The sequence below is a fragment of the Populus nigra genome, chromosome 19, assembly GCF_951802175.1.
Source record: "Populus nigra chromosome 19, ddPopNigr1.1, whole genome shotgun sequence".
In the NCBI taxonomy this organism is placed as follows: Eukaryota; Viridiplantae; Streptophyta; class Magnoliopsida; order Malpighiales; family Salicaceae; genus Populus; species Populus nigra.
Genome location: NC_084870.1, coordinates 4,040,585 through 4,112,673, shown reverse-complemented (window position 1 = coordinate 4,112,673; position 72,089 = coordinate 4,040,585). Strand labels below are relative to the sequence as shown.

General features: G+C 34.4%; 5 protein-coding genes across 8 annotated transcripts; 2 read left to right on the top strand and 3 right to left on the bottom strand.

Moving 5' to 3' along the window:
• Positions 1–16,141: 16,141 nt before the first annotated feature.
• Positions 16,142–18,605, bottom strand: LOC133679513 (cysteine proteinase inhibitor-like). The gene is made up of 3 exons (XM_062102124.1): positions 18,422–18,605; positions 18,132–18,339; positions 16,142–16,338 (listed from the first exon to the last, which is right to left on the bottom strand). The coding sequence occupies exons 1-2, from the start codon at positions 18,521–18,523 to the stop codon at positions 18,136–18,138; spliced, it is 306 nt and encodes a 101-aa protein (XP_061958108.1). The 5' UTR covers positions 18,524–18,605; the 3' UTR covers positions 16,142–16,338; positions 18,132–18,135.
• A 21,040-nt stretch (positions 18,606–39,645) lies between these two features.
• Positions 39,646–50,512, top strand: LOC133679109 (protein DGS1, mitochondrial). The gene is made up of 14 exons (XM_062101619.1): positions 39,646–40,048; positions 40,347–40,461; positions 40,559–40,762; positions 41,181–41,318; positions 41,447–41,608; positions 41,777–41,971; positions 46,634–46,734; positions 47,214–47,303; positions 48,297–48,369; positions 48,443–48,471; positions 48,575–48,698; positions 49,171–49,281; positions 49,988–50,088; positions 50,214–50,512. Exons 1-14 carry the CDS (start codon positions 39,780–39,782, stop codon positions 50,332–50,334), a joined length of 1,833 nt encoding a protein of 610 aa, XP_061957603.1. The 5' UTR covers positions 39,646–39,779; the 3' UTR covers positions 50,335–50,512.
• Positions 50,513–50,707: 195 nt separating this feature from the next.
• Positions 50,708–54,164, bottom strand: LOC133679110 (uncharacterized). 2 transcript variants are annotated; one of them, XM_062101621.1, is made up of 6 exons: positions 53,977–54,164; positions 52,614–52,686; positions 52,249–52,342; positions 51,947–52,063; positions 51,799–51,856; positions 50,708–51,570 (listed from the first exon to the last, which is right to left on the bottom strand). In XM_062101621.1, the coding sequence occupies exons 1-6, from the start codon at positions 54,007–54,009 to the stop codon at positions 51,064–51,066; spliced, it is 882 nt and encodes a 293-aa protein (XP_061957605.1). In that variant the 5' UTR covers positions 54,010–54,164; the 3' UTR covers positions 50,708–51,063. The 2 variants fall into 2 exon arrangements, with proteins under 2 accessions (XP_061957605.1, XP_061957606.1); XM_062101622.1 differs by lacking the exon at positions 53,977–54,164 and adding an exon at positions 52,896–53,969.
• Positions 54,165–58,585: 4,421 nt separating this feature from the next.
• Positions 58,586–63,346, top strand: LOC133679150 (uncharacterized). 3 transcript variants are annotated; one of them, XM_062101656.1, is made up of 2 exons: positions 58,586–58,777; positions 61,214–63,346. In XM_062101656.1, the coding sequence occupies exon 2, from the start codon at positions 61,243–61,245 to the stop codon at positions 63,211–63,213; it is 1,971 nt and encodes a 656-aa protein (XP_061957640.1). In that variant the 5' UTR covers positions 58,586–58,777; positions 61,214–61,242; the 3' UTR covers positions 63,214–63,346. The 3 variants fall into 3 exon arrangements, with proteins under 3 accessions (XP_061957640.1, XP_061957639.1, XP_061957638.1); XM_062101655.1 differs by having other exon boundaries at positions 59,564–63,346; XM_062101654.1 differs by having other exon boundaries at positions 59,272–63,346.
• LOC133679151 (4-diphosphocytidyl-2-C-methyl-D-erythritol kinase, chloroplastic/chromoplastic-like) lies at positions 63,259–69,713 on the bottom strand. Its single transcript, XM_062101658.1, has 11 exons — positions 69,282–69,713; positions 68,991–69,086; positions 68,809–68,877; positions 68,512–68,616; positions 68,369–68,425; positions 68,068–68,268; positions 67,195–67,287; positions 67,001–67,100; positions 65,587–65,686; positions 64,167–64,252; positions 63,259–63,684 (listed from the first exon to the last, which is right to left on the bottom strand). The coding sequence occupies exons 1-11, from the start codon at positions 69,447–69,449 to the stop codon at positions 63,581–63,583; spliced, it is 1,179 nt and encodes a 392-aa protein (XP_061957642.1). The 5' UTR covers positions 69,450–69,713; the 3' UTR covers positions 63,259–63,580.
• Between the last annotated feature and the right edge of the window lie 2,376 nt (positions 69,714–72,089).

The following is a 72,089-nucleotide window of genomic DNA, read 5'->3' as shown; positions in this document are numbered from 1 at the left end:
ACCACTGCAACTGCCACTACTAACGGGTGGATTCACACGTTGCCGCTACTGGACAAGCATGGTTGGTGGATCGGGTGCTCACCTACCTCCTCTTTTCTCCTACACCAGCAGTGCTCCTTCACGCTCTTTGAGGAAGGAGATCTAGCCTTCCAAAGCTTTGGTCATTTTATCATTTTTTCTCCCTATGGGACTGTTGTTATGGTTGAAAGGATGTCGATTGGTTCCAGTGGCGATAAAAGGGGCTTCTAATGGTGACAAACAATGCTACTAGTGGGTCGCCCAAGGGCTGAGTTGATTTCAGGCCTGATGCTAGGGTGTTTGATTGTGTGGGTTTGATTTTCAGGGTTGACAAACCATCGAGTCTCTTGAGGGGAGTTGGGGTTATGGGTTGAGATGTAGCTATCGTGTGTGAGGCTAGTACATAGATGGTTGTGATAAGAGGAGATTTGAGGTGTAGAAACAATGTTGAGGTGTTAGTTAGAAGGGATGATTTGTGGTTGATGGTGGTCAAATAATGAGTGATAATAGGGGTAAAAAAAGGCTGGTTTGGGTGTTTAGTTACTATTAATAGGTTGGTGGAGTTGTTGTCTTGGTTCAATAGTGTTGATGGCGAGTTGAAAAAATTGTTGCTACTATCTGTATGGTTGGAGGAGAAGAGACTGACCAAAGATGAGGCCTTTACTGGTGATAATGAGGTGTTGATTCTTTTATGTTATTGATGTTGCCGGCTAGAGAAAGAAATGAAGTGTCTAGATTAGAAAAATGTTAAGAAGTATTAGTAAATGTTAGTATATTATAGTTAAATAAGTCTGGTAAGTTTGTTACGTCAGTTGTTAGTTGGTTAGTACCTAGCTGGCAGTTAGTTGAGTGGTTCCTTGAATCACGCTGCATTAGTTGAAGATGCAGTTAATACTGTGATTCATGCAGTCATGTAAAAGCTATAAAAGCCAGACATTTGCTTTCAAATAAATGTGTATTCATTCATCATTCTTCTAGAGTTCTTGATCCTCTGTTTCTAACAAATTAGTATTAGAGCTCCCACGGAGCCTGAGAAGAAGAAAGCTGCAACTTTTGAGAAATTTGTAAAACAAAGGAGAGTAAGAGAGAGAGATGGCGAACGACAGCAATAACAATTTCATCCAACCATCCATACCATGTTTTGATGGTTATTTTGATCATTGGAGCATGCTGATGGAGAATTTCTTGAGATTCAAGGAATTTTGCAATTTGGTTGAAACAGGTTATGCAGAGCCAGAGGTAGGAATAGTTGTGACTAAAGCACAACGAAAAAAACTAGAGGAGCTAAAGCTTAAGGATCTGAAAGTGAAGAATTACCTATTTCAGGCCATTGATAGGACTATTCTAGAGACTATTCTGGAGAAGAACACCTTTAAACAAATATGGGATTCGATGAAGAGGAAATACGAAGAAAATGCAAGAATGAAGCGCTCAATCCTTCAAACACTAAAGAAGGAGTTTGAAACATTGGAGATGAAAACAGGTGAGACTATCACTGAATATTTTGCTAAATTTATAACTATAGCCAGCAAAATGAGAATCTATGAGGAGCAAATACGAGATGTAACAATTATGGAGAAGATTCTTCGATCTTTGACTGACAGATTCAATTACATGGCCTGTTCAATCGAAGAATCTAAGAAAATTAATGTGCTCTCCATCGATGAGTTGCAAAGCTCATTAATTGTACATGAACAAAAATTTCAGAAACATAGCGGGGAAGAACAAGCCTTAAAAATGACATCTGAAGATAGGTTTTATGGCAGAGGCCAAAGCAGACGAGCTCCTAAAGAAGGGGGAAAAGGTAGAGGACGTTATGCCTTTAACAAAACCAATGTGGAGTGTTATAAGTGTCATAAACTTGGCCACTTTCAGTATGAATGTCCCACTGTGAACGAGGAGGCAAATTATGCTGAACTGAATAATAAAGAAGAGATATTGTTGATGTCTCACATGGAATTATATGAAAATAATCATGAGGACGCATGGTTTTTGGACTCTAGGTGTTCAAATCATATGTGTGGAGATAAGGCTATGTTCTGTGAGTTAAATAAATAGTTTAGGTAGCTGGTGAAACTTGGAAATAATACACAAATGACAGTGCTTGGGAAAGGAAAAGTCAAGCTGTATTTGGATGAGGTACATCATATCATCAATGATGTGTTCTATGTACTTGAACTGAAGAATAATCTTCTAAGTGTATAGGGTAGTTACAAGAAAAGGGCTTGGCGATCCTTATTAAATTAAGGACGTGCAAAATCTATCATCCTGTGAGAGGTCTGATTATTCAAACCAGGATGGCAATTAACATAATGTTTGTGTTAATACCAAAGGCTCAAGTCAAAGACGCTTCTTGTTTCCATGCACCTGCACAAGATCTTTCACACCTATGGCATTGCAAATATGACCATCTTAGTCACAAAGGACTAAGAACCTTGAAATAGAAGAAAATGGTTTGAGGACTACCACAGCTTCCTGCATGAACTATAAAACGTACTACTTGTATTATTGGTAAGCAGCACAGAGAATCCATTCCAAAGAAAAGCCAGTGGCGTGCATTATAGAGGTTACAACTTATTCATGCTGACATATGCGGTCCAATCACTCCAATCTCAAATAGCAAGAAAAGGTATTTCTTATGCCTCATTTATGACTATAGCAGAAAGGCCTGGGTTTATTTTCTAGCAGAAAAATCAGAAGCTTTCCAGTATTTTCAATATTTTAAGAAGTTTGTGGAAAAAAACTGGACAGTTTATCAAGTGTATAAGAACAGATAGAGGTGTTGAATTCAACTCTCTAGAATGGAATCAAGAGGCAGCTAACCACAACCTACAGCCCTCGGCAAAATGGAGTGATTGAGAGGAAGAATACGACGATGATGAACTTGGTGTGATCCATGCTTTCAGAAAAGAAGATTTTGAAAACCTTCTGACTTGAGGCAGTAAACTGGACCATATGTGTTAAATAGATGTCCTACCTTTGCAGTGAAAGATATGACTCCAGAAGAGGTATGGAGTAGAGTGAAGCCATTAGTTGAACACTTTAGAATGTTTGGATGTGTAGCACATATTCATTTACCAGATGCAAGACGAACCAAATTGGAAAACAAAAGCTTCTATTGTGTGCTGCTAAGAGTGAGTGAATAATCAAAAGGCTACAGGTTATATAACCATGGTGCAAAGAAAATTGTAACTAGCAGGGACATAATTTTTTAAGAAGACAAGCACTGAGACTGGGATATGAGTTATACAGAGCAGTTACAAATCGACTTAGAATAGGGAGAAGAAGGTGAAACTGATAAAGATGAAGCAAATAGCTGTGAAGATGCAGAGATAAATGGGCATAATATTGGAGACTCAAGTGTAGAGTCAAATAGGGATGATATTGAAGGCTTTAGAGATATTTTTTTCAAACATAACACATGAAGAAGATGTCAACCTGCATACGAGAAAGGAAACAATTACTCCCTATTGGATGAGAGACTACGTCTCTAGAGAAGGATTATCAGAGGAAGAAATTGAACTGAATATGACAATTGTAACTTCTGCTAATCCTTTGAGCTATGAAAAGGTAGTGAAAAGTTACAATTGGAAGGAAGCTATGGATGCTAAAATACAGTCAATTCAGAGGAATGAAACATGGAGTTTAACTAAATTACCAGCTGGAGCTAAGAAGATTGGAGTGAAATGGATATACAAGACCAAGCTAAATGAGTTTGGTGAGGTGGATAAGTTCAAGGCCTGGTTGGTCGCAAAGGGTTATGCTCAACAACATGGTGTGGACTATACAGAGGTATTTGCTCATGTGGCAAGAATGGATACCATTTGAATGATCATTGCTCTAGCTGCTAAAAAAAGTTGGCTCATCTACCAACTCGATGTTAAATATGCTTTTCTTCATTAGGAATTAAGTGAGGATTTGTTTGTGGAACAACTAAAAAGCTATGAGTAGAAGGGAAATGAGCACAAAGTCTACAAACTGCATAAGGCTTTGTATAGACTAAAACAAGCCCCTCAAGCTTGGTTTAGTCGCATTGAAGCTTACTTTACTCATGAAGGATTTATGTGGATGACTTGATTTTTACTGGAGATGATGAGCAAATGATGTTAGAATTCAAGAAATCAATGATGAAGGTATTCGATATGACTGATCTAGGAAAGATAAGGTTTTTCTTATGCATAGAAGTGTTGCAGCAGGTTAATGGGATTTATATCTGTCAATGAAAATATGCACTGGAGGTTCTAAAACGGTTTAGCATGGAAGAAAGCAACACAGTGATGATGTAACACCCCACCTCACTAGCAAGATATTGTCCGCTTTGGGGTTCCCAGTCCACCCATATCCAGGGCTTCCACCCAGGTCCCCCTCACGGTTTTGTTCTTGGTAGCCACTCATGACCCCAAAACGCGTCTTACTAGTCAAGGTGAGGATGCACTTATAAGGCCCTGGCTTTGGACGCTCGCTTCCGATGTGGGATATCACAATCCCCCCACCTTAAGACGAGCCGTCCTCGGCTCTGATACCAAATGTAACACCCCACCTCACTAGCAAGATATTGTCCGCTTTGGGCCTCCCAGTCCACCCATATCCAGGGCTTCCACCCAGGTCCCCCTCACGGTTTTGTTCTTGGTAGTCACACATGGCCCCAAAACACGTCTTACTAGTTAAGATGAGCATGCACTTATAAAGCCCTGGCTCTGGACGCTCGCTTCTGATATGGGATATCACAGATGAATCCTATTGTTCCTGGTTTCAAGGCTGGAAAAATTAGAGAGGGTAACGAAATTGATGAGACTTACTATAAGAAATAGTATGTAGTCTTATGTATATCACTGCTATAAGGCCAAATATGATGTTTGTGGTGAGTTTCATTAGCAAGTTTATGGCCAGACCAACAGAATTGCACTTACAGGCTGCTAAGAGAGTATTAAGATACTTGAAGGGCACTGTTGATTATAGAATATTCTACAAGAAAAACGGGAACAAACAACTGGTTGCATTCACTGATAGTGATTATGCAAGAGACATAGAGGACAGAAAGAGCACACCTGACTATATTTTTTATGCTGGGTGGAGGAGCAGTTTCATGGTCATCGAAGAAACAACATATAGTCTCTCTGTCAACAACTGAAACTGAATTTGTGGTAGCAACAGCATGTGCTTGCCAAGCAGTATGGATGAGAAGGATTCTGGATAAATTAAATCATGCACAAGATGGTTGCATTACTTTGATGTGTGATAACAGTTCAACCATCAAGCTCTCAAAAAAATCCTATTATACATGGACGCAGCAAACACATTGATGTGAGGTTTCATTTTCTACGTGATTTAACTCGAGACAAGAGTGATTGAACTTGTGCACTGTGGTTCTCAAGATCAAGTGGCTGACTTGCTGACTAAACCAATTAAGCTGAAGTCATTTGTGAAACTTCGAGAACAACTGAGAGTTTGCATGATGTCTGGAGTAAACTAATTGTTACACATAAATTAGTTTAAAGGAGAGAATGTGGAGAAGTATTAGTAAATGTTAGTATATTACTATTAAATAAGTCTGGGAAGTTTGTTACGTCAGTTGTTAGTTGGTTAGTGCCTAACTGGCAGTTAGTTGAGTGGCTCTTTGAATCACGTTGTATCAGTTGAAGATGCAGTTAATACTGTTATTTATGCAGTCATGTAAAGGCTATAAAAGCCAGACATTTGCTTTCAAATAAATGTGTATTCATTCATCATTCTTCTGAAGTTCTTAGTCCTTTGTTTCTAACAAAAATGATGGTGGGGCATTTGGTATGGCTGTCTTGGGAAAGAAGATGCAGAGAGGATGTTTTGTCGGAGGAACTGTAACGGGTGGAAGATGAAGGTTAAAGTTGGGGGCTTCTTTTTCTTGTATGGTTGGCGGTTGTGTTTGTCAAGATAGGGCTAGGGTTTTTTTTTTTGTAAGGAGAGAATATGGGAACAACCTTTTATTTTTCTTTCTTTTCTTTTCTTTCTGGTCTCCTTCTTTTTTTGTGTGTGCTACAACCATCTATTTATATGTAAATTAATTTGTCATTTTTTTCCCAATTGCTTGGTCCCCAAGCAACTTAAAAAACTTTGGTTCTTTATTTTATTTTTTTTGCATTTTTGGTCTCCTTGTCCAAACATTTTTTGTTTTTTTATTTTTCTTAGAAATGTATAAAAATAATTTTTAAAATTTTTTTTTTACATCAGCACATCAAAATAATCTAAACACATAAAAAAACTTATTTTAAATAAAAAAAATTAAAATTTAAAACAATATAGTTTGCATTGCGTTTCCAAGCATAGCTTTTAAAAGCGATGATAGAGGCAAATCACGGTTTGAAATACGGTTCACTGTGGAGATAAACGAGCTTTTAATTAACAACTGGTAATGAATTTATCAATAATTTTAACAGTAGGAAATATGTCAACTTTAAATTTACGATCTCCTTTCTCCCTCCGAATTTAAAATCTCTAGTTCTAACCAGTATGGATGACTCAGTGTTAACTAGATCGATGAGATGAAATTACTTTTAAGAATTTTTTCACTTAAAAACCAGAAAAAAAAATCATAGATCTTATTATTTAGAAGCTCAAACCTTTACATGCATGTATTTTCTTGTCGCATTAAGAGAGGATGCTCCATTCCTGAACAATATCATGACCCAGTTTCAAATGAAATTCTAGTTATATCATGAAAGGAGCCACTCCAGATTCGTGTTATGTATAAATTCCAGTTAATTATATTATTGCTACTGTCCTAGCTAGGCGAGGTTTACCGAGGGCATGAGTTTTGAAATACTGAATGTTCGTCGTTCCTGAGAGGAACTAAAATAAGAAAAGGGAGAATTACCCCCACTATGACAATATTCCTAAGCTTTTCGTCTCCGAAAATCATCAAATTATACAGTTAAGTTTTCGAAGCAAGATGGCTAGAGACTACCTATCCCATATCATATTTATCTCAAAGGCGCGTCAAGAACCCTAGATGCAGGGGGGGTGCTAGAACACCACCGTAGAAGGCCACAAGTGCTTACGTTTTTCTTGATTCAGATCTACAATGGAGAGTCAACTTATTGAAATTGCAACATTAGTTTCTGTTCCAGTATCTCGCAGAGGCCATATCTTGATAGCCGGATATGCTTCAGAAATTATGACAGCTCATGTTCTTCCCTTCATTAATTTCCAGCCAGCTATCACACTGCACACATCACACCTGTTAAAGGGACAAATGTTCATTGGTAGTATACGAGAGATATAAATATTACTAATTTTGAAGATCTAAACAGACTGGAGATATTGTCATTGGAACTCTAAAAAACATTATCCTTATTATTATGTAAGATCAGAGCTCCCATGACCATCCTTGAGGCAAGAATTGTATATATCTACTTGTTGGTGGCAGGTAGCAGCATAATAAATATCAGGAAGAAGAAAGCATGAGGACGAACGTTTTTATAAACAAAATTCATCTGCATCCACCGTCGAGACCATATCAACTTCTCGTAAAAAGAAAAAGATTGTATATATTGCATGAGCGAGCGAACAGTGTTCATGTCATGAGTCTATAAATTTCTCCCACCATCGCATTGTGGTGGGTGGGTCGTATATGATTTATTTTAGTGAGCTCGTGACGACTCAGACTCATCTAATATTACCCCGTTTGTGATACCGTTTTGTGTTTTTTTAATACAAGTGCTTTGTACTGGTCTGGGAGAATGCAATCTATTGTATTTTTTAGAAGTGAGGTCGGATAATTTTAATTTTCATTAAAAAATATGCAGGCTTTTCTAATGTGATTTTTGCCATAATTAAAAAAATTCTCAATAAAAACAAAAAATTTACATATGCATCTACTTAAATAAATCAAGAATTATTCATGCCAATAAATATTATAAAAAATCATTAATAATAAGCAAATACTAACATGAAAAAATCAAGAAATAAATATAAATTAAGAAATTTAATCTTACAATACGAATCATGTACCTAGTTTTCAAAAACATATCCAAAAGTCATCTTTGGTAAGAGCAATTCAATTTACATCCAACCCCTTAGTTGTTGTCAATACAAACGACTACGTCATTTATTATTCATGACAATCATCATCTAAGTTACTCAACAAACCTTTACCTGTTTTCTTAGACACAATCAACATGATCATTAAATATCAGAACACATTCTTTTTATTTTCTTTGTAATATCCATTAATTTTTTTTTTATCAATCAATATCGATAACAGTCTTCTTAGCTACCGCTATTACGATATAGTAAGTATCAGATATCATTTGAGTTTGTCAATATTATTGATCAACATCATGAATCATTACCTTAGCTACTGTTATCATGCCATACTAAGTATCAAACATCCTTCGAGTCCTTCAACGTTATCGACCAACATCAATAATCATTTCCTTAGCTACCGTTATCACGAAACACTAAGTGTCGAACATCTTTTGAGTCTGTAAACATTATCAACCAACATCAATAATCATCTCCTTAGATACCATCATCACAACATACTAAGGATTAAATATCTTTTGAATTCGTTAACATTATCTATCAACATCAAATATCATTTCCTTAGCTACTATTGTCACGACAAACTAAGTATCGGACATTATTGGAGTCCGTCAACATTTTTAAAATTTAAAAAACTAGATAATTCTATTTGATTTGAATTGAACACCCCCCCATTTCCACTAGATCATCAACTTCTATTTAAATTGGATCATACATAATTCCTCTTTTTACAAGTTGATTCATGACATTTCTATTTCCAACACCATTTTCAATATTATCCATTAAAAAAAATAAGATAAAACTAAAGACAATACTGAAATTTTAAATGGAACGAGGTGACAGACCCCTACTTGTTCATCCAATAGTCCTTGCTCCCTCCATTGATTGACCCACTCCTGATGCAGCTCCTGATTTCAACAAGGAGATTCAACATTCATCAATGCATCTCCCATAATGAATTATCTATACTTAATCAATCCACTTTTCACTTAATACTAACACATATCATTTCATTTACATTTACAACCATGCATTTAACCCTTAATTTTCTCAAGGATATCTCAATTCCAACACATACTAAGATCTCAATTAAATTTATTAAAGCAATGTTTTCATCTCTAGACATGATCATAATAATTACGCATTTAAACTAAAAATTTAATTTCCTCTCTTTTTTTTTTCTTTATTGTTTGGCTATATAACCCTCCATTTTTCAAATTCACTCTTCAATTTCCCAAGGTTTCTATACTCTTTCTGTCCCATTCCATCCCAAATAGATCAATTTCCATCAATTTTACATTCCATCCCAAGGTTTCTATACTCTTTATTGTTTTCTATATCGAGAGAGAAAAAAAAGGAGTTAAACTATACGTTTGAATTGAAAAGAGACCCTTTTAATGGTTGCTTTAGCATTAAGAGGTCATTAAACCTTGTTTAACCCCGACATTATTTTTTGCACCTGCTGGATTTTAATTTTTTTTATCTGAAGAATGATTTAAATGGTGTGCATAGACACGATTGATATTAATTATGGTAACTTTTACAATTTAAAAAAAATCTTTTAAAAAAATTATAATCTATATTTTTCTTAACCCAAGTTTTTAACACAATTTAAAATGAAAAACAAGTTTAAATAATAAAAACCAAATAATTTTTAAGTTTATAATTGCAACGTGACACAATACGTACGTATAAAGGGCTATATCTTACATATATATAAATCATGTTGGGCACGATTTCTGACAAAAACACATTCAATAAACTGTGATATTGACGAAGCATGGTATATAAAAGGTCGAAAACTGTTTCAGAGGGGAAGCAGCACAGAAACTAATAAGAAAGACAAAACAGGAGTAAATCTACGCCCACAGTCGAAACCATATATATATATATATATATATATATATATATATATATATATATATATATATATATAGTCAAAAAGACGTTTTCAAATCTGTTTTCACGTTGATCAAGAATGGATCGACCAATTTATGGATTAAAATCTACACTGAATTATGTCTGTCTTTGGATTGATTTCAGAAACTTTATAATATTTATCTTTCAGTTGTAAAATATTTTATTGCATGAGTCTGGCTCGATGTTCATTATAAGTCCATACCTAAAAAACTTGTTCCACCATCACATTTTGGCAGGTTGTGCATAATTTACGTTGGAGAACTCATGATGAATCGTCTAGTATTTGTTGGTGATATCATTTTGTGTTTTTTTTTTTAGTACAAGTGCTTTATAATAGACTTGGAACATGTAATCTATTATTTGCTTGTTACTGTGTTAGCTTCTATGATTGTAATTTAAAAATAAATAAATTTTTTAAAAATTATTAATTTATATTTCTTTTAATTTATTACCATAATAAATTTCATAATCGAACAACTTTTGAAGTTATGGTTAGAGTAAAAACATTTTTTACCGTGACTAAACATAATAACCTTTAGAGGTGTAACTTAACTGATCAGACTCTGGGTTTGCTTTCTAGAAATCACCAGTTCGAGTTCAACAAATCTTAGGATCACTGAAGATTTATATGGTCGTTAACTTCAGAGCTCCTAAGATTAGTCGAGGTGCACACAAGCTGGCTCGGATACCCACGTTAATAAAAAAAAAATAACAAACAAACAAATACTCAAAAAAACAAAAGAAGAAGAAGTTAAACTGGGTTTGAACTAAGAAGATTCCCTTTGTAATGGTTGCTTTAGCACTCGAGAGAACATTTAATCCCAACATTATCTTTAACATCTACAAGGTTTTTATTTTTGTTTTTTTTCCTTTTTTGAAGAATGATTTAAAGGGTTTGTGGATGAGATGCGTGATTAATTTCATCAATTATTCAATCTGCAGCCAAATGAGCTGTTTTTCGATTGTCCATGCATTGCTTCGTTTATTTTCTCAAGACAAGTTAAAAAACATATTTTCGATAAGAATCGTTTGGACCACTTGTATACTAATAAATGCAAAAATATGGACTATAATATTAAATGCAAAATATAGGACTATGTTTTACATACATGAATCATGCTGGCCACGATTTCTGACAAAAGCACATTCAATATAAATAAATTGTAATATTGATGAGGCTGAGTTACAAGTTGTTTATTAAAATAGTTTTTTGTTTAAAAATATATTAAAGTCAATTTAATACTTTTTTTCAAATCAAAAACATTTTTAAAAAACTTTTTTTTGTACACCGCATTGAGAGAGTTGTAGCTAGGTTTTGTTAGGTTTTGGTATTTTTGTTGCTGGGATAGGTCTTGGATGGTGCTGGTTTCTCCTTCTAGGTCGGATTCTCCTCTGAAGCTGTCTGCATGCAACAATAAAGGAAATATAGATCTTAGGAACACACAGATACTATCTTTCATTAATTGTAGAGCAGAGGTCCCAGTAGATATGAAGATCTCTAGCAGTAAAAAAGGAACAGGATTTAATTTTTGTTATGCTATAAATTATAATTAGTTTATTATTTAACTCGTGTTTTGCTATAGTTTGTAAGTTTTTTTTTTCCAAAAACAATATGAGGTAAGTAGATTATTTTAATGTGTTATTTTATATTAAAAAAAAACTCAAAGTGTAAAGTGTCAAACATATATAAACATTTAATTAAATAAATCAATAATTATTTATGTAAATAAACAAAGAAAAATCATTAACAAAAACTAAAAGAAAAATTGGAAAAGTGAAGAGATGAATATATATTAAGATATTTAATCACATAAAATATGATATTTACCTAGTTGTGTTTACTAAACATGTTTATATATGTTTGAATGAAATAAGAACTTTGTAATCATTAACTTTTATTAAAAGGATAAGAATGAAATAAGAAATTAAAAGAATGAGGACTGAAATTGAAATATCAAAAACAAAGAAGATAACCATGTACTTTTCCTAGCAGGAGAGATAAAAAAAAAAAATAATAATAATCATCAACGACAAACCACTTATTATCCACCATCATGTGCCTCATCAGGAAGAAGAGGACATGATGTCACTTCCAACAACACGGTGCAAGTGTAGGTTTGACACCCAGGTGGCGTCTCACGCAGCGCTTATAGCGCGCAAACACCACTCACTCGTTGGCATATAATGAGCAAACGTCAACAACTTTTTTTAAAAAAATAATAATTAAGAACTCAACATAAAAATATCAAAAGACCCCTCATTCCCCTAAAAATCACAAATAAATTCAAGTGAAAGGACAAAAATACCCTTGAATACATAACTTAATTTTTATCTTTTATAAGGACAAATATGTATTTTAATTATAGTCTAAAAAGAAAAAAAACAAATAAATCCTTGGTAAACATCTCTACGGTTTTTTACTTTAGAGGTAAAAAAATATTATAACTATTTTAAAGTTTATAAAAAGATAAAAAAACCCTTAATCAAGAGTTCTAAATTATATTGACGGGCTATAAACATTTCTTTATTATACAAAATTTTTTTTAAAAAAATAACATATTCCCAAACAATATTTAATGATTAATGAACCTTTGAAAAATATCAAATTACCCTCAACACAAAGGCTTTTTTTTCCCACCCAAGAGTAAAATATTAATTTTACTATAGCACTCCACAGCACAGTAAATTGTTTGTATCTATTTATACAGTGAAAAACACACTCCCTATATTTCATGTTAATATGTGCCCGTGATTAATTTTGCTTCTCCTGCTCCGGGAATGGCTGCAAGCCTGCTATTGGTACTTTCAAAGTCCCTTGTATTCCACTCACCATTAAAAATGTTTTTATTCTTCTAACTTAAAAACATATACTACCGATGATGATCACAATTGCTGCTTTGTGTTTTATCCACGAGGCTTTTTAACAAAGAACTTGAAGACCAGACGAGTGATATTTAAAGGATTTGTTTATGCTAGTATGTACCTGTTATGTGCCATCCCAACATCTTCCACTTCAGTTGCATTCCAAGCTACAAAGGTTTCCAACACCATCTGGCATGCACGTTTAATTAGGCCTTCTCAATTCAATAATCATTAAGTTTTTACTTTCTTGCTTATCTAAGAACTCGGGATCTCACCAGTTAAAGAACATCTCTTGAAGTTATATTTTTTATAGGGATGTTTGGGGAACAACTTCTATAATTTCTTGTAATGGTTTTTGATTTTATTTGGTTGTGGTGGATGAATTTTCTCATTACATATGGTATTTTTCAATAGCTCGTAAATCAGATGTCATTCATATTCTTCTTGCATTTTTCAAAAAGCTAGAAACCCAATTTCGAACTCGAGTGGAAATTGTTCAAAGCAACAGGGAAGGAGAATTTGCAAATACTGCTTTAAGAGTTCAAAAGGGATCCTCCATCGATTATCTTATCCCCTGAAGAGCTAGAAAAAATAAGTTTAGCTGAATGCCATCATTGCCATATTATCAGGACTGGTCTCACTTTATAGGCCCATGCTTCTATTCCATCAAAATTTTGGACTGCGGCCTTTAGCAAATGACCTATATCCAGCAAATGAGTTTTCAACGATGTCCGTATGATAATTCACTATTTTTCTGTCGTCAAGCTAATTAGGATAATATTCTTCTCCTTATTTATTGATGATATTGTTATAAATGACTCTTCCATTTCTTCTGTCAATGCATTTTATCTCATGTCTAAAGTGTTTCACAAAGACACTTGGGGACTTGTAGTATTTTCTTAGACTTCAGGTCACACAGGATAGAACTAACATCACCATCAGTCAAACACAGTATCTACTCTCTTTGTTGCATAAATTCAGCTTTGATGGTGCTAAACCAGTTTCAACACCTTTTGCTTATGGCATGCAACCCTCTACAACTGAGCATTCCTCTTGCAGACCCTACTATTTATCGATAAATGGCTGGCTCTCTACAATATCTCACTCTCACACGGCCAGACATCGCCTTAATTTGTCGTCCATTGTGTATGCTAGTTTATGCAAGCTCCTTGTGAACCTCATCTTATCGCGGCCAAAAGACTTTTTTCGCTACTTAAAAGGAACTCTCAGTATTGGTCTGCACTACGTGCAAAGTCCACTTACAACTATCATAGGATATTGCGATGCAGATTGAGCAGGTTCAAGAGATGATCATCGATCCATTACTGGTTTTGGAATTTTTATAGGTCCTAATCTCATATCTTGAGGGGCAAAGAAACAAGCTACAATATCAAGACCAACTGTTGAAGCTGAATACAGATCCATTGCTTTCACCACGGCTGAGCTCATGTGGTATGTCGATTTGTTCCAGAGTCTTGGCCACTCAATTCCTATTCCTATACTGCATTGTGATAATAAGAGCGCTATTAACATTGCAAAGAATCTTGTTTTTCACCATCGGACCAAGCATATTGAAATTGATGTTTACTTTGTCCGTGAACAAGTAGCTCGTTGTGTGATCCTAATCTCATATCTTGAGGGGCAAAGAAACAAGCTACAATATCAAGACCAACTGTTGAAGCTGAATACAGATCCATTGCTTTCACCACGGCTGAGCTCATGTGGTATGTCGATTTGTTCCAGAGTCTTGGCCACTCAATTCCTATTCCTATACTGCATTGTGATAATAAGAACGCTATTAACATTGCAAAGAATCTTGTTTTTCACCATCGGACCAAGCATATTGAAATTAATGTTCACTTTGTCCGTGAACAAGTAGCTCGTTGTGTGATCCTAATCTCATATCTTGAGGGGCAAAGAAACAAGCTACAATATCAAGACCAACTATTGAAGCTGAATACAGATCCATTGCTTTCACCACGGCTGAGCTTATATGGTATGTTGATTTGTTCCAGAGTCTTGGCCACTCAATTTCTATTCCTATACTGCATTGTGATAATAAGAGCGCTATTAACATTGCAAAGAATCTTGTTTTTCACTATCGGATCAAGTATATTGAAATTGATGTTCATTTTATCCGTGAACAAGTAGCTCGTTGTGTGATCAAACTTGCGCGTCTCGGGTGACAACCAGATTGCTGAATTTTTACAAAGTCCTTAAGCAGCCCGAGTACCTACCAGACCGTGGCAAGCTCTGTATTGGGCCCATCCCTCATGAATAAATGATATAGTCGTAGCCCTTTCCACTTCTCATAATTCCCACGTAACTCTTAAGCCAGCAACGCCATATACTAGCAGTTGGTATTGTGGAGGCTTGGATAATATATATAGTACCCACGGTTGCATGGAAAGAACCAACATAGACTCTCTTCATGTATCTGGGCAGGAATTTTCTACAAAGGAGAGAGATATCAATTCCTGGGGAAGTAAGAAACTACAACTGGAGCACCTGATGATTTTGATGTGCTTGTGGGTTTCTCTGACTTGTTACTGACTTCCTTGCTGCAGGCTACAGCATCATCAGAAACCCTCGAAGAATCTGATGGAACAAAGCAACTAAAATTGGCTGAGAAATGAACCATTTTCTTGCTTTCTATCTTGTTATCTAAAACAACTGTTCTTGATTAATAATCGGAGGCACTGGAGGCTAACTAGTTGTCTTTCTTAAGCTGAAGAATTTGAAGTGTGAGTTTCTTGATGATATTCAACGGAAGCCTGTCTATTTATTGCTAGTGAGCATTTGGAAGTTTCTTTGATAATCTGCTTGCGCAAGGAAACTCAAGTTTCTTGGTGTGGTTGCTTTCACTACGAGCCAAAACCATAAACCCAATGCTAACAATACAATTTCTCTGCAATTCAAATACTTAACGTCAGCTCAAGCGAGTCATAAGAATATGTTCAACATCCTCTTGCTGGCAGAACAAACGATGCGGAGGAGGAACACGACGTGTTGGTCGTTTGGGCCAGGGCACAAACTACGTGGGTCTCTCTCTCTATATATATATATTTATTTGTGTAATCTGTTCCCCCCCTAACCAAACAAACAAAATTGTTTGACTTTCATTTCCTTTATTACTATAAATTCAAGATGGAAAGTTTTTACTTCTGGACCAAGTTCTTGAAACTAACGAAATCTAGACCTAGCATGTTAACATGCACTCAGCATAAAACTGGAAAAACAGATGATGTGCACTCGATAGCAGTGATGAAGTCCTGATCCATACAGAGGGATAGGGAAGATCAGCAGGAGTAATCAAGGGACATACAAGAACGTAGCCAGCATAGATACATAAATCCATTCACAAATCTGCAATATTCATACAAATACGAGAGCAGCGTGTCCAGATCAATATTCAGAAAGTAGTAATTCCCATTACATCAAAAGGAAATCCATTAGCATTAGTTTCTTTTATTTTGAACATCAACTCCAAGTATAGCAAGCTGGACAGTCTTCAGCCACCTGAATCAAAAAGGCTTCATCAGATTCATACTTGTATAAAAGCAGGCCATCAGCATCATCAATTAGCTGTACAATGCATCCATGTCAATGCCATTGAACCAGCAAAATCATTTTAGCTAATTTGTACTATCGATGGTTTTCAAAAACAATCACCTAACTCAAAAGGTAATCTGTAGGCCACAAGATGCCAGTATAAGAAAACTGATATAAACTAGAACAAGAAAGGATCAATAGGGTTACATATAATATATGTAAAACATGTTCAACTTAATGGTCTTGTACCTCTCCAGAGAAGGATTGGGTGAATGAAACACTTTGTTTTTTGGTATAGATCCCAATTACACAAGATGCACTTAAGCACTCCAAGAGTTGCACTTGAAAGGGAAGCAAGTAGTCTTACAGACTCAAAATCCACTCGAAAGCATGTTGCTCTGATACAAAACATCACCTTCGACTAGTTTGTTCATTTTATTATAATAGACAAAATGTTTCTATATTCTAACATCGAAGGCACTTTCCTCTAGAATTCCATACAGTATGATTTGTAAGGTGAAACTACAGAGAACCGCTATGGCCTTACCGTTGCTATTAATGAATCCAACAAACACATCCCAGATTGTTGGACTCATGTTTGCAGCTTAATTAATGCACAGCTAAGACAATTTGACAAATCAAATGCATAGGTCAGCTGCCAGTGCCACCCAGAACAAAGTTAAGGCGGCCAAATTTGGAATTTCTGAGAAGATGGGTAAACCATGCTAAACTCACGTTGTCTTTTTCACCTGAACCAAAGAGCTCTGTTTCCTTCTCCGTGTCCAACATAACAAGTATACTTTTCTGGTTTTAGATTATGCTGGAAATCGATTTCTTTTGCAGCATAATAGACTCGTGACACTACATAACCTAGTTTTTGCCTAATTCACAACCAATATAATTCAGGTCACCAGGTTGGAGACACGGGTATTGTGATTATGTTAAGGCTCAATGCGAACAACTCGAGGGAAGGCCTGCAAATGCCTTACAGCAGAACCTCAAGGCAAGTAACCTAATTCTTGGTCCGGCAAATTGCATATTCATATCAACTTGCAAACCTAGCTGTATATACACATGTTCCGAGCCTCATTCCTACAAAACATATCTGGTACAAGTTATGGTAGTGGTTTCTATCTGCCTCTATGATGTTCTAATTGATTTTTCAGGCATTGCTTCAAAATCTTACTTTCGAAAAATGGATCAGCACAAAAAGATTAGAAAAAAAAAATGCATCCATTATACAGAGAATCATCTATTGTACTAATTTGCAAACAAATGGGTGTTTAGCCTAGTGGTTCACTCCCAAAGGAAAGGGAGTGGGCATATTCGGTTCAAGCTCTACTCTTGTCACTCAAGGAAATGGGGAAAACACAAACAAAGTTTCTTCTTTGTAGGCTGTGGTTTTAATTAGAAGTTAAAGACCTCAAGAAAGCTAGATGAATAAAATGGAATCTGGGTGGATTTTGCAAAAACAATCCAACTAAAAATTCATCCCTAACATGCTCTAACTCCAAAAACAGGGTGCCCATCACTAGCTTGGTATACAGCTTTGAGGTCCACATAACCCCTCTCATTTCCTATCATCTAGATGCATTCTCCAGGTATCATAAGAGTATTAGGGCCATGTCAATGTTGCAAGAGTATGTGAATGAAGCCAAATGCGACTGCGAAACATTGTCTAGATTAGTTAAAATGTTCTTTTTTGACAGCATACCAATTCTGTTTCAAGAAATAAAAGATGGTTAATTATATATACGTACCTAGCTAAGCGCTAGAGTCAGAAGGAGCATCCCCAACAAGCTTGAATTCCTGAACCTCCTTAAAATTCATCCATGGCTTCTCCCACACCTTGGCTTCATACACTTTCCTGTGACCCCCGTCAGTTACCTCAAAGGTTATGTAGTACATCGTCCCAGATACCACCTGCTGCTTTGTTTTCACCACTCTCTTGAACTCGAGCAGCGAATTCTGCACAAAAAGCCGGGATCAAATTGAATTAAAACAATATTTTACAAAATTCTTCTGGCTTAAAGAAAACAAAAGAACGAACCTGTTTCTTATTGTAATCATCAACAGCAAAACGAGCAAGACTCTCGATTTCAAGACTGTTAGCTGATCCTCCCACCTCGTTGATACCACCTGTCGTTGCCATTTCTCTCTTTCTGCTTTCCTTTTTTTTTTTTTTTATCTCTCTTTCTGCCCTGCTTCGTTATCAAAGATAAAAGAAGAAATGGAAGGCTATAAATTAAATAGGAGAGAGTTTTTTATCATAAAGTAAAAAAGATCGTAATCTTGTTGGACTTTATTCGAGCTGGTCAAATTTGGCGCCGTATGCAGCGACGAATAGTTTGGCTTTTGAATGGGAACGTAGGCATCCGAAGGTGAAATCAGGACGTGGATTTCCATGCACGACTCAACTACCACTATTTTTTTAGTTTGCCAGACCCTCCATTAATTACTTGTTAATTAAGTATTAGGATACTTGTTAATTAAGTAAAATAGATATTAGGATGCGTAAGGGAAAACAAAAAAAAAACACGCTAGCGAACTTGCTTCCTGATAATAAGCACCACGTTCTATGCAAAGCAGGTGACTCTTTCTCGAGTGTTTCCTAGAAATATATTAGTATATTAATATAGATTTAGATCTTAATATAAGATATTATAATTAATGGAAGACAGTAACCTCTTCACCAATTAATTGTAGCTCCACGTATTATAAAATAAAGGTTTTTGTGTTTTTAAAATGTTTTTAAATTTTTTTTAAAGTTTTTTTATTTTTTTCTTTATTTCAAATTAAATTTTTTGTGTTTTTAATTATTTTAATGTGTTAATGTCAAAAATAATGTATTTTCAAAATGAAAAACACTTTAAAAAATCAAAAAAATTTACATTTCTAAATATTTTTTAAATTATATGATTAATATCTATAATACCTTGCATTATCGAATAAAAATACTCAAGACATGATAATTTATTATTGCATGCAATTTTTATTTTTAATTTTTCTTATATATTTAATAATTTAGACATGATAGAATTCAAAAAACATATGTTTTTTAAAAAAATAATCAAGTCAAAATACAAGGCTTATATCCAAGCACACACAAGATGGGCTTATGAAAAACTTAATTTTTGTTGAAGTTTTTTCATGAATTCATGATGTTGTATAATTTTATTTTTTTAAAAAAAAACAGCTTTTTAAAATTAAAAAACTCATTCAGTGCGTTCCATTATTTCACATCATTACTAATTTAATTATTCATTTCTCTCTCTCCTTATATATATATATACACACACACACACACACACACACACACACACACACACACACACACACACACACACACACACACACACACACACACACACACACCATCATCATAATTGCTTATTTCTTCCCTCCTATTCTCTTTAAATTCCGAGGCCTGATTTCATAACCTTAATTTGCTGCTTACCTTTTCATTGGTTGCCCTAAAGAAATTTAAATTCCACGATACAATAATTTTTGGTATTAGGATTTCAACCGAACTCTTTCTTAATTAAATTTCAATTTCTTTCTTCTAAATTAATTTTTAAGAACTCTGGACTAATTGTTTTTGTTATTTTTTGTGAAAGTTTTCTATGGCATCTAAGAGTTAAGTAATTGATAGATATGAGATCTAATTAAAAATAAATAAATAAACCAATTTTCTTAGATAAAATTGATGAGATTTGGCATGGTAAGTTAAATCAAGAAGGCTTCCTGTTAGCTGGTAAAAATCATATTCGGTAGTGAATTGTTTGCAACCGTAGGGGTTTTTTTAGGGGTGTTTGAAAGTATGATAGTGATTACGGTTCAAAGTACTTTTCGCTTAGAAAAATATCAAAATAATATTTTTTTAAAAAAAATTATTTTTGACATCAGTACATGAAAACGGTCTAAAAAAATAATTTTAAACAACAATAAATTTTAAATTTTTAAAAAATACAATTTTAATCACATTCCCAAACACTGCATTCAAATCAATGTAGGAAACATTGCTTCCAGTATCTTGAGGCATTGCTTTTGATTCCCTTTCTTATTTTTCTTTGTTTTTTGATATGCATGATTGTTAGGTTAATATCTATATCAATTTTTAGTGGCATCGTGGCTAAAAAGGCGGATCAATGGGTAGTATATCATATTGTCACTGTTGCTATTACCCTGAACGGGCACAACCAGGTTGCATGGTTACATCAACAATGGATTCATGAGGACAGGGGTTGTATCCCCAACACCAACATATACTAAAATAATGTTTTGGCGAAGAGATAACTTTTGGTGATGGATAATGAGAGATGTAAGCAACAACTACAACCAAGACTTTAATAAGGGATAATAAGTTAAGGGATAATAAGTGAATCAAGTGCATGAATAACCAAGACTTTAATAAGGGATAATAAGTGAATCAAGTGCATGAAATATTGAAGGTCAGACTTATCTCTAAATTTAGGTTAAGCCCATTCATAATTACTTCATATTTGATGGATCTATATGCTATATTGAGGATAGGATTTTATTCTTGAATTTGGTTATTGGTGTGTCCTGTCAGGTTACTGATTGTTGCGAAAGCAAATGTTAAATTTACAGCTCCATCATGTTAATTGATTAGTACTTAAAAGTGCATTTTTATCAAGGTTTTATATTATCATTTTGCACTTGAAGTATCAATAACTCCTTAACTAAAGCATGTTTTATAATAACATATCTAATTATTAAGATACCTTTAATTTATGGTAAATGTTCATCTTAAATGCAGGCCTATCACATAAATGAAAGAATTGATTGATGAGTTGAAGTACTGAAATTAAAAGGATAAAAAGATGGCCAAAGAGATGCTGGTGCAGTCCAAACTGGAACACAGTTCAGTAATTGGGTCATATCTGGAGCTGTAGATCTTGGATTTAGGTCCATTTTATATGGATGGAAAGATAAGACATAGGCCTACAACTTTCATGTGGAGCCCAAGATTTAACAAGGCCGTTTTCAAGTCCAAATTGTAGCAACAAAGAAGAAGTCCGAATCTGTCCTGCAGCCCAGACACTGTTCAGTGTTCAGCCCATATCTCGAGTTCTAGAAGTCCAAATGATCTCAAATGTTTACCCTGGAAAGATGAGACAATTTCCTAGAACTTTCATGATTGAAGTCTGTCCAAATTATGACGTTATCAATGATGTTTTTGGCAGACAAGAAGATAAGAATTGTCACCAAGTCAAGATGTGGCCACCCACTCATCAATTAGTCAACAAATCAATAGTTCCAAATTTTGGCCTATAAAAGGAGGCATTTGCCATGTATTTAGGCATCTTGGTGTTGAGATCAAGATCATGCTCTTGCTTTCTCTCTTTGTATTTGCTAATGCTTTGCTTTCATTAATATAAAGTTTATGCCTTTCATTTCCTTTCCTTTACTTAGTTAACTTTTATCTTACTTATGTTCTTATCTTGTTTATTTATGTTTCTTTCTTTCATTATGTCTAGCTAAGTTAATTATGTCAAGGTGAAAAGGTTACACTAATGGTGTAAGGATAAGTATAATATAAACTCAACATGGACTTTAATGTTGGATACTAACATGCTTTATATTTGTTATCTTATTCACTTTTAATACTTTGCTTGTTAAATGGTTAATCTAGATTTATGTTGTATAAAATTTGGTACAACAAATACTTGACACTTTCATAGCCCATACTGTATGGTATAACCGACACCTGAGCTATGAAAGGAACTTGATTTGTTGTTAACATAAGTTATAATCATGAATGCCTGACAACATTTACAAGTATTAGCATTATTCGAATAAGATAACTAATGTAATCATGTTAACAATTTATAATATGATTGGAACCTTCTTTGTGTGTGGTTTCTAATTGAATAATAAGAGTTTATACTATACTTGTTTGAAGTACCATTAGTGGATCCTCTAACCTTGACATTTGTCGTTATCATTGTTTAATCCTTACATTAATTTTCCATCTCAAAGTTCTCATCAACTTCTTCTTCTTTAGTATTAATATTACTACTATTATTATTACTACTACTACTAGTATTACTATTATTATTATTATTATTATTATTACTATTATTGTTATTGTTATTATTGTTACTATTGTTGTTGTTGTATTATTGTTGTCTATAATTTATACAATTAACCTCCCTGTGGTTCGACCCCGGTCTTGCCGGGTTATTTATTACTTCGACACTCCTGCACTTGGGAAAAGACATCAATCTTTTGGTCGTGTCAAGTTTTTGGCGCTGTTGCCGGGGAGGTAAATTATTGTACAAATTATAGTATTTATTCTATTTTCTCTTTTCTCTTTTCTTGTATCTAACTTTGTTTCTTTTGTTTTGTTTCTCTTTCTTTTGTTTTCTTCTTTCTTTTATTCTTTTCTTACACGTGCATGAGAGTGTGGTCACGTACATTAAGTGGTAGACTTTGTAGGGTATCCTCATCATTTTCAGAAAATATGGCTGAAGAAGATAACCAATCGCTTCATAATGAGAATAATGAGAATATTTGGGTTAGAACTCTTAGAGACCACATGAATCCCACAAGAACAAGTGCACCCTCATGCATAGTTTTTCCTCCTGATGCATCTCATTTTAATTTTAAGATAGGCATTATTCAACTTTTACCATCTTTTCATGGCTTAGATTTAGAAAATCCATACTTGCATTTAAGGGAATTTGAGGAGGTTTGCAACACGTATAATGACTCAAATTGTAGCATGAACACCATTAGATTAAAGCTTTTTCCTTTTTCATTAAAAGATAAAGCTAAAACATGGCTACAAAATTTGAGACCTGGATCCATTCGTGCTTGGGATGAAATGCAACAACAATTTTTAAAGAAGTTTTTTCCATCCCACAGAACAAACTCTTTCAAAAGACAAATCATTACTTTCTCTCAAAAACCAGGAGAAACATTTTACCAATGTTGGGATAGGTATCGAGACTTGCTTAATACTTGCCCCCATCATGGTTTTGAAACATGGAGATTAGTTTCACATTTTTATGAAGGGTTAACTCCTAGAGATAGGCAAATGGTTGAATTGATGTGCAATGGAACTTTTGAGGATAAAGACCCTAATGAAGCAATGGAGTACTTAGATTTGCTAGCTGAAAATGCACAAAATTGGGACACCACAGGTACTTATGAGGCACCAAGTAAAACCCAACCTCATACATCTAGTGGGGGTATGTACAACTTTAGGGAAGATCATGACCTCCAAGCCAAGTTTGCATCTTTAGCTAAAAAAGTCGAAGCGCTAGAATTGAAAAAGAGTGGTCAATTAAAATCTGTTCAAGACATTGCATGTCAAATCTGTGAAACTAACGAACATTCAACCAATGACTGTCCAACCTTGTCTTCTTTTAAAGAATGTCTCCATGAACAAGCCCATGCATTAAATAGTTTTCAAAGGCCCAACCAAAACCCATATTCGCAAACATATAACCCTGGTTGGAGAAATCATCCAAATTTCAGTTGGAAGAGTGAGAACAATAATGCTAAAACTTCACAACCACCGTTTCAAGCACATCATAATTTCCAAAATTCTCATGGATATGCACCTCCTTATGCTCCATCTCCTAGAAGAAATCTTGAGGAAACATTACATGCATTTATGGAAAAGCAAAAGGCAATTAACACCCAACTTGCTCAAAGCATGACAGATTTTAAAGATACTCTTGCAAAGTTCACATCTGCTCTCAGTTTCCAAGAGAAAGGTAAGTTTCCATCTCAACCACAATAAAATCCAAAGGGGCAATACAATGTGAATGCAAGTAGTTCGGGAAGCCAACACATGGATCACGTAAAATCAGTCATCACTCTTCGTAATGGTAAGGTTATTGAAAAACTCATTCTTGAACCTTGTGAGAATGATGATGAATCAATCTCTGAGGGTAAGGAAGGGGTTGAATCTGATCATTGCAAAGAAAAGACTGATTCTCCGCCAGCACTTCCATTTCCTCATGCCATGACTAAACAAAGGAAAGTCAATCACAACTCTGAAATCTTTGAAACTTTCAAACAGGTAAGGATCAATATACCTTTGCTGGATGCTATTAAACAGATTCCTTCTTATGCTAAATTTTTAAAAGATCTGTGCACTGTGAAGAGAAAACTGAATGTGAAAAAGAAAGCTTTTTTAGCCGAACAAGTAAGTGTCATTCTTCAGAACAATAATGCTTTGAAATAAAAAGACCCTGGTTGTCCTACAATTTCTTGCTTTATTGGAGAACATAAAATTGAAAAAGCCTTACTTGATCTTGGAGCTAGTGTGAATTTACTTCCATATTTAGTTTTTCAAAGTCTCAATCTAGGTGAGTTAAAACCAACTTCTGTGACTCTTTTACTTGCCGATAGATCTGTAAAAGTGCCTAGAGGAATAGTTGAAGATGTGTTAGTACAAGTTGATAAATTCATTTATCCTGTGGATTTTATTATCTTGGATACACAACCTGTTGAAACATGTAATTCATTTCCTGTTATTTTAGGGCGCCCATTTCTTGCAACTTCTAATGCATTGATTAATTGTAGGAATGGACTGATGAAGCTATCATTTGGAAACATGACATTGGAGATGAATATTTTCAACATTTGCAAGCAACCTGGAGATGATAATGATTTACAGGAAGTGGACTTTACTGAAAAATTAGTTCATGATCAATTTCAAACCACTTCCAGTGAAATTGAGATTGATGAATCTGACGATTTGCAAATGGTCTATTTTCAGGAAGAATCAAAGGTAAGTAATTGGAGACCACAAATTGAGGAATTGCCGCCACGATCAATTAAGTCAATACCTTCAAGTGTTCAACCACCAAAACCTGATCTGAAACCGTTACCCCTCAATCTCAAATACTCATTTTTGGGAGAAAATGAAACTTTTCTGGTAATAATCTCTTCCAAACTTAATGCACAACAAGAAGATAAGTTATTACAAACTCTGAAAATGCACAAAAATGCATTAGGATAGACCATAGCTGACATAAAAGGAATTAGTCCTTTGATTTGCACTCACAGGATTTATTTGGAGGAAAATGCTAAACCCTCTAGAGAAATGCAACGAAAGCTTAATCCTAATATGAAAGAAGTAGTGAAAAATGAAGTCATTAAGCTTCTAGATAATGGAATCATTTATCCTATTTCTGACAGCAAATGGGTAAGTCCTACCCAAGTGGTACCTAAGAAGTCTGGAGTCACTGTGATAACAAATGAAAAAAATGAGTTAATTCCAACTAGGACTATTACTGGTTGGCGCATGTGCATTGATTATAGAAAATTTAATTCAATGACTAGAAAAGATCATTTTCCTTTACCTTTCATGGATCAAATTCTAGAAAGAGTTGCAGGTCATGAATTTTATTGTTTCCTAGATGGCTATTCAGGCTACAACCAAATTGAAATTGCATTAGAAGATCAAGAGAAAACTACTTTCACATGTCCATTTGGTACTTTTGCATATCGAAGAATGCCTTTCGGATTATGTAATGCACCAGCCACGTTTCAAAGATGCATACTTAGTATATTCAGTGATATGGTTGAACGTTTTCTTGAGATTTTTATGGATGATTTTTCTGTTTTTGGTGATTCATTTGATGATTGTTTGACTAACTTAGAAAAGGTTTTGAGCAGGTGTGAAGAGAAGAATCTTGTACTGAATTGGGAAAAATGTCACTTTATGGTAACAGACGGCATTGTACTTGGTCACATTGTTTCATCAAAAGGAATTGAGGTTGACAAATCTAAAATCGAGTTAATTGCTAACTTGCCAACACCAAAATCTATTAAAGATGTTAGATCATTCTTAGGACATGCTGGTTTTTATAGAAGGTTCATTAAAGATTTTAGTGTGATATCTAAGCCCTTGAGTAGCCTTCTAACAAAGGATAATATTTTTGAATGGACTGAACATTGTGAAGAAGCCTTTGTTAAACTTAAAAGTCTGCTTACTTCTGCTCCTGTCATTCAACCTCCTGATTGGTCATTACCTTTTGAAATAATGTGTGACGCTAGTGACTATGCCATGGGTGTTCTCTTGGGATAAAGAAAAGATAAGAAACCCTATGTGATTTACTATGCAAGTAAAACTTTGAATAGTGCTCAAATGAATTACACCACCACTGAAAAAGAATTACTTGTAGTAGTATTTGCATGTGAAAAATTCAGGTCTTATCTTGTTGGCTCACCTGTTGTTGTTTTTAGTGATCATGCAGCATTGAAATATCTTCTTTCTAAGAAAGATTCTAAGGCTAGATTGGTTCGGTGGATTTTGTTACTTCAAGAATTTGACATCACAATCAAAGACAAGAAAGGCACCGAAAATGTTGTCGCCGATCATTTGTCAAGATTGACAACAGATTCAAAATCTGACATCACACCAATCGATAACTACTTTCCTGATGAATCTTTATTTTCTGTCTCTACGATGCCTTGGTTTGCTAATATTGTTAATTTTCTTGTTTCGGGACAATTGCCAGCTCATTGGAGTACCCAGGACAAAAGAAAGTTCTTGAACGAAGTAAAGAACTTTTATTGGGATGACCCTTATTTATTCAAATATTGTTCTGATCAAATATTTCGAAGATGCATTCCTGACAATGAGGTAAATAGTGTCATTAAATTTTGTCATTCTGAGGCATATGGGGGCCATTTCTCATCAAGAAAGACAACTACAAAAATCTTACAATGCGGATTTTACTGGCCCACCATGTTCAAGGACTCACATGCATTCTGTAAGATTTGTGAAAATTGTCAAAAGTTGGGATCTATTTCAAAACATCACATGATGCCTTTAAATCCTATTCTTGTCATTGAGATCTTTGACTGTTGGGGTATAGATTTCATGGGTCCATTTCCTTCATCATTTGGTTTCGTGTACATATTAGTCGCAGTAGATTATGTTTCAAAATGGATAGAGGCAATTCCAAGTCGAAACAATGATCACAAAACAGTGATAAAATTCTTGAAAGAAAATATTTTGAGTCGATTTGGAATCCCTCGAGCCATGATAAGTGATGGTGGAACACATTTCTGCAACAAGCCATTTGAATCTTTAATGAAGAAATATGGAATCACTCACAAAGTTGCCACCCTTTATCACCCTCAGACTAGTGGACAGGTAGAGCTTGCTAATAGGGAGATCAAACAAATCTTGGAGAAAATAGTGAACCCTAATAGGAAAGACTGGTCTTTAAGACTTAATGATGCACTTTGGGCTTATCGAACTGCTTATAAAACATCATTAGGTATGTCACCTTATAGACTAGTCTATGGAAAACCTTGTCACTTGCCTGTGGAACTTGAACATAAAACTTATTGGGCTATTAAAGCTTTTAATTCAAACCTTGATGATGCTGGTCAACTGCGAAAATTACAAATAAATGAGCTTGAGGAAATAAGAAATGATGCATATGAAAATTCAAGAATTCATAAAGCAAGAATCAAAGAGTTGCATGACAAGAAAATATTGAGAAAAACATTCAATGTTGGTCAAAAAGTCTTGCTTTATAATTCTCGACTCCATTTATTTCTTGAAAAACTAAGATCAAGATGGATTGGTCCTTTCATTGTGAAACATGTGTATCCATATGGGGCCTGTGATATCGAGAATCCAAAGAATGGCAATGTTTTCAAGGTAAATGGACATCGTTTGAAAGTCTACTTTGATAATTTTTCAGTTGAAAATGACTCGATTGAATTGAGTGATCCTGTATATAAAGATTGATTCGTTTTCTCACATTGTTTTGTGTTTCATTTTGCTAGTTTCTCTCACCCCGGTCAAAAGGCGGATAACGTTACTCCGTGACTTAAGTCGGTTCTTTCAGTTTCCCATAATAACTGATATCTGTATATATTTATGCAATTCTTTGCTCTTTCTCTCTTCTTTGAATCTCTTCTCTAATTCTCATTTCAAAATGGACACCATTCTTGAAAAAATGAAAAAGTACTTTCCCGCTCTGCCTCAGAATGCGATTACAAAAATTTACCGTGCTAGGTGTGCAAGATTGAAGTTTTTAATGGATCATGGAATTCCTGAAGATATACGCTGGCTGATTGAAGCAAAGGTCTGATTATCAGGTGAGTCCTCCAATTCTTTCATTTCACACATGCCTGGAATAGGTAAAAGCACTTTTGCAAAGAAACGTCGTGCAAAACGACTGAAAGTCTGTCACCGATGTGCCAGATGGACTTGTAATGCAATATGTCGTTCTTTAGGAATGGTATCTATAAACCGTGAAGATAAAATACAATTCATTAAGGATGGCCTGAGTAAGGGGTCTTTAGATAATCTTTTGTTGACCCTTGAGACGCATCCTAGTGGAGATGTGCATCGTGCAATTCATGATTTATGGCCCCAATTTCATAAAGAACATAATAGACTTAGTCTTGGGAATCTGACTAAAAAATACCCTGTTTGCCAGTTTTTAAGAAAACTGGATGGGAAGCCTATCCCCGACCCATAGAGGGCTTTTAAGCCATTCTTGGACGTAAAACCAAGGGAAGATGTGAGCCACAATCACAACTACCTGTACATACACATGCTTTTTCAAATAAATAAATAAAAAGAGAGAGAGTGTGTGTGACTCCAGCTGGCCTACATATAGGTGATATGATTGCATTTTCAATTTCGCATCTATAAAATCTTCTCTTCCTTCCCCTCATTTCTACTCAACCCTTACATTAGGCAGATATAGAAGCGTGTAGAAATGGCAGGTTCCTCAAGTTATCACATAAAAAATATTTGTGTTTTCGGTGGATCCAGTCCTAGGAAGGAAATAGCTTTTTTAGAAGCAGCAAATCATCTTGGTCAGGTACTAGCTGAGAAAAAGATTCATTTAGTGTATGGAGGAGGCAGCCTTGGGTTAATGGGGGGGTGTGGCAATAGCTGCATTTTTAGGAGGTAGTCAAGTTTTGGGGGTCGTCCCCGAAGCTTTAACAAAAGGGGACATCATTGGAAGACCAATTGGAGAGGAACTACAGGTCTCCACAATGTTTGATCGAATGAATACAATGTTTAACCATGCTGATGCCTTCATTGCCTTACCAGGTGGTCTGGGCACATTGGAAGAGATCTTTCATATTTCCTCTTGGGCCCAACTTCACATTCATCATAAACCTATAGGTTTGCTCAATGTTAATGGTTTTTATGATACTTTGTTGTCTTTTCTTGATCAAGCTGTGGAACAGGAATTTCTAACATCTTCGGCACAACAAATCATAATCTCTGCTGCTACTGCTGAACAATTGATCGACAAACTACAATCTTTCACCCCTGTAATTGATCCTTCCATGAGTCGTATAAATTAGTCAACTACAGAAAGCCGTAAAAAGCTTAGATTGGATTTGAGCCTTTGTTTGTGAATCCTTGTGTCTTTTGGTTTTATTTCTAGCATAGTATTTTGTTCTGTTATTTCTTATATTTGTTTAATTGTGTTTCAGGTTTGTCAGTGTTCGTTGTTTCAGGTGATGTCTTCTATACTCTATCTTTCTACCTTAGGACATTGAGGACAATGTCTCGTTTTGGTTGGGGGGAGAGGGTAGTAGTAATTAAAAAAAAAAACTAACCAACTAACTGTTTTTGTTTTTAAAAACCATTTGGCAAAACTGTTATTACTAGGATGGCAGAGTAAGGGGGAATGACTCTTGAGACGCATCTTAGTAAACATTTTCTAATGGTTATTTGCAATATTCATAACAAGGCCTATTAGAATACTTCTTGAAATATTCAGGTTTACAAACTCTCGCATTGTTATCACTTGGTTCTGCTTATATACTCATTTAACAAATATTCTTAAACCTTCATTTTCACACACACACTTTAACATATGATTGTGGGTTGCACATTTGATTATTACATTATTTATGTTCTTTTGTTAAAGGTAACAACTAAGGGATAGGGATAGTCTATAATTTGCAAAAAAACAAAACAAAACAAAAAAACAAAAAAAAAGAAGAAGAAAATGATGATAATAAAAACGTAGATAAGTTTGATTTCGTAGCCTCCCTAACCTAAGCAATTAAGCCCGAAGGGGTGTTTTAACACCTAATACCCTAAAGTCAACTGACTTGGGAGCTATTGGCCCAAAGCTTGTTACATGGGTTATGGAGAAAGCTTAAGGGAATCAAACATTGCACTATCTACGTATCAGTATCTGCAACCCGAGTTACTAAGCTCGTAGAGGTGTCTCAACACCTAATGCCCTAAGACCAACTGGTCTGGGAGTCATTAGCCGAAAGCTCATTACATGGGTTAAAGATGCATTGTGTTTTAAGTTATATGTATAGATATTAAAAAAAAAAGAGTAAAATAAAATAAAATAATCCCAACCCAAGGAAGTTAACCTTAAACATTAGAACAAAATATTGTTTTCTTCCAATAAAAGCCCCATCATCTATGTTTCATACATTGAGCACATAACAAGGAAGGTTTATTAATATTTTGTTTAAGAGGTATTGAGCAGATATATAAATTTAATGAGAGTTTGTTTATCTGGATAGATTAATAGAAGTTGAATGATGAATGCCTTGCTTTGTGGAATTTGCAAATTGTTTTTCTATTTTAACGCTTTAATTACTAGGGACTAGTAATAAGCTGGTTGGGGGGTGTGATTAGTACTTAAAAGTGCATTTTTATCAAGGTTTTATATCATCATTTTGCACTTGAAGTATCAATAACTCCTTAACTAAAGCGTGTTTTATAATAACATATCTAATTATATAAGATACCTTTAATTTATGGTAAATGTTCATCTTAAATGCAGGCCTATCACATAAATGAAAGAATTGATTGATGAGTTGAAGTACTGAAATTGAAAGGACAAAAAGATGGCCAAAGAGATGCTGGTGCAGTCCAAACTGGAATGCAGTTCGGTAATTGGGTCATATCTGGAGCTGTAGATCTTGGATTTAGGTCCATTTTATATGGATGGAAAGATAAGACATAGGCCTACAACTTTCATGTGGAGCCCAAGATTTAACAAGGCCGTTTTCAAGTCCAAATTGTAGCAACAAAGAAGAAGTCCGAATCTGTCCTGCAGCCCAGACACTATTTAGTGTTCAGCCCATATCTCGAGTTCTAGAAGTCCAAATGATCTTAAATTTTTACCCTGGAAAGATGAGACAATTTCCTAGAACTTTCATGATTGAAGTCTGTCCAAATTATGACGTTATCAATGACGTTTTTGGCAGACAAGAAGATAAGAATTGTCACCAAGTCAAGATGTGGCCACCTACTCATCAATTAGTCAACAAATCAATAGTTCCAAATTTTGGCCTATAAAAGGAGGCATTTGCCATGTATTTAGACATCTTGGTGTTGAGATCAAGATCATGCTCTTGCTTTCTCTCTTTGTATTGCTTATGCTTTGCTTTCATTAATATAAAGTTTATGCCTTTCATTTCCTTTCCTTTCCTTAGTTAACTTTTATCTTACTTATGTTCTTATCTTGTTTATTTATGTTTCTTTCTTTCATTATGTCTAGCTAAGTTAATTATGTCAAGGTGAAAAGGTTACACTAATGGTGTAAGGATAAGTATAATATAAACTCAACATGGACTTTAATGTTGGATACTAACATGCTTTATATTTGTTATCTTATTCACTTTTAATACTTTGCTTGTTAAATGGTTAATCTAGATTTATGTTGTATAACATTTGGTACAACAAATACTTGACACTTTCATAGCCCATACTGTATGGTATAACCGACACCTGAGCTATGAAAGGAACTTGATTTGTTGTTAACATAAGTTATAATCATGAATGCCTGACAACATTTACAAGTATTAGCATTATTCGAATAAGATAACTAATGTAATCATGTTAACAATTTATAATATGATTGGAACCTTCTTTGTGTGTGGTTTCTAATTGAATAATAAGAGTTTATACTATACTTGTTTGAAGTACCATTAGTGGATCCTCTAACCTTGACATTTGTCGTTATCATTGTTTAATCCTTACATTAATTTTCCATCTCAAAGTTCTCATCAACTTCTTCTTCTTTAGTATTAATATTACTACTATTATTATTACTACTACTACTAGTATTACTATTATTATTATTATTATTATTATTACTACTATTATTGTTATTGTTATTATTGTTACTATTGTTGTTGTTGTATTATTGTTGTCTATAATTTATACAATTAACCTCCCTGTGGTTCGACCCCGGTCTTACCGGGTTATTTATTACTTCGACACTCCTGCACTTGGGAAAAGACATCAATCTTTTGGTCGTGTCATTAATCTTAGTTTTGTTTCAATTTCGAGTGTTTTTGTTGTTAGCTACTATATTTTGTAAGCTCTCTCTCGATGTGATCATTTTGCTTTGATTTGCTTGTAATTGCTGGCATCTAATACTCAGAAATTGTACCTCATAATTTTTTAGAGAGGGCCACAGGCTTTCATCGGTGGAACATCTCAGGTCTTAGGTCAAAGCATTTTTGTCTCTCTCCTGTCATAGATTATGTTGTTCTTGAATTTGCTTGCAAGATGATTTACAATGATCAGGGAGACAAATCAAGAAGGCTCCCTGCTAACTTGCATTTTTTTTCATATCATTACATGCAGTGAAAATTCATATTATAGTTGTGGGGTGTTTGTATCTAGTTAGTCTTTTGTAGACTACAACCGTATTTTCTTTCTTTTATAGTATTTTTATAATTTAAATCAATGTAAAAAACAATTGCTTCCCACGTTTTCAGACATTACTTTAGACTCTCTCTCTCTCTCTCTCTCTCTCTCTCTCTTATGATAAGCATTTTTGTTGAATTGATCTCTATCACCATTTTTATTGACATTGAGGTTAAAAGGGTAGATGGATAGTATGTCATATTGTGATTCTTGAGGATTTGTTGTCGTAAACAGATATCATCCACTCAAGAAAATTGTACCAATAATGAGAATAATCAAGCAAGTAAAACAAATATCCTATTATTCTTTAATAGATTCTACCTCACAATAATCTTTCAAATAACAACATACAATAATTATCATCTCTACCTACTAACACACAGACGTCAAACTTATCTCCCCCTTTACAACCTTTAAATTCATCAACAAATACATAGAATTCATTATCTATAGCTTTCCTAAATGAGACATCTTAACTTCCACCTAAACAACCAACTTGTCTTATGATAATTAGGCTAAAATATATCATTCGTAAGTCTTGATAGCTACAAAACATCCAATTGTAAAATGATACTCCTTTTTATTAACTGTTACAATAGATCATTTTGTTACTCCCAAACAATTAAGCATTTTTATTGGTGAACAACAATGTTAGAAGAGTTCAATGGTTTGATTCAAAATGGCACTTGGTCTCTGGTTCCACCTCAACCATATCTTAATGTTATTGGTTGTAAATGAGTCTTTAAGAACATCTTTCAGATGAGACTATTGGAAGACACAAAGCTCGAGCTATTGTAAAGGGATTTCATCAACAATAAGGCATTGATTTTAGAGATACCTTTAGCCATGTTATTAAGTCCCCAACTATTTGTATTGTGTTTTCACTTGCTTACACTTACAACTAGCCTCATCGATAACTTGATGTATATAATACCTTTCTTCATGGTCAACTACAAGAAGAAGTTTACATGAAATAACCTTCTGGTTTTGTCAGCCCCAACAAATCAAATTATACATGTCATCTTCACAAAGCAATCTATAGCCTCAAACAAGCTCTAAGAGCTTTGTTCAATAGATTCAGTTCTATACCGATGGAACTAAATTCATTACTAGTAAGGCAGATTCTTTATTATTTTTTCGACATATACAAAGTGGATGCATATTTTTACTTCTCTATTGTCATGACATGCACGACATCAAATAATGGAGTCGCCTCCTAGAATTGAAGGAGTTTTGGGTTTAATCATGAAGTTATGATTTGAGAAGGTTATAGATGAAGTGAAAAAAATAGGTGGATCTAAAGCGTCTTCTTCTTTCTTTTCTTCTGGCACTAGCGGTAAGTTTCATCATTACCTATAAAAATGTCAAATCACACAAGAAAATTCATTTTATTTCATTTTTTTTACAAATCTGATTTTTATAGTCTCACTTTCTTCTTCTCTTTTATAAGTGGCTGTTATGGAAAAGAAAGGGAGTAACTGGTTGTGTTAGGCTATCATAAGTAGTGGTCAACAATTTTCTTCAAAATGGTGGGAGGCATACCTGGCGATGGCTGTTAACATTGGAGTTGTAGGCTGGCCTTATATGAATGTCTTAGTTGATTCAGTAGTGAAGAGGGTTAGTTGATGGGTTATTGTAAGGAGCTGTTAGTTGAAGCTTTGTTGCTGCTGTCGGCGTGGTGGAAGGAGAAGAGGTAAAGTTAGGTTTTAGCTGTGTGTGGGCTGGTGGTGTAGAGAGGGTGGTCACTGACGTTATGAGTATGTTACTGCTAGTGGCAGTGGTGGTTGACAGTGAGAAAAATAGGAGAGGTTGTTGTTGAGGAAGACAAAAAAAAGGTAAGGCTGGTTAAGAGAAGAAAATGAAAAGCCATGATTATTTTTTTATGGGGGTGAAAGATGGAATGGCTGGTACCTATGATGTTTTGCTAAGAGAGGGTCCGGTTTTAGAGGTGTTGCTTTTAGTGAAGAAAAAGTAGGGAAATAACGTTGGACATTGAGGCTTTAAGTGCTAGTCGAAAGTCTGATATGTGTTCTTTTTATTTTGTTCTATGAAGAGTGGTTGGACAATGAGATGTTGTCATGGGTTTTGGAGGGAGGCTACCAGTGATGGTGACAATGGGCATGAAAGAAGCTGGGTGTAGTCATTTTTTAGCCATGGAGATAGAGGTTGTGGGTGTGCTTTTTCTTGTGTGGTGGCTAAGAGGTAACAAAATAGGTTTAAGGTTTTTGTGAGTGAGGTAGAGTCTGATTTAATTTTTTTTTTTGTATTTTCTTTAAGTTTCTTTTGCCTCCCCTTTTCCTTGTGTGAGATAACCACCTATTTATAGGCAAAATAATTTATCTTTTTCCTCCCCATTGTTTGGTTCCAAAAACATTTTGATCCTTCATTTTCTTCTTTTGAATTTTGGTCTCTTTATTCAAATATTTCTTATTTTTCTTATTTTTTTGTATTTTGAATTTTTTGAAAAAAAAAGATAATGTCAACATCGACTCGATGAGAAAAATCAATAATTTTAAAAATGACGCGTTAAAAGCTGAACGTGTTGAAAAGAAATTTGAAATTTGAATTCTTTTTAGAAGATGCAATGTGAAAATGACGCAAATATATCAAGAATATATATATATATATATATATATATATATATATATATATATTGCATTTTGAAAATATTTAGAAAAAATAGGGGGTAAAAAATTGAGTTATGACATCTATTTTGATGATATTGTCATTTTTTGTGGTGATACAAAATGGATCGAGAGTCTTATTTAATACTTATCATCTTATTTTAATATAAAGGACTTTGGTTCCTCAAATTTCTTCTCGGGAATAAAGGTTCATCATGATTCTCAATCCATCACTATTACTCAAACAAAGTATGCTATGGAGATTTTAGAGCGTTCTTCTATAATTGGTCATAAACCAGTTTCCACACTAATGGTATATGGCTCTAAAATGTCCAAATTTAATGGTGATTCTCTTAATGATGCTATATCATATTATAGTGTTGTTAGGGCATTACAATACCTCATCATGACAATACTATATTTATCTTATGCTATAAATCAAGTCTGTTAGTACATGCATTCTCCCACAACAATACACTTTAAAGCTTTCAAACAAATATTGCACGATCTTAAAAATATTGTTGGCTATAGTATCACTCTTTGCCCATTATCTTTTCTCTCTCTCAATGTATTATTTGATTCGGGTTGGGTTGAATCACTAGATAATCCTCATTCTATAATAGGTGGTTGTTTATTTCTTGGTTCTAACCTCAAATCATGGTACTCTAAAAACCAATCAATAGCTTCACGTTCCACTACTGAAGCTAAATACTGAGCACTTATTGTTGTTATAATATACTTGTGTTGGATACAATTTTTACTTTATGATCTAGATGTGTTCTTACCCAAACCTCCTACCTTGTTTTGTGATAATATCAACACTACCTATACTATTGCCAACCTAATACTGCATGCACACACAAAACTTATAGAAGTTGATTACCATTTTGTGCAAGAACATGCAACACAAGGAGCTTTTTATGTTCAATTCATTGGAAGTGACAATCAGATTGTAGATGGATTTACTAAAACCTTGTCCTCATCTTAATTTTCATGGTTTCGAAACAAACTCAACATGTTTGTAAGTAGATATCACTGCCATGTACCTAACAAGATGATTATACCAATAATAAAAACAATCAAGGAAATAAGCATATCTCATATTTCCTTGACAACTGCAAAATAATCCCATGATAATTACAAAACGATCCCTTGATTAGAGCTGTTGAATTTTATCCCATGATCATTCCTACAATTCATTGTAGCTATTTACTTCCATGTATATCTATACAATTCTTATATAATAAAGCTATTTGCCACAATTGGCTAAAGTAGAAGCGTTCACTTGATATCTTATTTCTACAGTTGTTGCCTCGAGTACAGGTAAGACCAGGTTGTCTTGTACATTAGCAGTGGGTTCATGAGACTAATGGTTATGTCCATATCACTAATAAATACTAAAACTGTGTTTTAGGTGAAAGGACAACTTCTTATGATGGATAATGAGTGATGCAAATGCAAGAAATATTGAAGGTCAGGTTTTGTCTTTGAATTTAGGTTAAACTCATTCGTAACTTCAAATTTGATGGATCTATACTATACTAAATGATAGGATTTGTTGCTAGAATTTTGGTGGATGGCGTGCTTTGTTAGGTTACTAATTGTTGTGAAAACAAATGACAAAATTTATAGCACTACCATGTTAATCTTTGTTTTGTTTCAAGTTATCAAAATGGTTGGCAATTATGTTTCCATTATTCATTATCGTATGTTTGCCACCAATTCTTTCTATAATGAGGTATGGAACTACATATTATTTCAAAAACAGAAAAATGACCATCTTTTAAAAGAACAAGAACAATTTAAGTTGTGTAACAAGTTAATTCCTTACAATTTATCCTAAAAAAAATATATGATAGGAGGGGAAGTGATTAGTACTTAAAAGTGCATTCTCATTAAGGCTTATATCATCATATTGCACTTAAAGTATCATTAAATTCCCTAACTTAAGCATGTTTTATAATAACAAGTTTGATAATATAAGATAACTTTAATTTATGGTAAATGCTCATTTTAAATGCAAGCATATCTCACAATTCAAAGGATTGATTGATGTGAGTAACTATTGAAAGTGAAAGGACAAAAAAAGAGCTAAGCTGAGAAAAGAGATGATGGTTCAATTCAAACTGAAACACCATTCAGTCATTGGATCATATCTGGAGTTGTGCAAATTGGATTGATGTTTGGTTTATTGTTCTGGAAAGTTAAGACATATGCCTACAACTTTCATGAGGAGTGGAAGACCTAAATCTGCGGTTTTCTAATTCAAAACTTGGCCACAAAAGAGAAGTCAGAATCTGTCCTGTAATCCAACTCAAACACTACTTATAATTTTACCTATATCTGTAGTTCTAAAAGGCAAAATGATGTCAAATTTGGTGGGTGGAAAAATAAGACAATTTCCAACAATTTTCATGGGACCACCTGCTCAAGTTCTGATGTTAGCAATGACATTTCATCCAGACAAGAGCTTGAGGGTTATCCACCACGTCCACCAGAAAGCACTACTCAGTATTTTAGCCATATCTCGAGCTTTAGTGATCCAAATGATCTAAAATGTTATGGGTGGAAAGAGAAGATGATTTCCAACAACTTTCATGAAGAACACTTTGCAAATTCTGATTGCATCAATGTCATTTCATCCAGCCAAAATGCTTGAGTGCTACTTTCCACCAAGTTCACTAAATCAATAGTTGGCCACTACATCAATAATCAATTACCAAATGAATAGTTTCGAATTTTAGCAAGGAGGCATTTGCCATTCATTTAGGTATATTGGTTTTCAGATTAAGATCATTTTATTGCTTTTCTCTTTGTAATGTTCAAGTTCTATTTCATGTTATATTTTCATTAATCTTTTGTTTATGCCTTGCATTTCCTTTACTACTCTTAGTTAATTTATATCATAATTATGTTCTTATCTTTTTTATTTATGTTCTTCTTCTTCATTATGTCTAGCTAAGTTAATTATGTCAAGGTGAAAAGGTTTCACTAATGGTGTTAGAATATGTATAATATAAACTCAACATGGACTTCAATGTTTATATCTGAGAAAGTTTGTTATTAATATGTCTTATCTTTTTATCTTATCAATTCTTAATATATTGATTGTTAAATGGTTAATCTAGATTTGTGTTGTATAACACTAGGTACATCAAATGCTTGATCCTTCATAGTCTTCGGTCAACATCGTTGTTATGAGAGGAACTTGATTTGTTGTTAACATAAGTTAGCATCATGAATTCCTGATAATATTTAAAAGTATGGTGTTACTAAAATAAAATAATTAATATGATCATGTTAAAAAATTATAATGAACTATTAAGGATAAATCATCCGATTGGAACCTTCATTTGTGTGTGGTTTCCAATTGAATAATAAAAAGAGTTTATACTATACTTATTTCTAATACCATTAATGGACCCTCTAACCTTGACTTCTGTTTCTATTATTGTTTAATTATCATATTAATCTCACATCTTAAAGATTTCTTTAACTCTTTGATAATTTGTATATATATATAGTTGACCTCCCTATAGATCGATCTTGGTCTTGCCGAGTTATTTATTATTTTGACACTCTTGTATTTGAGATAAGATATCAATTCTTTAATCGTGTCAAGAAGGTACAAAGAATATTTATTCGTAAGGTGCGTTGTGTGGCGTATCTCATAAAAAACATGTAATATATGTTTTTTCATGAGGTGAATAAACACACCCGTATAAAATGAAGAGATGGGTATTTCTTTACCCATCTTTATTTGGATAAATAAATAAAAAAGAATTGAGGATAATTTAATTTTCATTGTTTGGATAGATTGGGGAATGAAAATAAAAATATATTAAATATCATTAGCATTTTTGGGCCATTGTAGTGTTATGTGTTTAAAGATTTTTTTTAGATTGGTCCTTTTGTTTTTCTTTTTTACTTCATGAGTTTAAACCATAGGCTATTAATTAATTTTGATTGTTGGAAGGGGTCTTTGGTATTTACCACGAACAGAGAGATGGATCCCGTCTTTTTCAGATACAAAATGCTGCTTCCTCGACAAGGCAGCAGCGCCGTTACATTTTGAAACTAACGAACAGATATCAGTAGCTTAGAGAGAGCATCCATCAATGGATTTGGAAGAGCATCGACGTACAAACGAGGAAGAAGACGAAACCGAAGCCAATAAGCAGAAAGGATTTATTCTCTCTGTCTACTCTCACCATCTCCGCAACCGACTTGCTGCTCTCTTTCCCCTCTCTTTCCATGATTCCTCCGATTTTCTCTCCAGAATCTCCAATCTCTGCGTTCAAACCGGACGACGCGTCTTTTTTCCTCGTAGACGACGCAAGGCTTGCCTCCCACTCCCTCTCCCTTCTAACACTCTCGATTCTTCTGTGTATTTACTCTTTCTCTCACTCTCTTCACATTTTGATTTTCCTGTTTAATTGTTAATTACTTACTAGTTTTTTTGTTGATATTTAGGCATTATTTCACTTTTCTTATGAAAAAATCGCTACTGGCAATTGAACGCTGATTAGAAATTAGTGCACAAATTTATTTTAAAAAAAAATATGAAATATTCTTGTTTTTATAAATAATGATGGATAAATAAGTATAATTATTTTAATTTGTTATATTTATTTTCTTAAATCTAGAATTTATTACAGATGATGTCGTGTTTTCTATATGTGCAGGGTTAGGATAGAGTCTTCGAGGGTGTATGATGTTTTGGAGGATATTATGGGGCATATTTTTATACATTTGCACAACATTCAAGATAATTTGCAATTTTGGCAACCTTTAATAGAGGTACTGATACTACACCCAGTGTGTTTGTTGTTAACCGTTGTATCTCGTAAGTTCTCTCTGTTGTGATCGTTTTGCTTTGATTTGTTTGTAACTGCAGGCATCTAATGCTCGGAAATTGTACTTTATGATTTTTGAGAGAGGGCCACGTGCTTTCCTTGATGGAACAGCTCAGGTGTTGCGTCAAAGCATTGTTGACGGTTGGTCTATGCAGCATCCAAGTCAATTTGCTTCTGCTTATATTTCTGAGAGGATAGTTATCTTAAGCAACTTAAGATGTGCCATTGCTACATTCTTGGCCGAGGTTCGTGTGATGCTTCTTTTGGTTTTGTATTTCATAGATAATTCTTACTAATTATTAATTATTTGACCTGAGTGTCAAATAATTATCTCAATGTGGGTAGCAAGATTCGAACTCGTGATCATTGGTCATTAAAACCTTGAACTATCTCATCCCAAAAGTTTAAGTTGTTTAGGTGAGTTCTTAATGTATAATTCATATTATTCCGTAACATTATATATGAACTTGCCCTTCATTGATAATTAGAAAACTCAGAAATGAGTAAACTTTCTTTGAAATATGGCTTGAAGTGTAAAAAAAAAATTCTTAGTGTCAAATTTTTATGCTTGTTCTTTGTGGATGTTAATGGATACATCAATGAGCAAAAAAACATTGTAAGAACTAATTTCCAATCAATTGCTTCGCTTCACTTCACTCGTAGGTTTACATGGAAGTTGATAGACGTGGAGAGCAGTTAGTGGAAGATCCAGAAAAGTCATTTCCACCATTACTAGCAGTTATTAATCGTTTATTTTCAAATTTGGAGGCATCAATTGGCCATTTACATGCAATACGGCAGGTAGAGAAACTAACATATGATGATTCGCCATCCTTGTGGCAATGACAATTTGCTTATGACTTTTTAGTGGTTTTTTCTCATCGTAATAAAAGTTGTTATTATTTACTTTTCACTTCAATGATGTGCAGACTGATTCTTCTGTTGAAGGAAGCTATTCATTTCCACTTGTATTTGAGAAATCGCCAAAAGTTAATCAAGAAGGGTCTCAGTGGACAGATTGTGAAATCAGTGATGCCATCAATGCGGTTTATAAAAATCTTGAGAAATTGGACTCCTATATATCTGTTATGGTAACAGTGCTTCCTATAGGCTACATTTTATAATTGATTGATTATCTTTATTGGTTGATTGCTTCTTCTTCTACTTACTCTTGTATATCTTTATGTTTTTTAGAGATAATTATTGCCTATTGGTTGGTCAACGTTTTTGAGATATATTTGTTTCTTCTCCTTTCTAAGGTTTCCAAACACCAAAAGCCTAGTAAATTATCCCAGCACTGGATCCGCCACACATGTGGTGTAGTTGGCTTGTCATTTTGTTCGTTGTGGCTCCTTCGACATAGTCGTTTGATGGGAAGCCCTGATATTGACAACTGGATTCGTGAAGCCAAGGACTCAACTATTAGCTTCTTTAATGATCATGTGGAGCAACCGGTATGCCCTAACTTGCCCTTCTCATTGCTCTTCTTACTGTTAGGTTGACTGGCCCTAAATGCTTTCAGCTTTTGGATATTTAACAAGTATAAACATGACCTTCTTCTTCCCCTATCGAGTGGCCTGACTTCCACTAGACCATTAAATAAATTTTGATGAAGATATTAAGTACTCAATTGATTGGATATCAATAACATAAAGCATCGTAGATGATGATGTCAATGAAATATGAGCTTATTATCAACAAATTAATTAAAGTGAAAATTTCATAAAACTGTGTTCATAGCAATGAAAAGTAATACGCATTGTACCTCAAGGGTTCCGTACCTCTAGTTGATTGAATTGCGATAGCTATAAAAAACCAATGGTATGAGAACTAATTGGAAGTGAAGCTTATATCAAAGAGTGCTTATACCATAACAAGATTTTGAATTAGGTTTTAAGACTCAAGGTAAAATGTATTTAATGGCTAACAAATCTTACCATTAGTCAGAGACTAGATGGAGGTTGTCCAACTTACTTTGGTATGTATGGGCGTATTAGCAGTCCTAACTCTTGATTGGATTAGGATATATTGAAACTTTTAGGTTTTAGTGATCGACTTGGATAGCTCAATTCTAAACTTCTAAGCCAATACATTATTTTTGTAAAAACGTTGAGCCAATCCAAATACTGATGAAATCACCATTATTTTAGCCCATCTAGATACTTGATAATTTGAAAGAAAAGAATGGATTTTCTTTCTGCCTAGTTGTTTGATGTGTACATAGGTCCTTATTTATAGTTATACAAGAGTAAATCAAATCCCTTAATTGACTAACCAATTCCTTAGTTTATGCTAGCTAATTATATCAATTATTGCATGCCTATTATAAATCACAATCCCTAAGTTACAGCCCATCACAATCTCTAATTTACAGCACAAATCGCATCAAATCACAACCCTTAATTTATAGCATAAATCTCATCAAATGTGTTGACACTCCCCCTCAAATTGATGTCAAACAACAATGTGCCAATTAAGTATTGATGTTCTTTAGTCATCCTATGGTGAAAATATTGGCAATTTGGTTATGAGAAGAAACATGTGAAAGAATAATCAGTTTTTGTTCAAAAACTTCTTGGATCTAATGACGGTCAATCTCAATATGCTTTCTGGATTCATAATAAACTGGATAGCACTAGTATTGTCGGCACAAAGAGAAGTTGGATCGAGTGAAGAAAATCCAAGTTCAGTAAGTAGACCTTAAAGCCATGTAATATTCGAACATGGATGGGACATAGCTTGATATTCAACTTTAGTTGAAGATTTTGAGACACGATCTTGTTTCTTAGATTTTCAAGAAATTAGACTTTGCCCAAAAATAAACATCATCTATTAGTAGAACGACGAGAGCTAGGGCAACCACCCGAATCTTCATTAGCATAAGTAGTCATTTTAAGATCACTTAATAAGGAAAGAACACTCCTCTTTGAATTGTCCCCAAAATATACTAAACAACACAATGAGCAACAATTATATGAAGATGAGTGGTCATAAACTAACCAAACTGCATGTGCTATATCAGGTCGAGTAATCGTCAAGTAGTTGAGCCTCCCATTGATTCTTTGAAAATGAGTTGAGTCATCAAGAACATCCCCATCATTAGAATGGAGTTTAACATTGAGCTTCGTAGGAGTATTGTATGTGCTAGGACCTTGAACTTGGGCAAGATCAACACCATCTTGAGCATATTTATGTTGATTGACAAAAATACCATATTAAGAGAGAGATCTAAGCCCTAGAAAATATGTCAATGGACCAAGATCCTTGGTGTGGAAAGGCTATTGTAAGGTTGTCTTCAAATAGTGAGTTTTAGAGACATCATCACCTGTAATCAAAATTTCATCTACATAGATCAAAAGAATGGTTATACCTTGAGAGGTTCGACAAGAAAACATAAATGGATCACAAGCGCTTTGTTTAAAGTTTCTGCACAGAGTGTACTTTTAAATTTGGCAAACTATGCACGTGGAGCTTGTTTGAGACCATAGAAAGATTTCTTTAATCGACAAACATGTTTAAAGCTAGCTAAAGGATATCATAGAGGTGGAGTCATAAAAATAACTTCATCTAGATCACCATGGAGAAAAACATTCTAAACATCCATCTGAGATAAGCTTCAATGATGAGAAGCATCAATATCTAAGATTGTATGCACGATAGTTGATTTGGTAACTGGAGCAAATGTCTCGTCATAGTTTACTCCATATTCTTGATGATTTCCTAGAGCCATTAAACAAGCTTTATACATGTCCAAAGAACCATTAGGCGTAACACTATACGCTCACACCCAATTGGTTTAACTTCAAAGGGAGATGACACAAGATCCCAAGTATGATTACCCTCTTTGTGCCGAAATCCTGAACAACTGAGTTAACTTTGGGATAAGAAAAACACTATATGATAAAAGGAGTCAATATGAACAGTCCCAATTCCAAAAATAGAAATAGGTTCTATTGCAATATGAATTTGATTAGGATCACAGTTGGGGAAATTATGGTAATATTATGTGGGGACCAAGTCATATGATTCAAAATAGAGGAGTCTAGATAACATGACTGATAGGGACAAAACTCGTGGCATAAGAAGAAACAGTTGAAGAAACAAAAGACCCTAGTGCTGAATAATCCGCATTGTATGCTTGAATTTTATGACTTTGTGGCCGATGTATACAATCCCCGATAACATCTCCAGACTCCTTATAATAATGCCAATTTGTTTTTCCTGTTACACAATTATTTAATGAGAAACATTGAATCTTGCCCATTTCATGATACTTGTATTTGTCATGTGTTTTAAAGGCCACCTTAGACTGCCTAATGTTCTGTTGTTGTGCAACTGTTGTGCTTAATGACTAGAGTCATTGTTCTTCCCTTAATAAATGATGGAGACGTTTGTCTAATTGGTTGTTTGTTCATCAATATGGCATGAAGAGGCTCAAACTCCTTTCTAAGTTTCTTGAGAAATTGATGCCGATTAAACTTTTCATAAATCTTTTGTATTATGGGAAGTTCCAAATTGAGTGCTAACTCCCATTTCTTATTGAATTAATTAATCAACTTGCTATTGAACATTTATTTTGAACTCGAAAATTTTCGGAAAATTTTTTTTTGACCCATTTTTTATTTTTATTTATTATTATGAGAATCAATCCTTCTACTTTTGGTCCTGGAGTTTTCAGCATAGACAATATATGCATATTCAATCGAAAGAGATATAAAATCATAATAATAGTCCTGAACAGGCTTACCACCCTACGTGCATTTTTGAAGATCATGTTCATGTTGAAATTTCCTCGCATCATCTTCTTGATGATAGAGCTGTTTTAGATAGTTCCACATGGCAGAAGTAGTTTGATAGGTAACAAATTCAATGTTATATATGATTCAACAAATCCCAAAATCCAACTAATAACTCGAGCATTATTTGAAATCCATTGAGCTTGATCCTTGAGGTCAACTGGTGTTTCAGTTCTATCAATATAACCCCACAACTCTTTTCCTTGAATAAAATTTTGTAAATGAAATTCCCAAAGAAAGTAATTTTTCCCATAAAATCAATTCGTTATAATTTCTTTATTGCTCAACATATTTCCAAAAAAAAAAAAATTCAAAAAGGAGAAATGATGCCAAATAACGTAGAGAAAAATCAACTATGGCCAAGAGACAATCAATCACAAACATAAAGAGAATTTTGTAGAAGAATTCTCTGAACAATCTGCAGGCCTCAACGCGAGTAAAGAAGAGCAATTTTGGCTAAGAGACAACCAGACACGAGCAACAACTAGTACTCTAAAGACATTGGAATTTTTTTTATAAATCCTCCTAAGCTCTCATACTATGTCCAATAATCATCTCAACCCAAAAGTTTAAACTTTTAAATGAGGTTCAAAGATATGATTTATATTTTTCTTTAACACATCTCTTCAAGTGAACTTTTTAAGCTTGAAACTTGCATAAACTCAAACTAGCTTATGTTATAAAATTAATTTTAATTTGAAGAAAGAATAGGAGTGATGAGATTTGAACTCGTGATTATTTAGTCAACAAAGCTTTGATACCAAGATAATTTGAAAGAAAAGAAAGGATTTCCTTTTGGCCAAGTTGTTGTTTGTTGTGTACATAAGTCTCTATTTACCTATGCAAGAGTCGATCAATTTCCTTAATTGACTAACCAATCCTTTAGTTTATTCTAGATAATCATGTATAGGATTCCATACTTATTATAAATCACAGCGCAAATCTCATCAAAGTCGACCAGACAAAGATAATAATAATAATAAAAACAATCATGTCTTGAGTTTTTTAAGAACCAATGTATGATTTTTGTAATCATTTCAAAATACCTCGTTAACTCAATACTTGGCCAATGTGGCATAAATATATGGGCTTCTTCATGTTCAAATCTCAGAATAAGCTGGTTATTCCAGGAGACATTTTGGCCCTCAAGTGTGCTTTTGGTATCCTTCCATTTGTTCTGGATCCCTTTGAATATTCAGAGGAAGTCATTTCATAATAAGCATTGGACTCACACTTTCTTTGTCTCCAAATTATTTATATATTCCTTGTTATTTAGGGATTATTTGCTCAAATTTAATGGTGTGTTTGATTTCTGAACAGCTTCTGTCCATTAGAGATGAACTTTTTGATACATTCAGGAAGAGACACAAAGGTGTGATGGAGGTAGAAGAAGTGCAGTTGACTGCCAGTTCGCTGCATAGGTTAAACTTTCTTCCATTTCTTGTGGACTCATTACCTATTATATTGGATGATGATTTACTTGTCATACAAAAAGAGTATTGTACTTTACTCATAAAACTATACTGTGTATGTTTTGGACTTAGCTGCAATGATACCGTGGACCTTATTTACAATCGTGTATTTCATGTATTCCACCTTGACTCTGAAGATAATGCTTATATAGTTTCTAAATTACCTGCAAGCTTAATTATGACAAGAGAGGGTCAAGAACAGGGAAGAATACATAACATGTTCACATGATTAAAAAAAAAAAAAGGCAAGCTGACATTAAAAAATTATGGAAGAGAATATCATTGTTGGTGTATGGAACAAATCAAAAAGGGGGTCTCACTATCACCTTGCACAGAAGATGCTGCCATATCATTTTCTTTTAAAAGTGTTTTCTTCTTTTAGGTTGATCTTCACTCGACCTTTACTTAATTATTTGCTTGAGATGCAGAATGTTATTGGCTTTCAGCGAGCAGACAAAAGTTCAAAAGTTCCCTGAACATGCGTCAGATCAGGAAATGCTTGAAATAGTTATGGACAGGTTGACTTCTTTGCCGAACTTATTCTGGGTCTTTATCGTTACCCTTGATATTATATTTCAACAAATACCATAAGACACTTCAAGTATAGAACAGCAGAAGGGAATGGTTAACTCAATTACTAGTTTGCTGCCATGCCTGACTCATTGTTTTGTATGGTAAATTGATGCATCCAAGAAACAATAAAGGGGAACCAGAAAGTTGAAAAACATGCATGTGAGGCACCAGAATATTGAAAAATAAGGGGAACCAAGCAATATTAATCTTTTTTTGTATTGGTTTTCTGTTCTTATCCACTTAGTTTCCTAATGAAAGATTTTTCCATTTCACAATATAGCCCTTAGATTTTAGTTTATTTTTAATAAAATCTTATATGGCCCCTCAAAATTATGTGTATTCTATTCAAGTCCTCACTCGTTCTATAATTTGTCCACCCTCAGCCACTGTTCCTAATCCTATTGCTTTGTTTAAAGATCCTACTTTGATGATTGCCAATGGCAATAAGAATGGCTTATTACTAAACTATTTTCACCATGTCCTCATGTGCATCATATGTGTTTGTCAAATGTAGAAGTTGATTGAGTCGTTTATCTGCTGTAAATTTGCTGAAGGCATTGACAAGACAAATTTGATCCTAGTGTGTTTATGTTTGGACACATTTGTGTGCACAAAGAATGTTTTAATGGACATAATCCCCATGTACATTTGTTAAATCTGCTTTCAGTCAATAGAAATTTTACTCAAAGTTAAAGAAACTCAAATCATATCCTTGATAAATTTATCCAGGAAGGTGGTAGGTTTTTTTGGGGGGGAGGGGAATGCTCTTAAAATCTCTCTGAATTATTAACTTCTTTTTTTCTTTGGAAAGAGAATTGTTAACTTCATGTCATTATTTTGAATTGCTACTTCTACAAAATTACTGATCTGATTATGTTTTCTGGCAGATTTTTTTTTTACTGAAAAGTAAAATAATCAGCTTTTTAATTTTAATGCAGGTATGAACAGGAACTTACGCATCCTATTCAGAATCTCTTAAAGGGAGAGCTTGCCCATGCTTTGCTGATCCAGGTACTGCAGACTATTTTTATTATGTTATTTTCTTATACTTTTGGCCATGTATAATGGGTTCTTGCTATTTCAGGTTCAGAAGCTAAAATTGGATATTGAGACGTGAGTTCACTGACCTTGTATTGTGGATAGATGATTAATGTTCCATGACCATGATTAATGTTCCTTGACCATGTTTATCTCAATTGTCTTTATCTTTAATCAGGGCGATGCTTGAACTGGATCAGATTCTCAAGGCAAATGAGATCAATTTTGCTATTCTTGCAGCCTTACCGGCTTTCTTTCTCTCTCTTTTGCTGCTAATGTTATTGCGTGCATGGTTTAAACGGGTAAGAATTTATTTATCTTTTTACCTTTCTCAGAGTAACTTCGTGAAGAGAATTAATCTGTTACCAGGTATAGGAATTAAAAGATATTTGATAATACACATGCGTATCATTAGTTCAGACAAGTTCAGCTTGAGTAAATTCCCATGCTTACTGTTGCTGTGGTGATTTATTCTTTAATCCAGGGAAGAATTTAATGATTGTTGTGAGAGAGAGGATATTTGTTGCTTTTCATTTGGCATAAAAAAGCTTTGACTCTTTTCAGCTAGCATGACATTCTCTATACTTCTACAGAGTATACACCTGAGCCTTAGGTTAGGATTCGTGGTCCATTTAAAACAATTGGCATATTGAATAAACATGCAGTATCTTATGAGATTAACAATCAAATTCTGTAAATGCTTCAATCCTTTCACTGTTCATGTTTCTTCCCTGTTTTTATTCCGTGGCTGCTGATTCTGCTTATTTGTATCAGGATACTAGAGCAGAAGGAAGGGGCAGAATTGCTCGGCGCCAAAGGAGACTGCTTTTAGTGGAGGTTGAGAAAGGAATTGCTCAATATCAAACTTACGTTAACCAAGGACTGGTATGAATCTGGATTTCTTTTAGGACTATTTTTCTTAGTTCTTCCTGTTACCTCAATTATTTAGTATCTATTGATATTTTTGTTAGTTTTGTACTGTGAATGAAATTTATTGCATTATATGAATGATCTCTCTTTTTTAACCCTAGAATGACAGGGCTTTTCTCTTGTGCTCATGCATTAGTTATCGGCCATTATCTTTTCTACTTGACAGAAGGCATAAGAAGGTTTATGGTCTTGTGTGTTATTCTTTTCTGAGTAGATGAATGATTGGGAAAACTTGGATGGACTCTGATTTATACAAAAATCTTGGTTGCATAGGAGATGTCAATATGTTTATTTTTTATGTCCTGCTATAAATCTTCCTGTAAATATCCTTGGAAATTTGGCTGCCTTATCTTTATTATGGCATCTCACTGTGCTTATCCCGGCCTATTTTTTAAAGAACTGCTTGATATGAGAAAAAAAAATTTAAAAAAATTATGATGCGCCATGGCCAGTGTTTTCTTTGAAATCTGGAGTTGTTGTCCAACTTTCACGATGTTATCTCCTCTCTCAGTCTTGATACGAGATTTGAATTTGGGAGTCACTAATTGGTCACTCTTTCAGCTCTTGTCAAAAGACCAAAAGTTTTAATGTGTCTTTTCTCCTGCTGCCACTTTTAAATGAATATAATAAATACATCAACCCTCGTTCTTGTGTTTTACAGGAAAAGGAGTCACAATGCATGTTTGGATTAGTGTTACATTGTCTGGATCGCCTGTTCCATGCTGTAGAGGGGCATGCAAAAGCCACTGGTGAATGGCAATGGTTAGTGTCATCTCCGAGTTTTACTTTTTATCCAAAATCTCTTGCTGAGGTGTTCCCATCCTTCTCTCTAGTACAAGGCAAGTATGAGTTTGGTCTTAAGCTAATTGGAAATATGTTTTGAACAGGTTGAGACAGGATATTATTGATCTGGGGAAGCCCCGCCTTCAAACTGACTATAAGCTCATGGTGTTATCTCGCATGGAGCGGGTTTACGAGTGCCTGCTTCCTTCATTGAGACGACAATAGGTCCATATTTTGTTCCCCCCCTCAATTTAATTCCTTCCTCCCTACCAAAAAAAGGATTAAAAGAAAATAAGAGCACATTTTGTTGAAACCATCCAAAAAATCATCTGGGTTGAGGTGTTTTTTTTACTGTTTTTATATCTTCCTATCGAAATCATAAAAAAAAAATTCATTCATTCAATCTAAATGTACATTGAAAAATACTGTCCAAACACATTATCAAATATAGGTCTGTGTCGGGCAGTTCAAAAATTGGATTGAAACCATAGCCCATTGAGTTTAACAGGTCTGTTCTAAGGTTTTTAAAAGAAAATTAAGAGGAGACATTTTTAAAAAATAATCTCCTTAGCAAATCTGAGTTATGGCCTCCCTCGTATTTGTTCTTTATTACTTTTTATTTATTGAATTACATTTAAAATTCAAATCAATATCCACAAAAGAGTTGGGAATTCAAATCAATTCCTAGGCACGAGGACCACTGTGGTTGTCATGGACCAAGGCCTGGAAAAGGCCACATAAATATCCCATAAACTATATATGGACCAAAGTGCAGAAACGTTTAGAAGTAATGACTAATGAGCTCCATCTCAAAGATGGGAATGGTTAAACAAACTGATCTCTATGTATGCCTAGGGAAGCTACTGTGTAATCTAAATTCTAGCTGTTGTCTACCATTGCTTAATAGGATGTGAAAAAGCATATACAGCAGAACACAAACACTTGCTAGTAACTTCAGTCTTCTTCTTCATCATAATCTTCCTCGTCTATTCTTGTATTTAAGTTCGCAAGTTGAATGGGATCGATATCCATCCTTTCAATATCTGCAAGAGACCATCCAGGTACTTCCTCGTGCTTCAATTCAGGAATTGGCTTTGTTGAGGAGCTTGCAGGGACAACAGTGTCAGGTTTTGTTGAGGAATTAGCAGGGACAGAAGCTAGCACTGGTTTTGTTTCTCCATTCTCATCCAAGTCCAAATTCAGGTCAAAGTCATGGACTGGTGTTTGTAAATTTCTTCCAGCTGGAATATTATCCTTCAAATCTTCAGGCTCATAATCCTTGTCTAGCCTTCCAAGGTTTGGACTGTGCTTGTCATTATGATGAACAATGTCTGGTTCATCTTCCAACTTCCCATCCTGTGCAGCTCTCTCCCTCTCCGTGGCTCTCGTCCCACGGCCACGGCCTCTCCCTCTGCCCCTACCTCTCCCTCTACCACTGCTACTTGTCTGGGTAGTCTCATGCTGTCAAAGGAATTGTCGGTTGAGTTCTAGGTCATGTTGTTCGAAAACATAAAAACAATCCGCAACTGGTGATACAATTAACTTGTTACAGGAAAAATAACACCATTCAAACTAAAGAGCATTTTTGTAGTAGACATTGATCATAGATAATTTCTACACAATCTACAAGATAACATGACATCCAATGATATATGGAAGATAATCAAGGCGAAAGGCACAAAAACTTACTGTTCTGCTTCGATTGCACTCCTCGTCACTGTCATTGTCTTCATCATCAGCAACTTTCCTGAAGTTGAAGCATTAAGAATGCCATTAGTCACCAAACACTCTAAATGTCCAAAACTACTAATAAGATACAAGACTGGACATTCCAAACCTTCTTTTGGCAATGCCATGTTCATCAAAGGCAGCATCAGGACCACCTAAATCTGGAACCTTGCTCACAATTTCCCTCAGAAAATCAAATACATTGAATGTCTGTACACACTGTTTCCTGTAAATTTCATAGAAAAAGTCAGACCACCTTCATTCCCTGAAGTTGGAAGGCGAAGAAAACACAAACTTCATTCTCTCCTCTCTCTCTCTCTCTCTCTCTCTCTCTCAAAATAAACTACGGTCGCCAGCTTGGCACCCGCAGGTAAGATTTGTACCCAAAGACAAGAGAAAGATCTCACTTACAAATGCAATGAATTCAAGGTCTTGGCTCCCTTTTTCAGAGTTATCTCGTAAGTTCGGTCACATAGATCTTGCAAAAAGAGTTCCAAAGCTTTAGCTGCACATTTCATTACAAATATAATTAGTAATATGAATGAAACAGAACTGACATAAAGAAAAACAAGTTGAAGAAAATAAATATAGCCCATGAAAATAGAAAGCGCGGGGAGGGAGACCATTCATGGCATCGGCATAAGCATGACTTTATGAAGAGCAAGTAAGAAATGTGATGTGAGAGAAACTAGAAGGGGGCCATTCATGGCATCGGCATAAGCATGACTTTATGAAGAGCAAGTTTCATAAGCATGACTCCATATTTATTCACTTACAAACAAGAAGGGGCACAGCCATGGCAATCTTTCCGACATCCTCATCGGTTTGCATAATCTTCTTAATCCGAGCCTGTCATATAATACCAAGATAGAGTAACTAATCAGATGGTAGAAAAATAAACATAACCTAGAAAAAAAGAATATGCAAGAATGCAAGTGATATCTTTTAATAGGCCCATTAAAAGGTTGAACCACTAGATTACCCTCGAGTTGAAAATGGATGCAAACCAAAAGTTAAGAGTCCTCTACATGGTACAAGTGCTTTAAAAGTGGTAATACCTCTTCTTACAATGTTCAGAGGCCGGAGCCTTTGGAACAGGTTTTCTAGAAACGAGAACTGATGGCATTGGAAGCAGGGTCTTAAGGGGGGGGGGGAGAGAAGGGGATTTGCTCTTGGAACAAAACTACCAATTCCTATTCAAAATTCATAGCTGAGAACAGTTCTCTGCTCTTTTGGGATCGAACAACCATGGAAAGGTGAGAAACGAGGGAAGCAGAAGATAACTTCATGTCAACCGTTCAGTACAGAACAAATCGAATGTCGTCGAATAGCAGTGTAAGACTAAAAACTCGTTAATTTTTGTGTCTGTGTTTGCTTACATGCGCGCTTGTAAGAAACAATTTTTTGTTTCACAGAATGAAACTACCATGCTTCTATCATACATTACGTGCATGGAACAAATTTTCTATCTGTCTCACGATTTAGAAACCCTAGAAAACAGGGTAGCACGTGAAAAAAAAATCTCAATAGTAAATAAATAAAATAGAGCCCGAAAACGTCACGAAAACAAAACCAATCCAGCAAAGTGCCCCAGATGGAAACAAGAAAGTAATGAAACAAATTAGCCACCAAACAAATTCAGCAGCACGCAAAGGACATGTAAAACAGAGGTAAAGGGCAAGCTATAGAGAGTCAATACGCATTACAACGTGCTCTACACACCAGCAATTCTTTAAACATAATCAAATTGGTACGAGAAACAAGAGTTGGTCCGCTTATGTTTTGCCATTTCTGCTACGTTAATACATAAAAACATAACCAATCCAACAAACTGCCCCAGATGGGCCACCAAATTCAGTAGCAAGCAACAGTGCATAAATAAAGAAAATGGGCATGCAATATCAAGGACAAAAACAGATTCTGAGACTCAATACGGATTACACAGTGCCTTAAATACCAATAATTCACTAATCCCATGTTAGTATTAACGAAAAACTAATCCCAGTAGCAGAATCATTACCATGAAAAAATATTGCTAAAAATCGATAGAACCAATAGGGAAAGGAAAAAAGACAACCCGCGATTTTTTGTTCAAAAAACATGAGAGAAAAAAAACAGAGAGAGAAAGGAATAGCTTACGGCAGGGAAACGAGTGTCGAGTTTCTTCCTCATGCTACCAGAACCTCTCTCTTTCTCTTGAGGACAAATGAGGAACAGACAACGTTGTTAAGGAAAAAAGATTATTATTAGAAAAACAAAAACAAAGGGAGACGATGGACAGAAACGGAGACGGAGACGGACAGAGTTTAGCCGGGAATAAGGAAGAGAAGTTTAGGGGAATTTATTTATATTTTTTGAAAGTTTAGGGTGATTTCTTTAATTTAATTACATTTATGGGCTTTGACTGCCAACCGCTGATTTTTAGGTCCTCAGAAAAAACCCTAACCTGCCACGTTGCAACCCTGCTTCCTCTTTGGTTTTCTTTGTTTTATTTTGGTCAACTTCACCCCTCCGTATATTCTAATGTTCACCTATATCCTTATAGTTTGCAATTTTTTAATGTTGCCCCCGTAGTTTTCCACAAGTTCCTATGTGATGCCTGGTAGTACATTTTTATATGTTTTTTTCCTTATTTTTCTCTTGTTTCAGATTCTTTGTGTGCATATTATATTTTTTTCAGGAAATAAAATTTAAGAAGCGGGCTTTTTACTAAATTTTTAGGTTATTTGATTCTTAAAAATTAAATATTCTTGAGGATTTAATATAATTAATTAGTATGGAGAATGCTCTCACATTGTTATCCAAAGTTCAAAATTGTATGAGAGGTTGTAAGAAATTAATTTATTATAAATGCTCAAATAGTACAATAGGAGATGAACTTAGCCATAAAATCAATAAAAAATTTATTAGACATAAAATTGAAACTTTTGTAATACTATAAGGATAATGTTGGAAAATTTTAAATCCATTGCATAGATGGAACATTATGGATTTTTATAGGGATGAGTTGCATATATTTTACTTTTATTATTGTTGTTATTACTCTTTTGCTTTATGTCCTTGTAATTTCAATTTCCCCTTTCTAAATCTTGTTTAATGATTCGGTCATAAAACAAGGATGTCTTGACAAATTGAATCTGTCTGATTCCAAAAAAAAGATTCATTAATAATGTTTTCTTTTTTAAGTATCAATTGTTGAATTCATAATTTACAAATTACTGGATAATATTTCTAATAATTGATTGATTTTTTAATTCAAGCAATATAATCAATTCTTTATGATTAAAGTATTCGATGAATTGATATGAAAAGCCTAAGAATTGGTAAGTGGCAACAGACAATGTCTGATAAGACAAGTAACCAGTAACTATGGTAATAACAAGTTATGCTTGATAAGTTAGGTGACTTGTAATTGATATTTGTAAAAGGTTTCTTTTGATAGACGTGGAGACTCTCTAACTTTGTAGAGAAAGAAAGTATAATGATATTTTAAAAAGATAAACTCTAAATATTAAGAATGAAAAGATTGTGACATTTAACTTAAAGTATTTATGGTGTATTTATAGCTCATGAATTTTGTCATTTTACGAAAAGGAGAGGCTGAAGTGTAATTTCATCCTTGTGATATTTTGAGTTATATTCTACTTAAAATAATACATATTTAATCAATATAAAATTTTGAGGAACCCACATGGAGTCCAGAATAAATTATATGGCAAGTATTGGGTTTGGGTAAGGTTTCCAAGCTCATTAAAGGTGAAAGTAGGTCTGGACACACTACTTAAACCTAAACACTTTGGACTCAGATGTGACAGCTCGAGCCCACGAGGGCACTGGGCGTACACCTTACATGGGCGGACGCCTAACGCCCGAGCCTAACGTATTTGGGTTCAAACAGCGAGCCTAGACCCACTTTCACCTCTAAATGGGCTCAAGAATCTTGCCTATGCACTAGGTGTCCACATGCCCATGCAAGGAGCATGAGCTCGAGCTACTTGTATGGGCCCATGTTTCTTAGGTTTTTTTTTATAGGATTTTTTAGGTTCATTTATTTGGATACACCAACCTTAATATGTGATCCATATTTGCATGTAATTAACTATAAAAAATTGGTCCTTTATAGGAACAAAAGCAAAACACTTACTTACTTAACAAGATTCAATACTAGTAAGCATCATATTAGTAAACACGCGCATAAATTGAAAGATAATTACTATTAAAGAATTTGTTTTAAACCATGGTTAATATGTATATTTTATGTTAAATTAAAAATGGATTTCACTTACTTTTAGTGCTAAAATTTTATTGAGAATTATTTTCTAATAAAAATTCTTTAACATGAAACATTAAGATGATTAAAATAAATTAAGGATAAATAAAAAATTGATCTAAAAAAACTCATGGTTAATATGTTTTTATAAAACCCAAAATCCTCTTTCCCGCATAGAAAAAACACAAGATTATCTTTTAGTTTATATAGCAAAAAATTGAAGAGTTACAAATGATTTTATACATGGTAGTTTGGGTTTACTGTTAATTATATACTTAAAAAAGTATCTCATAAAAAATTAGAAAATACACCATATAAATTATAAAAATATAAAAAAATATTTTTATAAACATCTTAAAGTGTGGGAGTATTTTGCAAAAGCGATAGTACTTAATCTTGAAAAGATCAATATAAAACCTGAAATTATGAATTGTGTTTTTATCAGATATGCTTATAATAGCAACACATATCAATTTCTTGTACACAAGTCAAATATTAAGAGCATTCATCCTAGTACTATAATGAAATTAAAAAATGCTACATCTTTAACATTCAAGGAAGCATAAGAAAATCATTCATGGAGAATTATTGAAGCTAGCTCAAGTATTCATCATTAATAAAAAAAAATGATAAAGTTGAGCCTAAAATAAGTAAAAGAGAAAAAATAACTAAAATATTTGATTTTGATTTTCTAACATGTTAGAAAATGAATCTCGAATGTACTCTAAAGCAATTTTCTATCATGAAGCTTCGTATTGAAAGAAGATGGCCAATAATGATATTAAATTCATTATGAAAAATCATGCATATTCCATATGGATATATGTGGATGTTTAAATAAAAGATGAAAGTTGATGGAACTATTCACAAATATGAAGCAAAAATTGTTGTTAAATGTTTGAAACAACAAGAAGACATGGATTATTTTGACACATGTTCACCTATATCAAGAATAAATTCTATTATAATATTAATAGTCATTACAACTATTAACAAACTTGAAATACCTTAAATTGATGCAAAAATGACTTTCTTAAATGGTGATCTCAATGAAGAGATTTACATGGAACAATCCAAAAGGTTTTTTTTTTTTGTTAATGGACAAGAAAAAAAATCTTTAAGCTTGTTAAGTCATTATATAGTTTGAAACAAACACATAAATAATAACATGAAAATTTTGAGAAGGTCATGTTGTCAAATAAATTTAAATTTTAATGAATGAACTATGAAGAATTTGAATTAGAACTCTTTATACTACGTTTTCAGCTATAATTGTTAGTGAGACTATCATAAAATAAAAGGTATCGTTTTTATAAGTTTATTCACACTAATCTTAGACCTAACCATATCCAAATTCAAATAGTTCTATGAAGGTTTGAAATTTTCAAATTTAGAAACTAAAACTCAATTTGTTATGATTGATTTGAGTTTGGAAATGATTGTTAATTTTATAATTCATAAGATCAAAAGAATTGTTTTACATATCATTTCAAATACGTAGAGATGTCTCAATTCAAACACCTAATAATTCATATATTATATCCTAAAGAACAAATATTTTAGGGGTGTGATGGGGTCTTAAAAAATCAATGTAATTTAGTTGCAAAGTTTGATAATCAGTTAATCTCTTGATTCTAACAATTTAATACTTTCTTTTTAACCAAGGTGGTTGCCTAGTGTCTAATAGGTCAAGGTAATCGGTGCCTATAAAAGATTCATTTTGTAGATTTTAGGACTCTTAAATACTTAATTAAGTATATTTTTAGAAAGATAAAGTACAATAATATTTAAAAAAGATGAGCTCTGAAAAATTTTATGTTAAAAATGTTGAAAATGAAGAAATTATGAGCTTGGAACTTGAAAGATTTATAAAATATTTATAACTCATGAGTCTTGTCCTTTTGTAAAGAGAAAGGCTGAAGAATCATTTTTTTCATATGATATTTTGAATTGTATTCCACTCAAAATAATACATATTATATTAGTATAAAATATTAAAAGACCGTATGGAGGTTTTGAAAAATTATAGAGGGAGTAGAGTGTTGAGCTCAAGCGAGTTGCCTAATCTTGTTTTGGGGAGGGGGGCATGGGCTAGGCGCGTTGCTAAAAAACCATAGATTTTGAGCTCAATGAATTTGAGTTTATTATAGTTATTATTTATAATTTGTTTGTTTTTCATTTAAAAAATGCTTTTGAAAATATTTAATTTTTTTCTTCATTTTTCTATGATTTTATATTGTATTAATATTAACAATAAAATTTAAAAAATAAAAAATATTAATTTAATATATTTTTAAATAAAATAACAATTAAAAAATCAACCACTTGCACCGTATTAATCATTACCGTAAATGGCCTCTGTATAACTTAGCCTAAAAAGGAAAGAAGAAGACAATTGAACGCAAGGGCCACATGGCTCTCATCCATCCATCCACATCCCTCTTGGATTAAAAATATATAAGGTCTCATCTTTTTAGATTTTATTTTTACAAAAAACAAAGAAACCAATAAAAACAAAAATCAAAATCCCTCTTTTCTCGCCCCCCTCTCTCTCCAAAAACCCTAATTCTATTCGGACCATTCGGTTTCAACCTCTACCAATCCCTTTCTCCTTCCCTATTCAATCTCCACCGTCCGATCGATCACACTGCCGTCTCGCTCTCTCCGCAGGTCTGCCCTCCCTCCTCCCCCCCTTTCTAAGTCTTACCATTCAATCTTGATTTTGATTAATTGACAGAATCTCTATCGAATTATGGATTTGAATTCGATTTTATCGCTCTGCTTAAGATTGAGAATCTCGATGATTAAGAATTTTTTTTGATGGATCTATCAATTGGACTATTTTAATCAATTGACGATAATTTTGGCATATATGATCGTAATCAATGGAGTAATGTTAAAGGATTGGAAATGTCGGTGCGGTGGAATTAACCGTCAAAGGAGAAGGAAAATGATACTTTGTTTTTTTGCGGCAGTTTTTTTCTTTTTTTCCCTTTAGTTTCGAAGGAATCGTTTTTTAGTGTATTTAGGGCTTGGTCTGCTTAAGATGAAGTTGAAATTAGGGTTTTTCTCATTAAGTTTTAAGAATTGAGACTTGTTTGGGGTGTGAATTCGTTGATTTTATCTTGTTTACTTCCAAGTTTTGATTAATTTCAATTTGGCAGGTCATTTTATATGGTGTTAGGTTGCTTTTCTTGTGTTTGCTGTTTTGTTGCTGCTAGCGTTGTTATTTGGTAGCTGAAAAGCACTGACTTTGATCGGTGGCATGTTATTAGGGAAAATTGCTCTAGTGGAGAAAGATTCTGTTGGAAATATATGAAAAATTAATTCCAATCAAATATATAGCTTATAGTGGTATGCTCATGCATTTGTGTTGTGCTTTGTTAAACATGTTACATAGTTTGATAGTGATAGTTTGGGTTTTAAAAAAATGTTCTTTATTTTGGGAGAAGTCAGGGTGTTAGTGGACAATTAGGTTGAGCACTTGAGTTCATGTGGTTCCTTGTGGCTACTCTTCTCGATAATTCTGTGGGGATTGCTCTAAGAAATCAAGTTCTTAAAGAGTGATGGGATCTCAAATTCACCAATACTTCAATGCTCGAAGACTCATTTTGGTGATGGAGAAACAGAAATGAAACAATTATGTTTGAACATTTGGATATCTTCATTGAGATTCAGCAAGACCAGTAACTGTTGAAAGCAATGTTGTGAAGATTGCAATAGTGTTGTTACTTTTGTAAACTCCATTAAATTTTGCTTCATTTCTTTAACTGCTAAAGTGCCTGCAGATTTCTCTTATTTTTGAACTATTTGGATCCTAACGGTTCAGAATATTTATGCTCTGGAAGAAGAGGCCTTATTTGTGGAGTTTTTTCACTTCCTCGTTTGTGCTAAGGAAAACTCTAGCTCTTTTGTTAACTCTTCACAATGGAAATTACATCATTGGATGATATTTGGGCCTTTCAAGTGACTCGCAACTGTTGGTGTCTTTGTAAAAATTTTAAAACCTTGCTTTAGCCAATGGGGACACAATAGATCTGAAGAATTGGAACACGAGCTAAAGGCACAAAATAGTTGATAACTTGGCTGTTCAAATGCTTCAAGAGTGGTTTTGCTTGTAACAAAGGTGACGAAGTGGGTAGGCAAGGATGTGGCAGTGTTGAGATTCCCTGGTTAAGAATGGCTTCCTTATGATTTTTGGAGTACGCATTTAAGAACTTCGAAGCTTTGCTAAACAAATCAGTTTCAACAGTTTTAGGTTTATGAATACTGTGAAATGTGAAAAACTTTATGATGCTTTGTCAAATTGGAGAGTAATCTATCATGGGGAAACTTGTGATTTTGTAGTGATGCTTAACTTTATTACAACAGTTTTTTTTTGGTAATTTCCTGGAGTTTTCTGAAGATGACATTTATGTGTTATCATGAAATCAAATTTAACTCTCAAACTCCACGTCTCTGATGTATATGGTCTCTGCATTATCCTGTATTATGATTTGGAACAAATTTTTCTGGCAATTTAATATGGATGGTTGTTAAGTGAGTGATTGTATTTTTGCAAAATAAAATATTGTTTAATTATATGATTAGTTCTATTTTTTGGTTTGGTTCTCCAAGAAGCATGTTCAACATGGACATGCCAGAAAGTGCATTTAATGAGTTGACTGGTCTGATAGTACTTATGGTATTCTTTTAGCTGCAGGGTATCAGGATTTGTAATGAGCGGTTGTTTGAACTTTATTTTTTCGATGCATATTGGTAGTTTCTTTTCTCACTTTAAAGTTCTGCCACAGGCATCATTAAAACATTAGTTAAATGAGATGGTCAGTAGGTGGTTATGCCTGTGTTTAACCCTTGTATTTTCATTCTGCATCTTTTCATGCAGCAGTTTTTGAGGTTCTGTCCTTGAATAAATAGCATATGCGTGGCTATCTGTATATTATATCACAAAATAACAACTTCCTTTAATGCTTCCAAATAAACTTGTGTGAAGATATTGAGTGGATGATCGCTGGTTATTATAGTGTCTGATATAATGTTGATCTCGCATGACCAAGTTATTTGTCTTTTTTCACAACATTCTAAATGTCTCGATCATTATTGTAGACATCACAGGAACATATTTGCCTTTTGAGATGTCTCCAGCATCAAAATCTAAGTCAAAGGACAAAAAGGCTGGCAAGGAACCCCAGAAGGCTTCATCAAAGCCTTCGGGAACTGCTAATGCAGGGAGTGGTATCTCAGCTAGCGCATACAATCCACTGTCTGGAACATTTCATACCATTGAAACAGTGTCAACATCCTCTGCTTTACCTCTACACAGTAATGGTCGTTTCCGAAACATAGATGAGACAGATGATCATCCTGGTGGCTTGTTAGGAGCTGGAGTTGATTATGATTCTGTTTCAAATAATGGTAGCTGGTCTGGGGAGTCAGAAGATCAAAAAGAGAAGAATTCTAATCATCCAGTCCGGCAAGAAACAATACCAGGTGCTGACAATGACAAGCGGGAAAAAATCCGCCAGAAGAATGAGAAAAAGCATCAGCGTCAAAAGGAGAGGCGAGCACAAGAATTGCGTGAGCGGTGCACCGGCTATCTCATGTCGAGAAAGCTGGAAGCTCTAGCTCAACAGCTTGTTTCAATGGGATTTTTGCATGAACGGGCAACAATGGCTCTTATATTGAATGAAGGAAAGTTAGAAGAATCTGTGACATGGCTGTTTGAAGTGGGTGAACATGCAGATAAGCACAGGGATCAAAACCTTGGTGGGGGTACTTTGAAAATTGATATATCAGAAGAGCTTGCTCGGATTGCAGAAATGGAAATCAGATATAAGTGCACAAAGCAGGAAGTTGAAAGAGCTGTGGTTGCCTCTGAGGGTGATCTCGAGAAGGCCACAGAAAGTTTAAGACAACTGAAGCTAGATCCACCACCTGCTCCACCAAAACCTGAGGAAACTGGTGATCCTCTGACCTCAAGCAGTGATAAGCTTTCTGTAGCAGGTAGCCAGAATATGGTGAGACCACAACCAAAGCTCAACCCAACTTCTTTGATACAGCAAAGAAGAGATAAAGATTTTAACTATACAAAAGCAGGTGTTCCAGTGGGAGGATCTTTGGAATCTGGGGGTAAAAATGAGCAGCCTTTGAAGAGAATACAACCGAAGTTGGATTGGCCAAAACCTCAGCCAACTCCGACTCCAACTGACAAAAGATGGCTAAGTGCGGGATCAAATCCTTCTGTTTCTTATTCTTTGGCATCTCCTTTGCAAGCGCCACCTCCACCTGCCAAGACAGAAACCCGTTATGTTGCTGCTGGAAGTGAATATAAGAGCCTTCAGCCTGGAACAGTTAGAGAACCAGTGATAATGATGCAGCGGCCTCAATCGATAAATTCAAAGCAGGTTCCAATTACAAGCATAAGCTCATCTCCTCCCGGGACAGCTGCCGGTTGGTATCCCACCAATAGAGTTGACATCATGAAGCCAAATGGCTTGATGCCTCCCATTCCTAGCACAAGAAGCCCCAGCCCAAACAATCAGATGTTCCACCAATTTCATTATCAACAACCACAGCATTTTGTTCCCAGCAATGGTCCAGGGGATTCTCCTGGAACCAGCAAAGTAAATGGGTTGTGGAGTAGAGCTAGTGCATCACCATCACTCGCTGCTGCTTCTTCCCTTGGACTTTTCTCTGGATTGGGTTCCACGGGTTCATCAGGGGCATCCTCTCCGGTTGATTGGAGCACCTCTGGGTCAATGGCGCAGTTAGACTACACCAGCATAGACTGGAGTTTGGACCGAGGTTTATCTTCCCCGAGGCCTGGTGGATTATGGTTAGGGCCAACAAATTTAAAGAGCAGCGCACAAACGTATGATTCTAGCAGCGCACAAATGTATGATTCTAGCAGCGCTTCTGGCTTTGGTGCCAGGCTGGCAATGAGATCAGCTCCCGGTGGCAATGGCATACCCGTTCCAGGATTGCAGGATGGTGGTGTGGCTAATTCAGAAACATCCACCCCCGGTTCCCTTGAATGGACTTCGCCATTTGAAGGGAACGATCTCTTTGGCTTGTCAAGACAGTTTGTTTCATCTCCTTCGCTGTAGGGTGGTGGAAATGATTTCAATGAATAAAATGAAAAAGAAAAGGAAAAAAGAAAACCTCAAAATGTGTTTGAATTTGATGTTGGTGCTGGTTCCCTGTGTTGATTGTTGGTGAATATCATTCTAGTTTCTCAAAGGTCCTTTGCTTTTGATCTCTTTCCCCCCCCCCCTTCCCTTACATTTAACTTGTTATCATAATTGGCGAGGCGATGACAAACGGTTTCCACTCACTAGAGCATAACGCTCATTGAAGAATATTCATTTATCCTGATGGCACCCTCCCTCCCATCCCATCCCAGCTTCAACTGTCCAAAGATTTCTCTACTCCCAACTTTCCATTGTTTTTATACAGCAAGAGAATAATAATAATTCACTCGATAGAGCGGGTAAATTCAGGTGGAGAGTCACAAATTGTTGAACTTGAACCAGGTTGTTGATACCATTGATTTGCTTCACGATTAACGAAATTGGCCTCTGCAATCAGAGTTGAATTCACAAATTATGAGAAAGAAAAGAGGAGGTTTCTTCTTTCATCATAAAAGTCGCCCACAGAAGCTTTTTTTTTTTAAAAAAAGAAAAAAATCGATCTTTTTTTGGCTTGCCTCTGATTATATAAACCTTAATCCCAGTTACAGTTTTTTTTTTTTGGAGTACAGTAACGGTTGCATTTCAAAATGTTTTTCACTCGAAAATATTCAAAATAATATTTTTTTAAGTCTTTAAAAATCATTTTTGACATCAACACATCAAAATAATCTTAAAACATCAAAAATATTAATTTAAATCAAAAAAAAAATTAAAAAACATTTTTAAAATACAAAAACAAACAGTCACGTCATGCATCACCAACTTCAAAAGTATTGGGGATTTGCTCTTTCAAGTCCTTGGGAACTCTAGTTAGGCAGGCAGTCACAGGTGAAATAGTAAGCTACAGGGTAGAACTACTAGAGCTTTACCTGACACGAAAACATCCTGGTACTCGTCCTCATCATATATGAATTGTGGAGGATCTGGTGAGCCAATCCCAACTATTGTGCTTCCACTGCATGAAGTATATGGGAAAATAAAAATAAGATTATGGCAAAATGGATCAACTTTTATGTAAATTTTAGCAGCTATCATCAATGTTCTAAAATTAAAAACATGGCTTCAACTCTTCTTTGGCACGTCAGGATTAAAATATATAACTATGCAAACAAAATTTAAAAGCTACAGCTGATCATTTACATACTTCATGCAAACTGTTTGCTTTATTCCAACTCTCCTTGCACCGTATATCATGTTATCAACTACAACAGCTCACTTATTACGAGATGCATGCGGTAAATAAGCTCATTTTGTAAAACTTTGAATGCAAATACACATAGAGAGAACCCAGCAAACACAACAAAATAAGACTTTGACAAAATATACATATAACTTAAAATTCAAAATACATGAAGAAATAAAAAATATCAAGGATTTGCACCACCTTACTGGTGCAGGAGAAATGAATTCGACAGTTTCAACTTACAAGACACTTCTGCAACCAAAAAGACCTCATTCCATCCTAACTTCAATATTGGTTAGAAAGGGTCTATGCATTTGATGATAAGCATGTTCAGAAATGAGCTTCAAAGGCTTTAGTGTTGCTAAATGGGCTGCATAAATGAAAATTTAAGGCAATTATATCATGGAATTTGAGTAGTTTGTGGAAGATTAAGGTTTAAGGGTCAGGAGTCAAGAGAGGATGGTATTTTTCGAAATTATAGATGAATTCTTAATGGATAGTGGCAGTAACTAGAGAAGTTAAAAGAAAGAGAAAAAGGCACCAAGAAGATATAAACAAGGTTACAAAAGGTCACCCATGCTCCAAACAGAAATTCGGCATTTTCTTCTCTCTTTTTAACAACAATATTCTTTTAAAATAGCAATTTCAACCGCCCTCTCTCTCTCTCTCTCTCTCTCTCACTCAAGGAGAAAAGGCATTCTAGCATACTCCAGTTGGGCTGCATTAGATATGAGAGATGCCTAGTGGATAAATAGTTTTGACTTGATTTTATATCTGCTCTATAGTAAGTGTGCCTTTAAGGACCATAAGGATAACAGACCTTGCCGAAAATTATTCAATTTGTAGAAAGGATTTGAATGCTTACTATTGTTATGAACATGGGGTGTTTACACACACAATTATGAGCTAAGAAACTTATAATGACAAGTTAAAGACTCTGTCACTTATCAAAACCATGGAATACAGTATCTCATGCACTCAACTGCAGTAGTCCAAATCTCATTAAGATTCATTGGAAATGTTATACTATCAAATATAACCATTTTGCTGACTTATGATAAGCGTGGATTCAATATGAAGATTCCAATAGCAATCCAGCATCATACCTCCCAGACATAAAAACAGCATCATATTGTCCACGGCCAGCTGCAGCTATACGCTGTTTCAATCTTTTGAGAGAGGCGAGAACTTCAAAAGCAGGGGGCTCTACAAAAGAACTCATCCAAGAATATATAAAAAAATGAATATTCTTTCACCATAAAGCAAGCAGAAAACAAAATGTATGATTGGACCAGGAAGGCAGCCTAGCTATCCAAGAACTGCCATGAGCCTAGAGGGAGTTGTGACTACGAATGACAAGGAAGTCTCTAACCTGCAACACCACTCTATATGTCCCAAAAAAGAGTGGTTAAATGGGTGAAAGGATGGGTTTTGTTATTGCTGTGAGAACCTGAGACAAGCATGCGTTAGGGGTAGATTTAGGGCCACCCAACCCAACCCAATTGTGCATGCGTGAAAGCATCAACCATTATTTGTCTTTTGTTCTGCAATTTACCTTATTCTTATCCCATTCATAAATAGCATGTTTCAATCTGCGTCACACTTTTACCTTGGGGAGCATTGTCAGTATGTTAGGAAAAGTGCCACGTGTGCTTACCATCAGCAAGCAATATTTAATCTCAAGAGCTGCTGGTCAAGACTTTGCACATAGGACAGGCAAAGAGTGGTGGTGATGGTGGCAGCACAAAGAGAGAGGCAGTGATCCAGATTAGGCCCCAGTGCTTCTTCTCCATATTGAACTGGAGAGAGTGTTATTGCTTTGACCTTGAAAGCATTTGATTGAGAAAATTGGAGGTTTTTTACAGTATGGAGTGGGATTTCAAGCTTTAATGAATATATGCTTCAGTTTTAATTTGAGAATCGGCTTAAGGAGATGTTTGTCTGTCTTTCTAGTGTGTTTGTGTTGGGTGGGGAGATAGGTATGGAGTTCTATCTCATAGGCACAGAAGTGATGGAAGTGAAATCTTTTCCCTGACTTGTGAGGCAGGGCAGGAATAGGGGAAGATTTTCTTGCAGCAATACCTCATCAGGGAGGAGACATCCATCCCCAACCCACCCTGCTGCCATTCATAATTCACCAATCCCAACTGATTTTCCAATACTTTCATCAATAGATTATGATACTATGCCAATTAGAACCAGCTTGTGTCATATCCAATAAATTGGGATCTACCAGAAAGATCTTTTTGATGCATGACGCATGGGACAGCAACGTGCAGCTGTGATAGTGTGTTTCATATATTCTACAACAAAACTTGTGTTTTCCAGTTACTTCATAAATAATTTATTAGGCGAAGAACAAAAACCAAATTGGTTATCCAGAAATCAAAAACAACCAAAGGTTTTCATGCAGGATTAAATAATCTGAAAGCAGGAAACCGTAGAAAGAACAGAAGGAAAAAAAGGTATTTTGAAAAGGAGGAAAAGAAAGCAAACTCGTGTATCTCTGTAGATTCATACCTAAATCATTGATACAAACATCTTGAGATATTCCATTCCTTGAGATCTTCTCTAGCAATGTTAAAGGATCAGCTTGACTGGTTTTGTCCAATTGAAAGCGCTGAAAAATCAAGAGACTTCTCTTGTCATGTAAATGAGCTGATGTTAAAGACGTGCAGACAGTGTTCTAATCCATAATATCAAAACTGAAATACCTTGTAAACTTCTGCAGTTGAACATGCCTGTGGGGGCTTTATGAGAACCATTGGCTTATCCAAAGGTACTAGTGAAGGAATATCTTGAACAATCTGGACAACAAGAGCAAAACTTCAGCAAGATCAGAAACTACACAGAAGAATTGCATTTCTAGATGTGCAAGCACATTAGGAGTATGCATATATAACTGCATGTGCACATCCTTCTAACTGTAACTAAGAGAAATTATTTTAAGCGATTCATATTGTTTTGTCAGGAAAAGGCTAGCAAGTTCCCCCAATGGCAAACCGACTTTGAAATAATTTCCTCTAGGCAAGATCTTTATTACTAATCCAAACATTTGTGTAATCCTGTATGCATGATACTCACCTCAACTAAGCTTTAACTTCACAATAGGTGAGGTTGGCCACATGAATTTTTTCCCCATCATTCTGCCTTGTGTAGGAGAAAATCTTCCATGAGACGCTCAGAAGCCTAAAACTAGTTTTGTTGGTAGTTGGTACCTAACTAGGGCCATAACTTCAAAGATGTTATTGCCATAACACCTATGCATGATATAACATCACAACAAAAGGATACCAATCAGAAAATGCCACCTAAACAGCATAAATGCCTCCCCTGGTCTTCCAGACTAGACCAAACCAGCCCTCAGTCCTCCAGGGAGGGGAGAGTTTGCAACCATACTCATGAATCATAGCAAAAGCAATATATAAAAAGAGGAATTTAGCTCTCTCAAAGGAGTGAGGGAAATCTCAATCACGTCCATAATTGAATTATTGCCCTATGTCTGGAATTGAGAGCATGATAGAAACATGAAGCGGAATAAGGAATGCTGTCTTTGACTTACTTGACAAAGCAAAATTCATACATACCTCACCACGACCAGTACAGTAGGCTGCTCCATGAGAAAAAAAGAAGGGGATATCTGAACCAATCTCACTTGACCATTCTTGGAGTTCCTTCTCAGTAGCAAGACAACCACTAAATTGATTTGCGGCCCACAGGGCAGTTGCAGCATTGCTGCTCCCACCACCAAGCCCTGCCCCAGTGGGCACTTTTTTGTCTAAATGAATCTTCCAACAAAATTCAAAATAAGAAAATTTACTATTACTATTCAATTACTAAGTTTTATCAAGAAACAGATCTTCAACACTAACCAATAGCACTTCTTACCCAAAAGAAGTTCTCTGTGCCGGTCTTTTTCCTGTAAAGATTAAGGGCTTTAATGATCTGTATGAAGAAAATCATGAGAAAATAAGTTCACAAGCATATCAGAAATCAATAAAACATCAAAAACACTATTATTTATGCCTTACCAAATTATCTTCAGTAAGGGGCACACCAGACACATTGGTTGATAATCGATCAATACTTTTTGATGGCGACAGAGAGAATTTAATCACATCTCCTAGACTAATCACCTGAAGGAGCAAAAGGGGCCAAATTATGAATTTTTGAAGATTCAAATGATATATCAAACTAAAACTAAAGTTAGCATTAAAAAAACGCCAAATCAATATGGATCCTTTTTACGATTAACTTGTATACACTGGTGTCCATAGCTCTAAAAAGAAGGCTAAAGGCAAACACTGCTTAAATTTGGACAAACTTACATGAAATAGAGAAGCCAAATCATGATACCCATCTTCTCTCTTACTGGTTATTCTCAAGAAAACATTAACCTACACCAAATAGCAATGCCACAATGCACATAAATAAATTAAGAAAACAAAACAAACCCAATTATCATAAAAGTCAAGCACAAGCAAAGCATGAGAATACTAAAAAGACAAACCTTGCAAGGTGAGAAAAGAGTGAGCCTTGAGAGAGGAGCCTGTTTATCCACCTCATCAGCCAAGTTGTTTATCCTTCCATCAGGATCATACACTAGCTAAATTGCCCCCACCAACCAAGAAAATCAAAAATAAAAACCCAAAAAGTTCAAAACTTGAACTCAAAGCATAAACAACAACTATGGTAAAATGAAAACAAAAACAAATAAAACAACCTCAAAAAACCCAAAAAAAGTTCAAAACTTTGAACCCAAAACACAAACAACAAAGAATTTTAAGCCTAAAGCACACACCTCTACTTTCTTTCCTGTGGCTTTAACAACTGGGGTCTTTGGAAATTGAAGTTGTTGACAAAAAGAAAAAGGCCCACGGGGCTTAAACGAAGAGATATTGCTTTTACTTGATAGATTGCAAGATGGTTGGAAATGAAAAGTATTGCAAAGAAGATGAAAAGAAGCCATGGATGCTTGTGTTTGCTCTAGCTGCTGCTATCACAGGCGCATGGATTCAGTGTTAAAACAGTGAAATTCAAGCTCCAATTTAATAGTGTTTGGTATGACTGCTGAGCATAATACCGAGGTGTGTTTCTTGCATAAAATGTTTATACTTTGGTTGGCGTTTTGTGTGGAATTTTTCTATTGTTGGGACAAGGAGGGAGACATCAGTCGTGAAACATGAGTGGAGTTATGGTTCTGTTCGTTGGAGGACGATGATTGATTAACGCAAAAACTATGTGTTTAATTCCTTTAAAACTAAATTTGTTTATAATTTAGTTTTTTTTTTCTTAAATTTTTTAATTTAATATTTCTAAAAATAAAATTAAGAAAACTAGACTTCTATCTCACATGGGTAAGATGAGGAAATTTGGTTGTGAAAAAAAATATTTTTGAAAGAAAAAACTAATAATTCATGATGGTCAAGACCAATTAAGAGATTATTTACTTGAGAAATTAATTATTTGATTCTAATAAAATACAAATTATAATTAAATTCGTTTCTTTTTCATGGATTTTTAGTCTTTTAGTTTTAGATAGGTTAATCCATATTTCAAGTAGGAATAGATTATAATTTAATCTCTGTATTTTATTTTACTTTTTATTTTGTGTACTTTTGGTTTTAATAATCAAAAGTTACTTCCTTTATAAAAGTTGATGATAGTTAATTTAAAAAAAAAAATACATGAATTATCCTTTTAAATCCATTTTGTTTGGAGTAAGTGAGATTATAAATTTTGATTTGAAATGAATAACGTTTTAAGATTGTGAAAAAGCAACCTAATAATTAAGTGGCAAACAAATATGAAAATTATAGAGATTCAATTGGTGATTTAATTGGATTGAATTGGGGTGATCATTTTCAGTTCGGTTTGGTTTTTATTAAAAATAATTAAATTAATTTTTTATGAAAAACCAAACCGAAACCTGTTCAAACCAACCGGTTTTGGTTCTGTTCGGTTTGGCTCGGTTTTTTCTGTTTTACTCGGTTTGAGTTCGGTTTTTTCGGTTTCAGGCTTATAAAACCGAAACCGAACCGAACCGGTCAGTTTTTTCAAAATTTTAATCGGTTTTTTTTCATGGTTCGGTTTTTTCGGTTTTTTTACTCATCTTGAAATTTAATATTAGTTTTTTTAATCAAAAGAATTAACTTCACTAAAAATTCATGATTGAATAATAATTTACTATCAAATCAGCATGTTACAAAAATATATAAATAATTAGATTTGTCAAGGACTTGCTTTAAATTCAAACATACTGAAAGCAAACCAAGAAATGATTGAAACAAAACTAGGAATTATATTTACCTCTATTACAAAATAAGTACCTGTCTTTTTATTATTATTATTATTGTTTCTATTTTAAGTGCATGTTTTAAAATCTTTCCATCGAAGCCTCTATTGGTATTGCATTTCAAATAGGAATCAAACAAAATTTGAAAAAAAAAATATTTTTGATTAAAAATTATTTTTTATATTTTTTGATTATTTTGATGTTGCTTATATCAAAAATAATTTTAAAAAAATATATAAAAAAATATATTATTTTGATATATTTTTAAATAAAAAATATTTTTAAAAGTAAACATTACTATATTTTCAAATACCTTCAAAGTATTCGTTCATTTCCATTGAGTTCTTCTACTAGAAATTTGATAATGCATAGTAGGGGCGAGTAAAAAAACCGAAAAACCAATTCAACCGGGAAAAAAATAACCGAAAAAACCGAACCGTAAAAAAAACTGATTAAACTGATTAGAATTTTTAAAAAACCGATCTGTTAGATTCAGTTTTGGTTTTATAAGTCTGAAACTGAAAAAACCAAACCAAACCCAAACCGGAAAAAAAAACCGAGCCAAACCGGAAAAAAACCAAGCCAAACTGAAAAAACCGTGTCAAACCGGAACCGGTCGGTTTGAACCGGTTTTTGTTCTAAAATAATCGAACCGAACCAAAACCGATCGGTTTGAACCGGTTTCGATTTAAAAAAAATCCAGTTTAATTATTTTTTTTGATAAAAACCAAATCAAACCAAAAATAATTAATCCTAATAAATTATATATTTAACCAATATACAATAAATGATTACACGTGTATGACATTATGCATAATGCTAGTTGGCATGCTTAAACCTATCTCTCCCTCAATTCTATCCTACAGGGGTGATAAAAAAAGTTTAAATAACAAAAAAAAAATATTTTGGTTCAAGAACTTTGAAATTATTCAAACTAAACCAGCTCAACTTGAGCCCCTGGTTTTTAAATTAGATAGGTTAACAATATGAAAGGTCCTTTTTAAAAAAAAACCCTAATTCCTTCTCACCCCCTGTCAGCCACCCTAAACCATACTGTCTCCTTTCTGGTAATCTTTCCCCAACCTTCTTCCCTCTTTTCTCATTCAAGTTGCAACCTCCCCCCCCCCCCCCCCCCCCTCCTCCTCCTCCTCCTCCTCCTCCTCCTCCTCCTCCTTTTCTTTAATCTCTTTTTTTTTTTTTGTCTTCGGTTTCTCAAAGTCAATGCATCTCATAGTTATTAAACCCAAACCGGTCTAGTAGATCGATCCAGAACTCAGTCGACCTGGTAGCTACACCAATCTAGGTGAGGCAAAA

Excerpts from the sequence above, each read along its gene's own strand:
- LOC133679513 (XM_062102124.1), bottom strand. The coding sequence starts at position 18,523 with ATGGCAACGACAGGTGGTATCAACGAGGTGGGAGGATCAGCTAACAGT. Across the intron at positions 18,340-18,421 it reads ATGATTACAATAAGAAACAG|AATTCGCTGCTCGAGTTCAA; the intron begins GTTCGTTCTTTT and ends CTTTTTGTGCAG.
- LOC133679109 (XM_062101619.1), top strand. The coding sequence starts at position 39,780 with ATGGATTTGGAAGAGCATCGACGTACAAACGAGGAAGAAGACGAAACC. Across the intron at positions 40,763-41,180 it reads TTGCTACATTCTTGGCCGAG|GTTTACATGGAAGTTGATAG; the intron begins GTTCGTGTGATG and ends CTTCACTCGTAG. Across the intron at positions 47,304-48,296 it reads CTTGAAATAGTTATGGACAG|GTATGAACAGGAACTTACGC; the intron begins GTTGACTTCTTT and ends ATTTTAATGCAG.
- LOC133679110 (XM_062101621.1), bottom strand. The coding sequence starts at position 54,009 with ATGAGGAAGAAACTCGACACTCGTTTCCCTGCC. Across the intron at positions 51,857-51,946 it reads CATGGCATTGCCAAAAGAAG|GAAAGTTGCTGATGATGAAG; the intron begins GTTTGGAATGTC and ends CTTCAACTTCAG. Across the intron at positions 51,571-51,798 it reads AGTGCAATCGAAGCAGAACA|CATGAGACTACCCAGACAAG; the intron begins GTAAGTTTTTGT and ends TTCCTTTGACAG.
- LOC133679150 (XM_062101655.1), top strand. The coding sequence starts at position 61,156 with ATGACCAAGTTATTTGTCTTTTTTCACAACATTCTAAATGTCTCGATC.
- LOC133679151 (XM_062101658.1), bottom strand. The coding sequence starts at position 69,449 with ATGGCTTCTTTTCATCTTCTTTGCAATACTTTTCATTTCCAACCATCT. Across the intron at positions 68,269-68,368 it reads GCACAGAGAACTTCTTTTGG|ATTCATTTAGACAAAAAAGT; the intron begins GTAAGAAGTGCT and ends TTTTGTTGGAAG. Across the intron at positions 64,253-65,586 it reads GCTGTTTTTATGTCTGGGAG|TGGAAGCACAATAGTTGGGA; the intron begins GTATGATGCTGG and ends TACTTCATGCAG.